Consider the following 72,089-nt stretch of genomic DNA (forward strand, 5'->3'; position numbering starts at 1 on the left):
GAGTATTTTTGAAGATTTCACCTTTCAAAGGAATTGTCAGATTTGGCAAGAAAGGGAAGTTGTCTCCACGATACGTTGGTCCATATGAAATTATCAAGAAGATAGGAGATCGTGCCTATCGACTCGCATTACCACCTTCATTATCGGGTATACATGACGTTTTTCATGTATCTATGCTGCGGAAATATCTCCCTGATGATTCTCACATTATTCAGCCAGACGAGGCAGAACTTGATGAAAGTCTAAGTTATGTCGAAAAACCGATCAAGATTATCGATCGCAAGGAAAAGCAACTTAGAACGAAGACTATTCCTCTTGTAAAAGTTCAATGGACTCGTCATGGCACTTAAGAAGCTACTTGGGAGACTGAATCAGATATGAGACATGAATTCCCAGCATTATTTAATTGATGTGAGTTTTCTATTCAACTTCTATTATACATTTCTTTCTGATATGATTTGATTGCCTGTGAGACGAAATCATATCTTAAGGGGGGGGGGGGGGGGGGGAGGGAATTGTAATGCCCGAGATCTTGATTCTGTTAATCTGAGATTATTGATTATGAGTCGATGTGATTATAGCCAGGCCATTCCGAGACCATATTGGGCAAAGCATATGAAAAGCATAAATTTTGGGCCGAAGGTTTGGCGCCCGGGCGGAAGTTTTTGACCGCCCGAGCGCCATTGAATAATGCAAGAAACCCGAACACCCCGCGCTCGGGCGGTAAGTTATATCCACCCGAGCACGATTGTATAATATGCAAGGGCCGAACGTTCCGCGCCCGAGCGGAAATTCATGACCACCCGAGCGCGAGACGTGTTGAACAAAGGGGAAGCCACTTGCCCTTACATGCATGACATATATATATAACAAAGTGTAATCCTCCATTCAGACCAGCAAGGAGAAGAACGAAGAGTCCCGGGAGAGAATTCAAGTTCTTGACTTTAGAATTTGGTTTGCGAGAAATCCAACCGTTAGATTTTGAATCCGACTTCAGTACCGTGTTCCTAGCGACGGGAGCTTCAAATGGACGTAAGTTTTCTTAAGTTTTGTTATGTCTTGAAATTATGATATTGTCAGAATCAGATATGAGTCATATATGGTGTTCTCGACATGTTAAACATCGTATAATCAAAGCCGGATTGAAGAACGGATACCGTATGGAATTGTTATGATTTTCTGAGTTGATTTGATTAATATTGATATCAGATTTGTGTTGTTATTAATTATGAGTTGTTGTAATGGATATCTGTTGAGATTGTGTTGACGGGAATATCGGGATTATGCTGTTATGCCATTGATTTTGAATTAAATCCAGATTGATCAGATTGGTATTGATTTGAGTAGTATATTGATATGGTACTATTGATATTGTCATTGCCAGATTGAGTGTTGAGAGACTTTGAATTCTAGACAGGAACGTCGTCAGAACTGCAATAAAAGAAAGGTATAAGTCAATGTGGTACCGGGAGAACGACTCGAGTAGGATATACTTGAGTTTCCCTAAATCACATACTTATTGTTATTATGTGTATTGATTTGAATTGGTATGCTTGCTCTATTGATTTATAGAAAGCATGTATTAGACGAGTATTAGATGAGGGATCTTGTGACATAGGTGCCGGATAGTGATGGAATCGTCACTGGCACATTGCACATTGTTACCGGATAGTGATGTGGCGAAAGTGCCAAAGTCTGTGACGGATAGGTCAAGACACAGGATGTTTGGTTATATCGAAGTGGATAGAATTTGAGTTTCTTCTATTACTGATATTCGATATGGAATACCAACGTCTGGAAACCGGGATCCCTAGACTAGGAATGAGTCTAGTCTGAGACGTAGAGTCACGAGTCTGATTGACAGTTTTATATTGATTATGTTTTCAGATTTGATACATATTACTGATATTTGTTACATGCTTTTACATTGTTTATATGATCGCATGTTTCATTGATTTATACTGGGATTTTATTCTCACCGGAGTAATCTGGCTGTTGTCGTGTTTGTATGTGTGCATGACAACAGGTGGGACAGGATAAGGGTCGAGGAGATGATGAGTGATCGTGATTAGAGTGGAGACTACGGACTTTGACGTTGCTGTAGATAGGATTCAACACTTGACATTTAGTTGTTGAACCTTAGTTGAGTTTGATGCTTGTTGTACCAGACTTGTACCTATATACAGATATGTATATTAGATTGTATTCCATTACGTTCCGTATTTAATACTGCATTTTAAAAAAAAAAATTTAGACCCTGTTTATTATAATCGATTAAATTGTCCCAATGATGATTAAGAACATGATTAGCGTCCGGGTCCCCACAGCATCTCTCGCAATAAGGGGTACAAAATGACAACTCCTGTCAAACTTCTTGATGAACTCTGCTACAGTAGAGTTTCCTTGTCGGAGACTCATGAACTCGCTCGTAGGTGATCGCTGACATCTGTTGGAAAATACTTACCGTAGAACACCTCCTTGAACTGATCCCATATGAGGATAGCCAAGTTAAACCCATGCGCTGATTTCTCTCACCAAAGGGATACATCAACTCTCAACATATAAGTGGCGCACCTGACTGGTCTCCATCCATCATCTGCAAGTACAGGAAGTGTAGCTCCAAAGACCGAATCCAACCCTCCGCCACAAAAGGGTCAGTAGTACCCCCGAACTTCTTCGGGTTGAGCCGTCGAAACTGCTCAAAAATATCTGTCTATGGTCGAGGAGCATGCGAGTCTAGCCATGCCTTAGAGAACTCAAGTAGCTGCATCCAATGGCGATGGTGGCGGCGGGAAGCCTCTATCGCCTCCAGGGGTACCATCATGACAGTCTGTGCTAGGTGCGCGTCTGGAAGGCATGATATTTGAATACAATCCAAATTCTAAACGTAACTGTAAGGTCCAGGAATTTACATTTACGTAACCTGAATGCAATCAGTCTAGGGTTTTATTTAACTTATGTGTTTATTTTTTAATGCGTAATTATTGTATGATAGGGTTCATTTCATGATTATTTTAAAAGTTCATGCATTAGGGTTTCTAAATTCATTTTGCGCTCAATCGAGGAACGGACACCGGAGAATTATCAGAAAATTATTTTTATTACATGTTTAATTTTTATCTATTATATAAGGTGTTTTAAGTGTATTTTCCTAGATTGGGCTTTGTTGGGTATTTTTACCCGTCAGAGTATATTTTTAATTGATATGCAAATTTTATCGAAACAGAGGACTTTTGAGGGCTTGGGCGATATTTTCAAAAACTTATGAAGACGAAATTTTTTCGAGTATGTGTTAGGGCTTGTTGGGCATATTTTTAAGCTTAGTGGATTCAAGACCCATTTTTAACATTTTAGAATGCAATTAAAGGCCCATTAGAGTTTGATATTCCATTTAATTAATCCCTAAGCTGTCCTAAATCTATCCTTAAGCATTATCAGCCGTCCCTCCCACTCTCCAGCCGCCTCATTCATGTGAGGAACCTTCAGCACCTTCAATCCCTCGAAATTCTTCAAGCAAGCCTCCTTCCCCACTCTTCAAGTGCCTCCCCGACGCGAAAATCTCCTAGTTTTCGAGCATAATTTATCAAGGCACGCACGTACTTTTCTTTTCTCTTCATACACGCCATAATATTGCTGCTATATATATATGTAATTGAATGTGTTTATTTCGTCCAGAATGGGTAAGGGCTTGAGGCAAGTTTTTGTAACTATTTTCGCATGTTGTGTTGTGTACTCATGGTTTCATGATTTGTTACATGTGGGCTGTTGAGTTGTGATGCCGAGGATGTGTTAAGGTCGAGAGAAAAGCTGTCAATAGGCTGGAATTGAGTTGTGGTGCTGTACGCTTGAAGCCGTGAGGGTAGGGTTGTGTTTGGTTCGGTTTTCGGGAGATCGAGTGAAGTGAGTGGAGCCAGCGGTGCAAGGGCCAATCCAAGGCTTAGGTTAGACCATGATGGGTCTGAGACATGGCTGAGAGGGATTGAACGCTACTGGAGCCACCCCAGAAGCCGATCGATTGTGGTCTAGGAGGGTTGGCCGCAGGTTGAGTTCTCTTGGGGATTAGCAATTGGGGGCGAATTTCGGCTTTCATGGGAGTGTAAACGTGGGTTCAGCAGGTCCAGAGGGAGCCTAGTGTGGTCTAAGTGAGGTTGGTTAGGGGCTGGTCCTGTTAGGTGAAGGCTAAGATCGAAAAACGGGAAGTTGTGCGTCTAGGGTTTCGAGTGGTAGACTTGCAGATTTTCCGGCAACTTTTAGCAAGGGTTTGGGGGTATTGCGAGGTCTGAAATTGAGGTTTTAGGGGCTGGTCTAGTAGATTTAAGATATGACTTGAGTTGGGAAAAAATTGGTTAAGATTCGGGTTGATTCGGGTTAAAACCGGGACCTCGGTCCAAGTTTTAAAACGAATCGTTTAAGTTTTGGAACAGGCTCTAGTTTACGTCTAAGAAACACTTTTCTAAAAAAATATTTGGGATTATTTAAGGAGTTTGGTAAGTTTGGGGTCGAAATTTAGAGGTCCGGGGGTAAAATGGTCATTTTGGGTTTCAAGGGGTAAAATAGTCATTTTGCACCCGAGTCGAGATTTTGTCCTGGCGGCGCCCTGAGCACAATTATCATGTTTTTTTTTTTTTTTATGTTTATGCAGCATGATTGTGATTTTTATGAATTTATGAAATATACGTTGCATGCTTGGTTTTAAGAAAAATTATGCATGTGCATGATTTTGATAAGTGATGAAAATGATGATATTTTGAAGGATGAGAATTAATTGTGGCTATCGAAATATATCTAAATGCTTAAGACGTATATGTAAATGATGATGATGAGGCCTAGGCAAAGTGGATGGGTAATATTGTCACTGATGTCCGACAGCCGCCGGGTACCGCGGTTTTATGTATGATGGATCAATCGTAAATGATGAATGATGTACGAGAGTCAAAACTAATGAGTCCACAAAGGAAATGATATATAATGATGAATGATGAGCTATTTTGACATGTAATGATTTCATATGGCATGTCTGCATTTACGCTTTTTAAATGCATGAAAGGTATGTTGATTATAGTATATTTTTCACTGCCGTGTGCTATGTATACGTACTTATTATTTTTGGTACAGGTGTGTTGAGTCTTTAGACTCACTAGGCATGTGTGATACAGGTGAGCATGTTTTTGAGGGGACTAGAGGTGCCGAACTCTGAGTCGGCAGGACTGGATGTGCGTGCACGACCCGAGGACCACATTTCTTCTGCACATGATGTTTTTGTGAGTTTTGAGAGGGCATAACTTTTTTTATACACTGGTTTTTTTATAAGCTGTTGATTTTTTAGAATTTTTATCATTTATGTTTACGCATAATTTGTTGGAGTAGCTTGGTCATTTTAAATTGCTCTTGTTTTACTATCAAATATTTACGATTATTTTTAAATGATATATTTTTCGGTGGAGTGCATGTATGCAAAATATTTAAATGGGATTTTCGAATCCGTGCCTTTAAAAAAAATTACATTTAAATAAGTAGATGTTTCAGTTGATATCAGAGCAAGGGTCCTGTATAGGGTCGTGCCACCGTCAGCTTCTGCCGCTCAGTCTTCAAGCCTCAAGTCTGTAAGCTTTTATGTTTTAAATGATTTAGTTCGAGCACCTGCATGCCTTCATGATTTACGTTTTTCGAGGATTTTCATTGCATATTTAACTGCTTTTATGATCTAAAAACTTATTATTTTGGAAAAACTAGATTAATTGCATGATGTGTTACGTTTATAAATTGGACTGTAATCATATATGCCTCCCAGACGCGCCCCTAGCACCGACCGTCAGGATGATATTCCTGGAGGCAGCAGAGGCCCTCCACCACCACCACCACCGCCGCCTATGGATGCAGCTACCCGAGTTCTATAGGGTATGGCTAGGCTCTTGAAACAGGTACAACATACTCCCAGGCCTCAGTAGATGTATATGAGCAGTTCAAGCGACTTAACCCGAAGGAGTTCAGGGCACTACTGATCCATTCTTGGCAGAGGGATGGATTCGATCACTGGAGCTGCATTTCGATTATCTTCAGATGAGAGATGACGATCGGACCAGGTGCGCCATCTATATGTTGAGAAATTATGCATCCCTTTGGTGGGAGGGGGCCGCGCATGTAGTGGACTTGGCTACCCTCACCTAGGACAAGTTCAAGGAGTTGTTCTATGGGAAGTACTTTCTAGCTGACGTCAGGGGCCGCTTGACGAGGGAGTTTATGAGTCTCCGCCAGGGGGACTCATCTGTGCTGGAGTTTATCCGCAAGTTTGACAGGGGCTGCCATTTTGTGCCCACATGATAGCTATAAATGACACCCAGAAGCTGAGGCATTTCTCTGACAAACTGAGACCCACCCTTTGCCGACAGGTTATGATGAGGCTACCGCCTGCGCTTTTCAGGCAGAACAGGCGCTGCGAGACATAGACTTTGAGATGCTGAAGAAGCGACATCAGACTCAGTCCTGCTTCCAGCCGCAGAAAAAACAGTACTTAGGGCCACCGAGGCAGCAGAAGCTCCAGGGACAGGTTAGGAGGCCCCAGCAGTAGAGACCTCCTCAAGTGCCAGGGGCGCCTAAGCCAGATGACAGCCAGCCATGCCCGCAGTACAACTAGTTCCATGTTGGAAAGTGTTTGTGGGGGACCTACCGGTGCTTCGTTTGTGGGCAGAAGGGTCACAAAGCAGCAGACTGCCCTATGAACACGGGCCCTACTGTTGGAACTTCAGTTACAGAAATATACGGTGCAGGCAGATTTGATAGTGATATCGTTGCCAGAGTTTGACCTTATTCTGGGTATGGATTGGCTTCCGTTGAACGGAGCTGTCATAGACTTTCGACAGAGGTCAGTGTCTGTCCGACCACCTAGAGGGAAGCTTTTTATTTTTGAGGCAGCCAGACACCAGCAGTTACCGCACGTCATTTCCTGCATGTGTGCGAGGAAGCTTATCAAGAAAAGCTGCCAGGCATTCTTAGCCAGCATTGTATCAATGACAGAGCCAGTCAGTCATAGGCACGAGGACGTGGATGTGGTCAGTGAGTTCTCCAGTGTTTTTCTTGACGATGTTTCAGGAATTCCACAAGACAGAGAGGTGGACTTCTCTATTGAGCTCATGCAAGGTACAGTGCCAATCTCTAAGGCACCCTACCGTCTAGCACCTACCGATATGAAAGAACTGAAATACCAGATAAAGGATTTGCTAGATAAGGGTTTTATTTGCCCTAGCTTTTCTCCATGGGGCGCACCGGTTCTGTTTGTAAAGAAGAAAGATGACAGCATGCGACTGGACATTGAATACCTAGAGCTGAACAGAGTTACAGTCAAGAAAAAATATCCTTTGCCGTGGATCGAGGATTTTTTTGATCAGCTTCAGGGAGCATCAGTGTTATTGAAGATAGATCTCTGATCCGGATACTATCAGCTGAAGGTGAGAGAGTCTGACATGCATAAGACAGCCTTTCGGACGCGTTATGGGCACTATGAGTTTATGCTGATGCCATTCGGTTTGACGAACGCGCCAGCGATCTTCATGGAAATCATGAATCGAGTGTTTCGGCCATTGTTGGAAACTAAATTCCGGAGTTTGACAAAATATGAACCAATTGAAAATACGAACCAACTGATCGAGTAAACTGAACTCAACAACTGGACTTAACAACTGAAATCAGCTGATCTAATAAAGAAAACTGATCAGTTGGAAACTGATCAGTTGATATATTCAGCCGTATGCTAAGCCCCCTTCAACTAAACATGTCTCGGGAAAGAACATTCAACCGTCAAGAGACATAGAAGATTGCAACGCCGCACCTCAATCAATACAGCTTAGAAAAACGCATTTTGGCAAAAGCAATTAAGACGCCGCATCACAATAAATGAAGCAAACAATGTCCAAGGAATAATCAAGTAGAAATCAACGGACACAAAGATTCAAACTCATCTCAAGTTACCGTTGGAGAAAAGAAGCTTATAAATATGACAGAAGAACAGCTGAAGGAAAGAGGGAGTCAACACTATTCAAAAGCTTGCTGTCACTCTGTCAAAATCTCAGCTCACTCTTACTTGATATATTCGTAGCAGTTAAGGCTACAATTTGAGCTCACTAGCAAGTTGTAATAATCGTTGAAATTCGATAGTGCTAAGATCAGTTACGCACTGAGAACATTCTGTTAAACTAAGAGTTTCAGTTTTTGGCAGTTTTAAGTCCAAACTGAAGTGGGTCAGTACAATTCTTGTATTTGATCAAAGTCTTTTAGTAGATATCCTATCCTTGAGATAGAAGGGGTGACGTAGGAGTAATTAAATTTTCCGAACATCCAAAAACAACTCTTGCCTACTTTATTTCAGTTTCGTATTCTATCTTCAGTCAGTTATTTTCCGGAACTACTTTAGTTTAACTGATTTTCATCGACCAACAAGATTCCGAGAATCAGTTTGCCACCAAACTGAACTCAAAATTAGAAAAGACTAGTTTTAACTGTGAGTGTTTATTCAACCCCCCCTTCTAAACACTCTTAATACGTTATCGATCCTATCAAGTGGTATTAGAGCGGTTGAATCTTGTTCTTGAATACTTTTGATCTAAAAACTTGCCAGCATGACTTCATTCAACAAAATTCCCATGTTCTCCAGAGAAGAATTTGATGATTGGAAAATCAGAATGCAGGCTCATTTGGCTGCACAAGATGATGACATGTGGTATGTCATAACTGATGAACCCATGAAGATTCTAAAAACAAATACAGCAGTTGCCATTACAGAAGGAGCACCAAAAAGAATAGAAAAGCCCAGAGATGAATGGACAACTGAAGATAAAAGAAAAGCAAATCTTGATAATGTGGCTAAAGACATTCTGTACAAAACGCTGGACAAATTAACCTTTAGCAAAATAAAAATGTGTAAGACAGCCAAAGAAATTTGAGGAAAAGCTGATCCAGCTGTGTGAAGGAAATGATCAAACCAAAGAAAATAAACTTTCTGTTGCAGTGCAAAAGTTTGATAACATCAAAATGAAAGCAGGAGAATCGATGCACGAGTATGATGAAAGAGTAAGCAGTATCATCAATGAGCTAAATGCACTTGGAAAAGTGTATACCAACAAAGAGATTGCACTGAAGGTAATAAGAGGTCTTCCCAAGGAATGGGATGTCAAGACCATGGCAATGAGGGAGTCCAAAGATCTGAACCAAATCGAACTTCATGATCTGTTTGCTGATTTAAAGGCCTATGAATTTGAGCTGCAGACCAGAGAAGGAGAACCATCTACCTCTGCAGCCACAACTGCTCTAGCTGCTGTCAAAACTGAACCAATCAATTCAGTCGAAAAATCTGCTGATCAGTTGAGTAATGATGCTATGTCATTGTTCATCAAAAATTTTGGAAGGTTCATGAGAAAGAATCAAGGGAACTTCCAGAAGCCATACCAAAGGAACAATTCCAAAGATGAACCAAATGCCTGCTATAACTGTGGCAAATCAGGTCACTTCATTGCTGATTGTCCTAAACCCAAGAAGGACAGTCAAGGCTCAACTAATAGAAGAAAGAAATCATATGAACGCAAAAGAAGACCCAAGGAAGATAAGAAGGTCTTTAGAAAGAAATATGAGGTACTCTTAGCTGAAGAAAACAAATCTAAATGGGCAGAAACTGACAGTGAAGAGTCGGAACCAGAAAGATCATGCAGTTCTAGGGATGATGAGGAAGTAAAGTGCTTGATGGCTAATGATGCAGTAGAAGAATCATCTAGCCAACATGTATTTGATTTCAGCTTAACTGATTTCACACGAGAAGAACTCATTCTAACACTACATGACATGGTAAATGAGTATCAAAAGGTTGCATCATCATTTGAAGAAATCAAAGCAAAGCAAACTGATCCCACAGACAATAAAACCAAAACCGATGAATCAGTCGATGGGTTGAGTCTAAAAAGGGAAATTGCTGAGTTAAAAGCAGAAAGAAACAAAAATCAGTCATTAATACAGAAGTTGATGCTTGAAAACTCAAAACAAACTGAGCTTATTCAGTCTTGGAACAAATCATCTACTGCACTAAATGAGATGCAGATTTCACAAAAATCAGTTTCTGATAAAACTGGTTTAGGGTTCAGCACTCAAGGAGAAATGTATCCAAATGATACTCAACCAAAGCTAACAATAGACAAAGGGAAATACATTCACTTTGTCAAATCAGCAGTGGTACAAGAAAAAATTGAGCCCAGTAAACTGATTGAACAACATACTGAGAATATGAACAAGGCTAGAAGATATGGGATTGGTTATAGTCAAAAATTCTCAACTGATTCACAAAGTCAGTCATCAAAGAGATTTTACAAAAACTATTTCGAATGGCTATTCCAATTACTATAACTGCAAGCTAGTTCAGTAGAGATATAGACTGAACAATCAGTTGAATAAAGCTAAAACACATATTGTATCATCCGTACACTACACAAGCACACAAAAGCCGAGAAAAACCATTTGGAATACAGCTACTGGAAAGTCTGTTAGACTAATCCAAGTATGGGTTCCTAAAGGACTAATCAGTTCAGGATCCAAATAGATATGGGTACCAAATTATATTATGTGTGTGACTGCAGGTAACAGGTACAAACAAGAACTCAATATGGTATTTGGACAGTGGATGTTCGCGACATATGACAGGAGATGCAAGTGTGCTATCTCAACTGATCAAATACAGTGGTCCAAATATCAGTTTTGGGGACAATTCCAAAGGTAGAACTGTGGGTAAGGGTAAGCTTATCCATGGTAACTTTACTTTTAAAGATGTTCTATTAGTAGAAAACCTGAAGTATAACTTGATCAGCATCAGTCAGTTATGCGACAGTGGATTCTCAGTACATTTTGACAAAAACTCATGTTCAGTAAAAACTTCAGCTGATGAAATCATACTAACTGGCAAACGTTGTGGAAACACATATAAAATCAGTTGGAATGATCAAACTTATGCACCAGTTTGTTTTATTGCTTCCAAATCATCTAAAAACTGGTTGTGGCATAAGAGACTAAACCATTTAAACTTTAAAACCATTGCCTATCTGAGTAAACATGAACTTGTAACTGGTTTGCCCAAAATAGACTTTTCAAAAGAAAAACTTTTCTCAGCATGTCAGTATGGTAAACAAGTACAATCTTCTTTTAAAAACAAGGGTTGTAAATCTTCATCCCGATGCTTAGAACTATTGCACATGGATCTCTTTGGTCCTATACCAGTCATGAGCTTAGGGGGAATGAAATACACCTTGGTAGTCGTAGATGATTTTTCAAGATTTACTTGGATTATTCTTCTCAAATCTAAAGACCATACTGCTTCACAACTGATAAAGCTCTTCAAAAGACTTTTAAATGAAAAATCAGTTGGAATTGATCGAATCAGATCAGATCGAGGAACTGAATTCATCAATCAAACTCTTACAAATTTTCTAGAGAATGCTGGAATTAAGCATGAGCTCTCAGCAGCCAGAACTCCTCAGCAAAATGGTGTAGCTGAGAGAAGAAATCGGACCCTTAAAGAAGCTGCTAGAACAATGCTTGCTGATTCTGGTATTTCACAAAGGTTTTGGGCAGAGGTAGTAAACACTGCGTGTTATACTCAGAACAGATCAATGATTAATAAGAATCATATGAAAACACCATATGAGATCTGGCATGGAAGAAAAAGTATAATTACTTATTTTAAAATATTCGGCTGCAGATGTTTTATCCTTGATAATGGTAAAAATTATTTAAAAGCGTTTGATGCTAAATCTGCAGAGGAAATATTTCTTGGATACTCATCAGTTAGTATAGCTTATAGAGTCTTCAACAAAAAAACCCTAAATGTTGAAGAATCAGCTCATGTTGATTTCGATGAAACTGAACTAACTGATAAGCCAACTAATCAAGTTGAGCTAGTTGATCGATTTACAGATATCAGTTTGGAAGATGATGACAAAAATGAATGTCATAATAATCAAAACATATTTCAAACACCTGAACCAGAAGTACTGGATAAATCAGATGCACAGGAAGTCGTTGCTAATGATCATTTGATAGAGCATAATGATAACATTCAAATACCAGTTGACGAAGCACCAACTGAGACTGAAAACTGTATTCAGTTACCAACTGAAGAAATTGCTGATACAACAAATACTGAGTACAGATGGAGAAAATCACATCCTCCTGAGCTGGTAATAGGAAATCCATCTGATCCAGTAAGAACTCGCAATCAAATGCTAAATTTATTTATCTATTCAGCTTTTGTCTCACAACTAGAATCAAAGAAAACTGATGAAGCTCTTGCTGATCCTAACTGGGTAAATGCAATGCAAGAAGAGCTAAATCAGTTCACTTATAACAATGTATGGAACTTAGTTCCAAGACCAATTTCAAAAACTATTATAGGGACAAAATGGGTATACAGAAATAAACTGAACGAGGATGGTTCAGTTGTGCACAATAAAGCGAGACTGGTAGCACAAGGATATAGGCAAGAGGAAGGAATTGATTACGATGAAAAATATGCACCAGTTGCAAGACTGGAGGCAATCAGAATATTCCTTGCCTATACTTCATTCAAGAATTTCAAAGTCTATCAAATGGATGTAAAAAGTGCATTCCTAAATGGATAGCTACAAGAGGAAGTATATGTTGAACAACCCCCATGTTCTGTAAATCACAACTTTCCTGATCATGTATATCATTTGAACAAATCATTATATGGTCTTAAACAAGCTCCCAGAGCTTGGTACAAAACTCTCTCAAAATTTCTAACTGATCATGGTTTTTCTATTGGATCAGTTGATAAAACCTTGTTCAAATTTACTAAGAATAATCACATTTTATTAGTTCAAATTTATGTTGATGATATCATATTTAGGTCAACAAACCCCAAATTATGCGAAAAGTTTGCTAAGCTGATGCATGATAAGTTTGAAATGAGCATGATGGGTGAACTGACATTCTTTCTTGGACTGCAAGTGAAGCAACTGGAGACTGGCATATTCATCAGTCAGGCTAAATATACAAAGGAGCTGCTGAAGAAATTTGGCATGGAATCATGTTCAGCTGCAAATACTCCCATGAGCTCATCGGTAAAATTGGACACTGATCAAGGGGGAATATCAGTTGAGGCGACATTATATCGAGGTTTAATAGGGTCATTGTTATACCTAACTGCCAGTCGCCCTGATATTGTATTTGCTGTGTCTATGTGTGCTAGATTTCAAGCAAATCCTAAGCAATCACATTTCTCAGCTGCTAAAAGAATTTTGAAATATCTTAAGGGTACACAAAATGTTGGGTTATGGTATTCTAAAGACTCTACTTTCAATTTAGTTGGATATTCAGATGCAGATTATGCAGGATGTAAGCTTGATCGTAAAAGTACAAATGGATCTTGTCAGTTTCTAGGAGACAGGCTGATCTCTCGGTTCAACAAGAAGCAGACATCTATAGCTACCTCAACAACTGAAGCAGAATACCTTGCTGCTGGTAGTTGCTGTGCACAACTAATCTGGATCCAGCAACAACTGAGAGATTATGGAGTAATTACAAATAATTCGCCTATATTTTGTGACAATACGAGTACAATTACCATCACCTATAATCCAGTTCTTCACTCAAGGACAAAGCATATAGATGTCAGACACCACTTCATGAGAGATCATGCTTTGAAGAAGGACATTAGACTGGAGTATATATCAACTGAGCACAAGCAGCTGACATCTTCACCAAACCATTACCCGAGACTAAGTTTTCTTACTTTCTCAATATTCTTGGTTTAATTGATCTGTCTTAAAATTATTACTAATGTTGCTTTAATAATAGAATTATCTGCAGAAAATAAGAACACAACAAATTGAAAATAATACTTTATTAGGAATACCATCGATCCCAGTATACAGAAGATATCATAGAACCAACTGAATCCTGCCATTCTCTAATCCAATTATTCAACTCATAAATTTGGATTCTAGAAAATTACCTAGTTGTAGAAATCTTCTCAACCACATGTCATTCCTTCCATAACATTGCTTCTAACAGACATTTGTCATCAATCAGATCTGTAACATGCCTAACTTCAAAACGATCAATGTATTTTCTTGTTGTTGCTGCTTGAGCACGAGTAGGAACAGCACCACTACTATTTACCCTCTGCAAATCATGAATCTTGAACCATGTTGACATCACTTTCATCAAGACATATTCTTCCACTGTCTTCTTCAACTCTTCTAAATAAGGACTTAATTGCTCATCAACTTGAATATGCAAACTACTGCATGCATCAGAGTTACTTGAATCCGACATATTGAACTGTTATTTTCTCACATTCTATCATCTTATTTATAGACAGATGAAATTTAAATGTTGAAGAAACTGAAGAGACTCAAATCAACCGAAGCGTCTTTCTCATTTACCGAGGCTTCTTAACTATCAGTTGTTCATTATCAACTGATATCAGTTTGACATTTATTACTTAACGCTTAACCAGTCATCAGTTCATCTGTTTATGATCGTAATTCATATATAATAACTAATGAAACTTATTATTTGCAGGTAAAAGAAAAACAAAGTTAAGCCAAAATAAATGTTTCATTCAACCATAAATATTTTCTTGGATTACATCATTATATTTCTCTTCTACAACAATTATCCACATCTTCAACCAAGCAGATAAAGGTCCAATAGATGTCTTGGAAAAGCTGTGAGAACCAGCTATGCGCCTAAGGATCTTCAGCTCCTTTCTAAGCATCAGCTGATAGATATGACCATCTGTGAAGATATCCACCCACACAGCTATGTGCAAGTGCTCCCGCACTTTTCTCAACTCTTCCATCAGCTCGGGAGTGGTAGCCTCGCCAGTATTATACAGGAACTCAAGCTTCTGAAGCTTCTCCCAGTAGTGAAGACTCTCATAGAAGACTTCATCTTTTATCACAGCCTTCCTAGTCTCCAAAGAAAATGGCGAAACACTCGAGCTACTAGCATCTACCATTCTTTTTACTTTGAATATGTTTTTCAATATGACTGAAACTAACCATGTCACTTCTACTTATAGCCAAGAGTCATGGAAGATGAAGGGTCGTCAACGTTTCAACAAACGATAATCTTTCTGACCTTTAAATTTATTTTATATCGTCGCTTTAATTATTTTATGCATCGATTAAGGGGGGATATCAGTTTTGAAGAGGTTAACTGAGAAGACAATTGTTTGTGAACTCTCAACTGAAATGAATCAGTTTCCCAACTGATCGTTCAGCTGGATATTTTACAAATCTTCTCACATAAGTTAACAAATTTAAAACTTATTATATTCCAAATCAACTGACGTGACTGCAGATTCATAACGTGGCCTATTTTAAACCGTTCATCTTTTTCACAAACGCCCACAGCACACGTACACATAGTTTTACTCAAAATTTTAATGGACTGACACGTTTCCCGAATTTGAACAGTCACGAACAACTGTATTAAGGCCACTTCAATTAAGTTTTCTTCTTACGCATACAATCAGTTTCTAATAGCATACTAATTCCAGAGCTTATCGTTTACGAATTTCAGATCATTTTATCTGTCGAAATGGCGAATCAAATCCCAGCTTACATGTTGAACGCTATGGCCATTGATTTTTACTCAGTTTTATCAGTTCAAGAAGCTGATATTAAGAATGTTTTTCTGAAGATTGAATCTGCTGGTCTCAGAATGTTTTTGGGACAATCTTCGCAGGAAATATACCCCAAGGAAGTAAATGAATTCTATATGAAGGGGTTTGTCACTGCTGATGGAAGCATCTCTGTAACTATCAATAATCAGCTGTTGATCCTATCTGAAGAAACCTTCGGAGAAATTTTCTCTTTGCCAACTGATGGGTACGTCAACGTCTCTGAAATCAAAACATCTGACATTGAGGAAATGCAATCTTTGCTATCTGCTGATGGACGGAAAATAAAAGTTTCCGATCCAAAGAAAGAGCTGAAACCAGAAATACAATTATTAGCCGACATTGTGGCGAAGGGCATATTGGCTAAGGCCGCATCTTATGCTGCCCTTACACTTGAGAAATTCCAGGTGATGACCATCATCATGGGAGAAAAGAAAGCCAACTGGAGACATATTATTTTCAATACTCTGAAGAATATGCTTCAATCAACCAAACAGTCAAGAGGCTTTGCCACCCCAATCAGTTATCTTTTGAGACTAAAGGGATTGGTAGTTGACAATGCTGGAATATCATCAAAGTTCAAAGTTTTCACTGCTAAAAACATCTTGCCGCCAAAAACAAAACAGGAGATTGGATCACAATCACCTGCTCCAAAATCAGCTAAGAAGGCCAAAACTTTGGCCCAACTGAAAACTGCAAAACGAAAACTGATTCTCAGTGAATCAGATTCGGAGAAAACTCCTTCTCCTAAGCTTTTCAAGAGACCGAGGACGCAAAGAACTAAACCAATAACAGCGGTGGAAGTCATTCCAACTGAGAAAATTACTCAATCAGCTGCCCAACAGCCTATTCAGGCTATCCCTTTGCAGGTAGTCCCACCTGATGATTGAATTACTAAAGAAAAGGCACCCGCTAAGGTAAGAGCTCCTTTGACTCATGTAAATCGACCTACCATTTTGCCTCGGGCCAGATCTAAAGGTGTTATATTGAGGGAACCAGTGGAAACCACTCACTCTGGTTTGGATATTCCTCACATTCTCACAACTGAAAAAGGAAATGACAAGCTAGTTGAAGAACCAAGGCCATCTAATACCATCCAAACTCACATTGACCTGGTTTGGGAACAGGTCAACGCATTTGCCACTTCGAAATTAAAATATTTTGATAATTGGAAAAGTTTTAGGACTGAGATTTTTGCCAAAGAGTTGAAGCACAAATCCCAACTGAAAAAGTTTATTAAACTTGAAGCAATTGTGCTGAAAATAGTCAAAGCTGCTACGATTGGCCAGGCATTGAAAAGGCAAAAATATTTCTTTGATCAAATTCGAGCCAAAAGGCTGACTATAATGGTTGCAAAGCTGAAATCCAACTACAATCCCACAGGTCCAACTGCAAATAATGATAGAGCTGTGATCACCCAACTGGACACAGATCTCAGTGGTCTACAAGGTGAAATCAGATTTTGGGAACAGGATCAGGACTTGGTTCTTCCTGGCAAATCCTCCAATTCAAATGCAGAAAAAGACTCATCCTCCTACCAACAGAATGAGCCATCTCCACAACCGGTTGCTGAAGAGCCAGTTCAGGATATGCCTCAATCTTCTCAGGTTGAACATCAACTGTATTCTGAAACTGAACTATATTTTGCAAACATTGATGAAATCATTCAGGCTGTAGCTCTGGAAGCTCAGCTAGAAGAAATACATTCTGAATCAGTTGCTCCTTCAACTGAACAACCAGAACAAGAAGTTCAGATACCATCTGAAGGACTAGTTGAACCACTTGCTGCTGAAGAGCCAGTCCCAGATTCAATGCAAGAACAACAAGAAGCACCAGTTCAGCCAGAAATCTCTGCTGAACAAGTCACTCAAACTGATGAACTAGAAAAAGTTCCAGGTCAAGCAGTTGCTGAAAATGTGGTGAGTCGATTGCTCATTCAAACAAAGGAGCCAGAACCAAGTTCAGTAAACTCTCAACAAGAGGCACCAGTGGAAACTGACCAAGCGTTATCTGTTGATCAAAATCCACTTTCACCACCTCAAATTCACGAAGAAATTGCTGCAACAGACATTCTAGCACAGACTGTTTCTGAAACGATATTATCTGATAAGATCATGGTGGTCTTGGATCAAGTCTCACATGAACCAAGAACATCTAATCAGTCACCTCCTCTTCAATCCACAGAAATGGATCTTGTTCTTGAAGAAATCCAGAATATGCAGCACAATATGCAGCAGATGATTACTGAAATCAAGAAAATTCAATCCACACAATTGTCTCATACTGTCAAATTGGATTCTTCAATTGAATCTGATTCACCAAAACTGAAAGACATTCAAGCAAACATGGATTCTCTTACCCGAACTGTACTTGAGATGAAGAATAACAGAGGTCTAGCTCAAAGTCTCTATACAACTCAGGATATAATCAGTCAACGAGTTGAGCGATTGGAAACTTCTGTTTCTAATAAAATGGAATTGCTGCAGACTTGTTTACAAACTGCTGTCTCAAGTATCTCCGCAGATGTCAAAATTCTTTCCACTGACGTTCGAAAATTATCTGAGAAGATGGATTTGTTTGACAAAAAAGGGGAAGAAATCAAAGAGCAAAGAGCATCTTGAGAAACATCAGAAGCAGTTAATCAGATTATTAGATTCAGCTGTTATTAAATCAAGATCCCTTTCAGTTCAAGAAATTCAATCTCTTATTTTATCTACAATGAGCTCAGATGTTCAGTTATTATTTACTTAGTTTTGTCAAACACCATAACGGGGGAAATTGTTGGAAACTAAATTCCGGCGTTTGACAAAATATGAACCAACTGAAAATACGAACCAACTGATCGAGTAAATAGAACTCAGCAACTAGACTTAACAACTGAAATCAGCTGATCTAATAAAGAAGACTGATCAGTTGGAAACTGATCAGTTGATATATTCATCCGTATGCTAAGCACCCTTCAACTGAACATGTCTCGGGAAAGAACATTCAACCGTCAAGAGACATAGAAGATTGCAACGCCACACTTCAATCAATACAACTTATAAAAACGCATTTCGGCGAAAGCAATTAAGACGCCGCATCACAATAAATGAAGCAAACAATGTCCAAGGAATAATCAAGTAGAAATCAACGGATACAAAGATTCAAATTCATCTCAAGTTACCATTGGAGAAAAGAATCTTATAAATATGACAAAAGAACAGCTGAAGGAAAGAGGGAGTCAACACTATTCAAAAGCTTGCTGTCACTCTGTCAAAATCTCAGCTCACTCTTACTTGATATATTCGTAGCAGTTAAGGCTACAATTTGAGCTCACTAGCAAGTTGTAATAATCGTTGAAATTCGATAGTGCTAAGATCAGTTACGCACTGAGAACATTCTGTTAAACTAAGAGTTTCAGTTTTTGGCAGTGTTAAGTCCAAACTGAAGTGGGTCAGTACAATTCTTGTATTTGATCAAATTCTTTTAGTGGATATTATATCCTTGAGATAGAAGGGGTGACGTAGGAGTAATTAAATTTTCCGAACATCCAGAAACAACCCTTGCCTACTTTATTTCAGTTTTGTATTCTATCTTTCAGTCAGTTATTTTCCGCAACTACTTTAGTTTAACTGATTGTAATTGACCAACAAAATTCCGAGAATCAGTTTGTCACCAAACTGAACTCAAAATTAGAAAAGACCAGTTTTAACTGTGAGTGTTTATTCAACCCCCCCCCCCCCCCCCCCTTCTAAACACTCTTAATACGTTAATCGATCCTATCAGCCATACTTAGATCAGTTCTTCATAGTTAGTTTTCATTGACGATAGCCTGATATATTCAAGGAGCAGAGAGGAGCATAGCTAGCATCTGAGGACCGTACTGCAGACATTACAGGACAGGCGGTTGTATGCCAAGTCCAGTAAGTGCAAGTTCTGGCTTGACAGAGTGGCATTCTTGGGCCACATGATGTCGACCCCAGTAAGGTCGAGGCAGTCAAAGATTTTCCAACACTTAAGAGCGCGACAGAGATCCGTAGCTTCTTGGGGTTAGCTGGTTAATACAAAAAGTTCATTTAGTGCCTATGCCCGCCCTGACGAAGAAGAATGCCAAGTTTATCTGGGGATCTGAGTGTCAGGATAGCTTTGACAGATTGAAACTAGTGTTGACCACTGCACCAGTTTTAGGTATGCCAAGGGCAGGGAGAGTTTCTGGTTTATACAGATTCATCGAAGCTCAGTTTGGGCGCGGTTCTGATGAAGCATGATAGAGTTATAGCATACGTGTCCAGACAGCTGAAGTTCCATGAGAAGAATTATCGGACTCATGACTTCGAGCTAGCAGCAGTGATATTTGCCCTGAAGATTTGGAGACACTATTTGTATGGGGAAAAGTCAGGATTTTTATTTATCACAAGAGCCCGAAGTACTTCTTCACATAGAAAGAGCTGAATATGAGGTAGAGGAGATGGCTTGAGCTATTGAAAGATTATGACTGTGACATTAGCTACCATCCGGGTAAGGCTAATGTGGTTGCAGTTGCTCTGAGCAGGAAGAACGCAGTTGCTCTGAGCTTGCAATTTATGCCAGGGGCAATTCCCCGAATCTTGCTACTCTTACAGTACAGCCGACATTGAGAGACAGGATTCGAGCAGGGCAGACTTCTGACGAGCAGTTGCAGAAGTGGAGTAGAGGGACGAGGCTAAGGGCTAGAGACTACAGTTGTGAACGACATAGTCAGATATAGGGACCGTGTATGGGTTCCTGATAGTGATTTCCTGAGAGCATATATCTTGAGCGAGGCCCATAGCACCCCGTACTCCATCCATCCAGGGAGTACGAAGATGTATAAAGACCTTCAAACTCTTTATTGGTGGCTGGGCATGAAGCGAGATATTCTACGATTCGTTTCCGAGTGTTTGAATTATTAGCAGGTCAAGGCAGAGCATCAGAGACCTTCGGGCAAGTTGAGGCCACTCCTTATTCCCGAGTGGAAATGGGAGAACATCACCATGGATTTTGTGACAGGGCTATTAGAGTAGGTGCCCGTCGAGCCAAGTGTTGGCCGAGTGTTCACAATGAAACTCTATGTATAAACAATCTTTATTTTAATAATATTTGAAATTATTGTTTTGGCACATCTTTATCTTTATACCCATGCTAGTTGCATAGATAAAGTCCTTGAATATACAAATAGTAGAAAGAATATGAGATGCTCATATAATGAGTATCATGAAACTCATATTTGCAATACTGTATATTCTAAACAGTTCCTAGTCGATTCAGCCGCCGCAATGAAGGATATAGGCCGCTCGAATTTGAGACTAGTATCTGCGATGTGAGTACCATGTATCATTGGTAGGGGACATTGTGATGTCCGAGCATGCAGATAGGTGCTCCATGTAGAGTGCACTGAACAACCCTCCATATAGGACTTTCCAAGTGGTTCTCAATTATCGAGTGGAAACGTCATAGTTTATGGTTGTACACCATTAGTCCTTATGACCCGGGACAACATTGACACTCTATATGCTAGCATTGCACTTTGACTTGTTTACCAACTCATATGGGGTCATCAGGTGGCAAGGTTGGGTGTTTTGTCGAAACATATAGGAGTCGATGCATTGTAGTCGTGGATTCACCGCTTTTCTTTGGGTATGGATATCCTATGTGTATGTAGTTTGAAATCTCTGATCAGAGTATGGTGGTAATTAAGAATGGGGTTTCATAGATTACACCATCGATGCAACTGCGACATGGCACATAGTATCGACTCTTTGGCAACTCTCGATATACCAATAATTTTCGAATCGGTCGGGATATATGAGTTGAAGGGACCGTACTGTACGCTAACCATAATTGAATGGTTCTTACAGGCACTATCATTTGATACCTAGGAAATCATGTAAGCGATTCTGCTAGGCGTTTAACATGATTGGTTGGGTACTATCAGACTTGAGTTCTGACATTCTTATTATCAAGTTGTTGATAAGTAAGAATGGAGCAATTGGGGTATGCTCATATAATGACATGTTTAGTTCCGAATCACATGGAGATGTGAATCCCACGGCTAGTTGTATCAATGAACCATTGAGGGCCACAAAAGTGCTAACTTTCTAGATCCCGTTGAGAAGTTAAAATAGTTCAATATGTTGAACGGCTTATAAAGGAGTTTATAAGCGTAATAAAAATAGAAGTATGACTTCTATAAGTAGAATGTAACTTTTAATTTGAGGAAGTGTTCCTAAATTAAAAGTTGACCGAATAAATAATGTATTTGAAAATTCTGAATTTAATAAACATTATTATGGACTAAATTAAATTAATTCAATTGTTGAATTAATTAAACACTAGTAGACCTAGTAGTGTCCAAATAATTAAATTAATTCAAGTGTTGAATTAATTAAATAACATTGGGCCTTGTAGAGCCCAATTAAAGATAATTATTAAATTAGTAGGCTTGAGTAAAATCAAGTAAAGTTTAAATGGTCTCAAATGTGTTTGAGACATTTAAATAAAAAGTCCATGGGCCTTGTAATTGTTACAAGCCCAAGTAGAAAGCATGCAAGGGAGGTGAAGTTTTGAAGGCTACTTTTCAATATCCAAGGCATGGCATGCTCATGCTCACTTTAACTTTTTCAAGCACCAAGAAAAGTCATCCTCCCTTCACTCCACTTCTTGTTGTCCGAAATTTCATCATAATATTCTATTCCATTTTTGCTTCTTCAATTGTTGAAGATTACACTCTCTTCTCAAAGAAAAATCTTCTAATTTTTCTAGTTCAAAATTAGAGGGGATCTTCCTTGTTCATGGTGAGCTTAATTTTGAGCAAGGTGTGCTATTGGAATCTTGTAGATCAATCTTGCCATTGAAGATCTTAGTTGTTTGACAACTAAGTTGGAGTCATCATCAATCCTTTAAGATTGATAGGTAAAATCTTAAAACACCCTATGAATGTTATTTTGTGTTTTATTGTATTTGCTACACACTATAGTTTATGGTGCTCGATTTTCTTGCAACAAAAATAATTTTGAAACTTCCGTTGCGCAAGCGGGCACCTTAACGATCCCCTTTCAAGGGCTTCCGAGGACTACTGGAGGATTTAATGCTATCTGGGTGATTGTTGATCGGCTCACTAAATTTGATCATTTTCCACCGATCATGAAGACTTTCACAATGACTCAGTACGCAGAACTGTACATCAGAGAGATAGTCATATTGCAAAGGATTCCAGTGTCCATCGTGTCAGACAGGGATCCGAGATTCACGTCTGCGTTCTGGAAGAGTCTACATCAGGCGTTGGGTACTAAGTTACTGTTTAGCACTACTTTCCACCCTCAGATAGACGGACAATCAGAGAGGGTGATTTAGATTTTGGAGGACCTACTCCGAGCTTCCATGATCGACTTCCAGGGCATCTGGGAGCCGAAGTTACCTCTTGTGGAGTTCATGTACAACAATAGTAATCAGGCATCGATCGGTATGGCTCCATACAAGGAACTGTACGGGAAGAAGTTTAGTTCGTCAGTGTATTAGGATGAGGTAGGAGAGAAAGCAGATTTGGGTCCGGATATGTTCAGGCAGACAACAGAGTTAGTGGTCAGGATTCGATACAGAATGAAGACCGCTCAGAGCCGTCAGAAGAGTTATGTAGATTAGCGGCGGCAAGATCTTGAGTTCACAGTAGGGGATCATGTTTTTGTGAAGGTCTCACCGATGAAGGGTGTGATTCATGTTTTCGAGCATAATTCATCAAGGCACGCATGTGCTTTCCTTTTCACTTCATACACGCCAAAATATTGCTGCTATACATATATGTAATTGCATGTGCTTCTTTCGGCTAGCATATGTAAGGGCTTGAGGAAAGTTTTTTTCATTATTTTCGCATGTTGTGTTGTGTACTCTCGATTTCATGATTTGTTGCAAGGGGGCTGTTGAGTTGTGATGCTGAGGATGTGTTAAGGTCGAGAGGTAAGATGTCAATAGGCTGGAGTTGAGTTTGTGGTGTTGTACGCTTGAAGCTGTGAGGGTAGGGTTGTACTTGGTTCGATTTTGGGGAGATAGAGTGAAGGGAGTGGAGCTGACGGTGCAAGGGCCGATCCAAGGCTTAGATCAAACCATAATGGGTCTGAGATATGGCTGAGGAGGGCTCGAACGCTATTGGAGCCACCCCTGAAGCCGATCGATCGTGGTCTAGGAGGGTTGGCCGCCGGTTGAGTTCTTTTGGGGATTAGCGATCGGGGGCGAGTTGCAGCTTGCATGGGAGTGTAGCCGTGGGTTCAGCAAGTCCAAAGGGAGCCTAGTGTGGTCTAAGTGAGGTTGGTTAGAGGCTGGTCCCGTTAGGTGAAGGCTAGGATCAAAAATATGGGAAGTTGTGCGTCTAGGGTTTCGAGTGGTAGACTTGCAGATTTTCCAGCAAATTTCAACAAGGGTTTGGGGGTCATGCGAGGTCTGAAATTGAGGTTTTAGGGGTTGGTCTAGTAGATTTAAGGTATGACTTGAGTTGGGAAAATTTTGGTTAAGATAAGAGTTGATTCAGATTTAAACCGGGTCCAAGTTTTAAAACGAATCATTTAAGTTTTGGAATGAGCTCTAGTTTTTGAAAAAGAAATACTTTTTTTTAAAAAAAAAAATGTTTGGGATGATTTAAGGAGTTTGGTAAGCTTCTGGCCGAAATATAGAGGTCCATGGGTAAAATGGTCATTTTAGGTTTCCAGGGACAAAATGGTCATTTTAGGCACTAGTCGAGATTTTGTCTGCGCCTTGAGCAGAATTTATCATGTTTTTTTTATGTTTATGCAGCATGATCATGATTTTTATTAATTTATGAAATAGACGTTGCATGCTTGGCTTTAAGAAAAATTACGCATGTGCATGATTTTGATAAGTGATGAAATTGATGATGTTTTGAAGGATGGAAATAGTTGTGGCTATCGAAGTACATCTAAATGCTTAAGACGTATATGTAAATGATGATGATGAGACCTAGGCACAGTGGATGTGTAATATTGTCACTAATATCCGACAGCCGCCGGGTACCGCGGTTCTATGTATGATGGATTAATCGTAAATGATGAATGATGTACGACAGTCACAACTAATAAACTAAATTCACCAATGTATAATGATGAACGAAGAGGTGTTTTGACTATAATGATTTCATATGACATGTTTGCATTTGCGCTTTTTAAATGCATGAAAGGTATGTTGATTACAATATATTTTCACTGCTGTGTGCTATGTATAAATAATTTTTATTTCTGGTGCCGGTGTGTTGAGTCTTTAGACTCACTAGGCATGTGTGATGCAGGTGAGAATGTTTTTGAGGGGACTAAAGGTGCCGAACTCTGAGTCGAGAGGACAGGATGTGCATGGACGACCCGATGACCACATTTCTTCCGCGCATGATATTTTTTATGAGTTTTTAGAGGGCGTGAGCATTTTTATACACTGGTTTTTTTATACGATGTTGAATTTTTATAATTTTTACTCGTTTGTTTACGCATATTTTGTTGGAAGAGTTTGGTCATTTTAAATTGCTCTAGTTTTACTGACAAGTATTTACGATTATTTTAAATGATATATTTTTAAGTTGAGTGCATGCATGCAAAATATTTGAATAGAATTTTCGAATGTGAGCCTTTAAAAAAATTTGGATTTTAAATAAGCAGATGTTTCAGTAACCCATCATGCAACTTAATCTAGTTTTCAAAACATTTAATCCTTAAACAATGAAAACATCTAAACATGTAGTGTAAATTGCTGTAAAACATATAACATGCAATCATGCAGGTGATATCAATAAACTATTTAGAACATAAAAGCTTAAAGACTTGAGGCTTGAAGAATGAGCTATTGAAGGTGGCGGTGGTACAACCCTACACAGGAACCTTGCTCTGATACCAACTGAAACATCTACTACTTAAAATGCTAATAAATTTTTTTACAAGCTCAAACTCGAAAATTTCATAAATTATGCATGCATGCAACACTGGTGAAAATATCACTTTACAAAAATAGATGTAATCTAATGACAGATAATACTGCAGTTTAAAAATATTCACCGAGTCGACAACACTGGATTTAGGTTAAAAATAAAATAACAGGAAGCAAGTAAAAATCCTCCCGACTACCAACATGTCAAAACAAAGCAAATAAAATAATCATGTTCACTCCTATATCAACTCGTGATGTGCGGAAAATAAATGGTCCTCGGGTTCACGTCAGCACATCCAGCCCCACCTACTCAGACTTCGACGCCTCCAGCCTCCTCATCAATATGCTCACCTGCAACATTCACGCCTAGTAAGTCTAAAGACTCAATACACCTGTAACGCTAATAGCAAGTGCATATACATAATATTCAATAGTGAAAAGTACTGTAATAAAAATACGTTTCATGAACTTGAGAAGAAACATGAACTTAAACATTTTATATCATGGCATAGCGTGTCAAAAACATCTCATCATATCATCATATACTTAATCATTTTCCTTAATCGAATTCAGTTTGTTAGTTGTAACTTTCGTATCAGCTCTATCGTATCAGCTCTATTCGACGAATCCATCTACATATAACCATGATACCCGGCGGCGGGGATATCAGTGACAGTATTGCCATCCACTGAGCCTTGGCCTTACACTCATTATATAAGTGTATCGTCAATCACAACAAACTCTCATCCTTCAAAAACATCATCATTTTCATCACTTATAAAAACATGCATATACATAAATTTCATTAAAAACAAGCATGCAACGTATTTTTCATATTTACCAAAAAAGGTCATATACGTGATACATAAACATTTAAAAACATGATAAATTTGTGATCAGGGTGCTGCCAGGACTAAAAAAGCGACTCAGGTGCAAAATGACCATTTTACCCCTGAAACCCCTAAATGACCATTTTACTCTTGGACCTCAAAATTTTGACCCGAAGCCAACCGAACTCCTTAAAACACCTAAAAACATAATAATAAGCGTTCCTTAGAGTAAACTCGAGCTCGTTACAAAACTTATACGATTCGTTTTAAAACTTGGATCGGTCCAGTTTTAACACGAATCAACCAAGAAACTTAACTAAATTTTTCCCAACTTAAACCATGACTTTAACCTACACCACCAGCCCCTAAAACACTCTTTTCAGACCCCTTAAGATCTATGAATCACGCCTGGAAGCTGCTGGAAAATTCCAGCGTGTTAAACCCTACAAACCTTAACGCGCCAAGCCACTAACCTTCGACTCTAGCCTACTCAAAGTCGGCCCAGCTTCAAACCAACGTATCCTAGGACCAAGCTCGGACCGAAATTGCACTACTGGACCAACCTCAGCAATGCCTACAGCTCCATGTACTCGGCCATGCGTGAGGTACTCGAAACAAGCCCCAAACCCGATTCTCCCTAACACACGCACCACAACCGACTCCTAGGCTGTGACCAGACATGGTTGAGCTATCATGGACCATGTATCAGACTCCATAGGTTCCTCACTGTTCCTTTTATTGGCTCTCTCACAGCTGGTTCCATTCCCCCTTGCCTGATCTATAACCCACGCAACAAATCGCGCCTAGCTTCGATCATCCCTTGGCCAAACTCGATCATGCCTCAACTACACCACCATGAAACCTAACCCTTGACGTGAACAGCCCTTTAGCAACGTAAACTAGCAGCCCGTTACACAAAAATTCAAGAATAGAATGAAGCAAAAGGATGCACTTTCATGTCAAATCTTTACATAAAAATGAAATCTCAAGACAGATAACTAAATTCTCATGCATATACATATATTTCACCATAATATTGGCGTGAAGGACGAGAAAAAGGAGATAAATGTGTGCCTTAACATTTTTACGCTTGAAACTCGAAGATACGCGCGTCGGACTAGTACCGGAGGAGCGGAGAAGAAGTTTGCTTTGAAAATTATGGAGGAACCGAGGGTCTGCTGAAGAAAGCTTCGAAAATGGCTGCTGATGGAGGGGATGGGCGGTCACTTAGTGTATTTAGGTTTAGGGTTTGCTAGGGTAGAGTTTAAATAAAATACAAAACACTAATGGGCCCTAAATTAAATTTTAAAAAGATTAAAATGGTTTTCAGTCCATTAGGCATTAAAAAAACCCAACAAGCCCAATAAGACTCTCAAAAAAATAATTTGTTCAGGCACGTTTTAAAAAATATTGCCTGAACCCTCAAAAATTTCTCCGAATCGTTAAAATTTGCGTACCGAAAAAAATATAACCCGACGAGTAAAAATACTCAACCAAGGCCGATTTTAAAAAATACTTAAAAACACCTCATACATATTAAATAATTAAAATTATCTATTCACTAAAAATATTTTTCCTGATTAGCCCCGGTCTCCGTTACTCGTTCGAACGCGAAATGCAAATTAAAACGCTAATGCATGAAGCTTAAAAATAATCTTGAAATAGACCCTAGCCATGCAATAATCATGCATTAAATGCATAAATATCATTAAACACATATTTTAAATAAAAACCGTAGATTGCATGCAGTCGGGTTACGTAGTTCAAATTTTCTAGACCTTACATCAAAGTTTTGAAATTGAGTCGTTTTCGTCCAGGTCCGGGGTCATCCGAGTATGTATAGCGTTTAATCATGTGTGGTCGGTTCAAAGAAAGTCGATGTAGGTTTGCAACTTCCTAAAACAATTCCACGTCAGGTAAAATGTTATTTTTAGAAGTTTTAAAGTATATACATGATATATGCTATTTTTAGAAGTTTTAATGTATTTGCACGTATATGCTATTTTTAGCGATCTCGACGTATGCGAATGATATGAGCCATTTTTTCAAAATTTAAAGAATATGGAAAGTTTTGAATGTTTTATGAAATATTAAAGTAAAATAAAATATTTTTGTGGAATATGAATTGATCGTGACGTAAAAGTAGTAAGGAATCCGTTGAAAACGGGAATGGTGAACTTGCAATGACAAAGGGAATGAACCGTTAAAAACAGGTGGCGGGAATCTCAATGAAATTGGATCCGTTGAAAAAGTGAACGGTGAAGTTATTTTTATGATAGTCGGTGGGATCGTCGAAGAAGTGGACGTTGAACCCGACGGCCTAGTACTATGGTTTATAGATTGATCAATTCGATGAATGTTGTCATTCTCGAGGATCAGACTCACATAAAAAATGATAATTTTAAATAGAAAATGTTCATATCTACGCATAACAATTGCATACTTTTTAAGGTTTCATGTTTGCACGAAAAATCTGTTTTTAGTAAAAGTAATTTTTATGCATGTGATTGTATATTTACGTACTTGCTATATTATGTTTTAGCATGCTGATTCATTATACTCACTAGGTTGAATGATTGCATGTAATGACGATGTTGAGTCGTGAGGTGCAGACTATCGAGTAATCCGAGAGGCGTAGTGCATACCTAAAGACCTAGAAATTCCGCATATATTAAAGACTTTTGATGATTTTATAGATTATTGCTTTTATATAGACTGTTAAGATGCTAGAATTTATTGATTTGAATTTTAGACTTTTATTGCTTTATTTACTTATTCCGCATGAATGGTTTTGTATATTATGGACACAACAACAAAAATGACTTTTCGCAGCGTGCAAATGGGCTTTTCGCAACGCGCATTGCATGCTGCATAGTTAAAAGCTGTTGAAAGTCATAGGTATTAATAGCGTACAATGCGAGCTTCGAATAATGATATTGACAGCGTGCACTGTACGTCACGGATACAAGAATCGACGGTATGCACCGCACGTCATGGATAGTAGAATCGACAGCACGCCTTGCACGCTGCGAATATATAGAATACAAGACGAGTTCTTTGAAGGTTCGATTGAGTTTCGATTGTTTCTTTTGTGATTGTTTATTACTAAACCATGTAGTTTAGGGGTGAAGATCACGTAATTGCTTGAATCAGAAGATCGGGACATCGTAACAACGATCTTTGTTCGTTTTTGAATTGAGGGCGTGATTCATATTTAATCGTGTTTGCTTTTCTTCGTATGAGGATTCATATCATTTGGTATCAGAGTTTTAGGTTCATTGAATTCAAGTAAGTATCTTGTTCTTAAATTTTCAGATCTGTGTTATTTCTTCGTTCGTTTTCAGATCTGCTATGTTCTATCGTTCTTCGTCTTTTTCGTGAATCTGTGATTCTCGAAATTTTGTGATTCTTTTTTTTGGAATTTTCGAGTAGTACTCAGCCAAAAAAAAAACGAGTAAAAAAATTCCGAAAATTCACCATTATTTTTTTTTGGGTATGTTGTTCTATTTCTTTTGGAGAGTCATATTCAATTGCCCCTCATAGTAAAAAAAATTATATATTCAAATTACTTGTCTACGCAGTCTAATTGAGTCGATCACAATTGTTCACAAGTTGAACTTGATTGTTTGATACATCCAAATACGAAGCTTGAGCACCTTGAGGGAACTCTCAAATTTAAGTGAAAATACTTCAGTGCGAGTGAATTTTCTTTAGAGTGAACGGTGAGCATTTGTTGTGAGCAAAAAAAAAATTAATAGAGAGGAGAGACGAGCGACTTTCTTTGGAGTGATCGTGAGCATTTGGGTGAGGAATATCTCTTGTTTTCTACTAAAGTTTTCTTGCAGGTACAAATCTCAAAGTAAAATGAAGAGGAAAGTAGGAGATAGTACGAACCAAGGGTTGTCTAAGACTCAAATGGAGGCGTTGTTTGGACATTTCAGTCGAATGATGATGGTTGAGTTGGATCCATTACATTAGAGGATGAGTAGGCTTGAAGTTAGTAATTGATAAGTGCAAGATTTGCACTTAATTTATATTAAATTCCATTTTGAATTATGCTTGTTTCGAACAGAATTATGCGTTTTTGGTTTGTTTTGATTGTCTTTTCAGGAATGGAGAAAAAGCGGACACGAACCCAAGTGAGCCAAGAAAACAAGTGCACAACCAACACACTATCGGACAGAACCTAGCGCGCAGCTGCGCGAGATCACGCGCAGCCGCGCGCACATACATGAAAGAATCGGCCAGAGACTTGCGCGTGCCCGCGCCACATAACGCGCAGGCGTGCGCGCACCAATACAGGCGAATGACCAGAAACTTACGCGTGGCCGCGCGACTTCATGCGCGACCGCGCGCACACATGCACGGGCCAGCGAGCAGAAGCAGCCGCGCAACCGTGCGCGATGAGTTTCAGAAAACTATAAAATCGCGATTCTTAGGTCACGGAAGGGGATTCAGCCGCCCTTTGGAGAAAGTCACGAGAACAGCCGTCCTTGGAGAAGAAAAGGCGCGAAAAATCAGAGCGTACACACGAGACGAAGATTCAGAGTGCGAAGAACATTCACAAATACGAAGAACGACGGATCTGGGGACGGAGACGACACCTCGAATTTGTTCTCTTTCCTTCGCTTTTACATTTTCGTTGTCTAAAATTTTGAACATGTCTTGTCTTCGCTTGGATTTCATGATGAGCTAATTTTCCATTCTAGAGAATGATGTAGCTTTTTGGACACGATGATTTGACGTGGTTATTTTATATGATTGAATTCCATTTCATACTTAATTGTGTTTCTCTGTGTTTATTTCACTGCAATTTACTGGCCATAAATTGTTTGTTGTTTGATTAATTTTATAACTCGGGAGAGGGACTATGATTGTAGATCATTATAAACACATCGTTGAATGTTTATATCGTTCGGAAGGCGTATAATGATAAAGATAAAAAAATGTATATTAATTAAATGTTTTATAATATAAATATATAGTTTTTGTTTTATTAAATGTTTAAATATTATATGTTTTATAATAAATTGTATAAAATATAAGTTGTTGTGTAATTATAAGTTTTTACTATTTTTTACAGGTTCGATAAAACAAAAATAAACTTGGCGTTTCAAATGGGATTAAGATGATTCTTGGACCTGTAGAAAGTTGATGTTAATATCTACAATATTGGTGGCAAAAATGAGATAAAAAAATTCTCACAAGTGGGATCAAATTAAGCAACAATTAAAGTTACCAAAGAAGTGGCAGTTTTACCATGCTCTATTATTTTGACCATATCTCTCAAACTACTTGGTCAAATGGTTAAAAAAAATACCACAATTCAAACAACTCAGATATCTACATGTTTTATTTTATGTGGAGAAGAAAATTCAGATGGGAAGATTTTCAAAAGTGATGTGTATTAAAATATTAATTTTTTGGAACACCAATGAAGACTTATGTGTAAAAAAATAATATTTTATTTGTGGTTGTCTCCCCAAATTTGGCTATAAATAGGGGTGCATTGTAATGTATTGAGATATCCCTCATTTTATGAACAAACCTTTGAGTTCATAATATTTCTCTCTTTGTTTTTCCTTTATTTCTTTATTTAAATATAATTAGCATGTTAAATTCATATTCAAAGTTTTACACTTTGAATAATGAGTAGCTAACTTCCCAAAGTTGAGATGAAAAGGTGAAACTCTTGGCATGATAATAAGGTTATTAAAAGGTAAGAATCTATGTTTTATATTATTTAATCATTATTTATTGTTTATGTTATATTTATTTCTTTACGTATTATTATACCCTACTTATAAGTGGGAGTTCTGATTTATTGTTGCTATATGTTACACTAAATTCTTGGAACCATTTAAATGTTAGTTTGGTGTTACCAACCATTTAAAGTGGATGCCTTGATTTATTATATATGAATATATCATAATATTAATTTCTTGGTACCATTTAAATGTTTGTTTGGTTTTACCAACCATTTAAAGTGGATGCCTTGATTTATTATATGATTATATCATAATATTAATTTCTTGGAATCATTTAAATGTTAGTTTGGTTTTACCAACCATTTAAAGTGGATGCCTTGATTTATTAAATATTAATATCATAATATTAATTTCTTGGTACCATTTAAATGTTTGTTTGGTTTTACCAACCATTTAAAGTGGGAACCTTGATTTAGTGTTTACAAATATAGATATAGCACAATAAATACTTGACAACATTTACAAGTTTTGGTATATATTATATATTTATAAGTTAATAATAGATAACATAATAAAAATATGATTATTTAATATATATTGGAACTATTTTATTAAGTGGATTTCAATAATGTTCATTAATGTTAACTTTATTAAAATACCAAGAGTGGATCCTTTAATCTCAACTACTTAAATTAAAATTTGAACAATTAAAAATTATCAATTAAAGATTCAAACTATTAAAAGAAAATAAAACAAAAAGACATTGTAGTGGACTTGTAATTACCTTAGCTTCCCTGTGGATACGATATTCGGACTCACCGAATTATACTACTTGTTGACAACCTGCTCTTGGGAGTGCAACAATCAAAGTCGCAACAAGTTTTTGGCGCCGTTGCCGGGGAAGTATAATTTAATTTCAAGTATATTTAATTTTGTTTATAGTTTATTTTTCTTTATTTGAATTTTTATTGCTTTGTGTGTTTTTATTCTTTTGCATTTGAATGAGCATTTGGTCACGTACACTTAGTGGTCGACTCATTCGAAATAACCCTTTATTTTTACAAAACATGACGGAAGAACCCATCCAAGAAAATGAAGATGAAATTCAATCTCAACATGATCATGATAGACGAAGAACACTTAGAGATCACATGAATCCTACACATACTAGTGCACCTTCATGTCTAGTTTTTCCCCCTGATGCATCACATTTCAATTTTAAGCCTGGTATTATCCAACTTTTACCCAATTTTCATGGCTTAAATTCTGAAAATCTATACATGCATTTACGAGAGTTTGAAGAAGTGTGCAACACATATAATGATCTAAATTGTAACATGAACACCATTCGACTTAAGCTTTTTCCTTTTTCTTTAAAAGATAAAGCTAAAACTTGGCTACAAAATCTTAGATCGGGATCCATTCGAACTTGGGATGAATTGCAACAACAATTTTTGAAAAAGTTTTTTTCATCTCATAGAACAAATTCTTTCAAAAGGCAAATCATCACTTTCACTCAAAAACAAGGAGAAAATTTTTATCAGTGTTGGGATAGATACAAAGAATTGCTTAATCTTTGTCCACATCATGGTTTTGAAATTTGGAGAGTTGTTTCTCAATTTTATGAAGACTTAACACCTAAAGATAGGCAAATGGTTGAATTTATGTGTAATGGAACATTTGAAGATAAAGATCCAAATGAGGCAATTTAGTATCTCGATTCATTAGCTGAAAATGCTCAAAATTGGGACACTATAGGTACAATCGAACCATCAAACAAGAATGGAGGTATGTACACCCTCAAAGATGAACATGATCTCCAAGCTAGATTTACCTCTTTGGCAAGAAAAGTTGAGGCACTTGAATTGAAAAAAAATGGTCAATTAAAAACTATTCAAGAAATTGCGTGTCACATCTGTGATACAAGTGATCATTCTACAAAAGATTGTCCCACTTTGCCCTCTTTTAAAGAATGTCTCCATGAACAAGTCAATGTTTTGAAAAATTTCAAAAAGCCAAATTTTGAACAATTTTCTCAAAATTACAATCCAGGTTGGCGAAATCATCCAAACTTTAGTTGGAGGAATGATAATGCTGCACAATTTTCGCAACCACATTTTCAAACTCAACAAAATTTTCAAAATTATGCACCTTATGTTCCTCCACCTAAAAGAAATTTGGAAGATTTAGTGAATTCTTTCATTGCAAAGCAAGAGTCTATCAATACTCAAACTGCTCAAACCATGACAGATTTGAAAGATACTCTTGCTAAATTTGCATATGCACTTAATGTTCATGAAAAAGGTAAATTTCCTTCACAACCACAGCCTAATCCCAAGGTTCATCATTCACAAACTGGAACTTCTGGAACTCAACCGATGGATCAGGTAAAATCTGTTATTATCCTTCGAAGTGGTTAGGTTGTGGAAAAATCCATTCCTGAACCTTGTGAAGATGATGATAAATCAACTCCAAAGGGTAAAGATGTCGAACCCATAACTTGCGAAGAGGAGGTTCAACAGACAGTGTCACCACCATTCCCTCATGCATTGAAAAATACAAAAAAATCAAATTTGAATTCTGATATATATGATATTTTTAAACAAGTAAAAGTTAATATTCCTTTATTAGATGCAATAAAACAGGTACCATTATATGCCAAATTTTTGAAAGACTTGTGCACTGTGAAAAGAAAATTGAATGTGAAAAGGAAAGCATTTTTAGCCGAACAAGTAAGTGCAATCATTCAAAATAATAATACTTTGAAATAAAAAGACCCTGGTTGTCCTACTATGTGGGGACCCGGACGCTAATTATCTTCTTAATCGTTATTAGGATCAATTTACTAATCAAGTAATTAGGGCCATAAAATTTTTTTCTTTAAACTGCGGAATGTAATGGGATTAATCTAATATACAAACAGTATAAAACTACAAGTTTTGTACAACATGCATTCTAGTCCAAATTAAGGTTCAACTACTACAATCAAGTAATGAAACCTATCTACATCAAAATCCGGAATCACCACTCTAATCTCGATCTTTCATCATCTTCTCGACCCTGATCCTGTCGCACCTGTTGTCATGCACACATATAAACAAGACAACAGTCGGATAACTCCGGTGAGAATTTAATCCCAGTATAAATCATGTATACATGCATTTCATATAACAGCATATAAAAAAGCATGAAATAGATATCAAGACATGTATCATAATCTGAAATCATAAATTGATATCAAACAGTAATTCATACTCCGAACATGTATCACCTAAGAATTATGAATCAATATAGACTCTGAATCACACTCTGTGATTCTAAGACTCTGACTCAATCTCTCAGACTCGACTCATCTCTCATCTAGGGATCCCGGTCTGAATAGGAACGTAACAAGTCTCCCACCTATCTCTTACGTTCGCGGTGGTTGTAATTGATACGTCCCTATTCCTGGACTTTGGTCTGATCTGTATCGAATAGTCTGCAATAAGGGCTGCTCTGTCTCTTAAGCACATCGATACACCAAACGTCCAATGTCTTGGCAGATCTGCCAAAGACTTGGCATGTCTGCCAATCCTATTCTGACAATGTGCAATGGGCCAGTGATCGCTCTGTCAAAATCTAGCCCCTCTGTCAGTGACTCTCCCTCAATAGCTATCTGCTATCCACTGCTTTTATACACATCAATAAAATCAGCATACTCAAGCAAAGCATAAAAAGGTATGAAAACAATAACATACAAGTATGTGGTTTAGGGAAACTCGAGTTAAATCTAACTCCAGTCGATCTGCCAATTCACATCGATTTATACCTTTCTTTTCGTTCTGTCGATCTGGTTCTGTCGAATCTCAAACTCACTGCCTGTCCAAAACAATCTGGCAATAACAATATCGAATACACTGTATCAATGTATAGCTTAATTCAAACTCTGTTCTGATTAATATCCAATCTATTGTATCAATATTCAATTCAATTTAAGATCTCTCAGTCTTATCAAATTTTGATGGCACAATGGTCCAATTTCCAAGTACCGGTAGTACAGATCAGTGTATATCAATCTCCATAACTCATAATCAATCGATTAATATAATCTTATACTAAATCGGCATCATTTCAATCCTATCAAATCTGATAAATTATAACAATTGTATAAACAGTCTGTTCTTCGATCTGACTTCAAATACATACTGATCAGTATATCCAGCACACATAATAATAATCAACTCTCAATTCATAATCAGTAACAATACAAATCTGATATCGATTCCTACTCAATATCTTTCGAAAATCATAATAATTCCATACAGTATTTGTTCTTCAGTCCGGTTTCGATTATGCGATGTCTACTGTCTCGAGAACAACATATATGAATCATATTCAATTCCATCAATGTCATATTTTCAAATCATCTTAAAACGTAATAAAACTTACGTCCTTGTGTAGCTCGTGTCGAGAGGAACTCAGAACTAAAGTCGGATTACAAATCGGATGGTTAATTCTTGTACAAGCACAATATCAAGATACCAAAGAATTTGAAGCTTTCAAAGGTTTTTTGAATGGTTCTCTCAAGTTCTGCTGTTAGGAACGAAAGCCACAACACTTTATATTGCATGGTTAGGCCAAGTGTCTTATTTTTCACACTGCACGTTGCACCGCGGGTGCGCCAGCTTTAGACCGCGGGTGCGCTATGCATACTGTAACATATCCAACACCTCGGAAGCTTCGACCGCGGGTGCGGTGCTTGTACCGCGGGCGCGGTCATGTTTCCGCCGCTGGTGCACTCACCCTACGGCCCAAATGCAACATTTCATGTGCAACCCAACCGCGGGTGCACTGTCTTTTGGACCGTGGGTGCACTGGCCTTGCTGTCTCACCAATACATTTTTGCAACTAAACTCGAATTGTAACGTTGCTTCTTCGGCCTTCGATGATTACGTCAAATCATACATTCATACTTCCTGATTACCAATACTCAAATCTCGGGCCTTACATACTATTTCATGTATTATTGGAGAACGAAAGATTAAAAAAGCCTTGCTTGATCTTGGAGCTAGTGTGAATTTACTTCCATATTCAGTTTATCAAGAACTCAATCTAGGCGAGTTAAAATCTACTTCGGTAACACTTTTACTTGCCGATAGATCTGTTAAAGTGCCAAGAGGTATGGTAGAAGACGTGTTGGTCCAAGTTGATAACTTTGTATATCTTGTCGATTTCATAGTTTTAGATACACAACCTATCGAAGCTTGTAATGCAATTCCTGTAATTCTGGGTCGTCTATTTTTAGCAACTTCTAATGCTCTTATAAATTGCAGGAATGGAATAATGAAGTTGTCATTTGGTAACATGACCTTGGAGCTCAATGTTTTTAATCTTTGTAAGCAACCACATGACAAAGGAGATGAAAGTGAAGATGAAAATCTTATTGAAACTCTTGTGGAAGAAAACATTCAAAAAGGAGTACTCGTGATCAATTAGATATTTGTTCAATTGAAACTGTTAAAGAAAATATTGAAATTGATCTTGATGATTTTATCAGGTATCACTCGTTACCAGGATCAGAGAAATAATTTGAGGTAAAATATGAGAACAAAGACGAACCACCCATATTGGAGTTAAAACCCTTGCCAGAAGAATTGAAGTATGCATTTCTTGGAGAAGATGAAACATATCCTGTAGTAATTTCTTCCAAACTAGCAAGTGATCAAGAAGGTAAATTAGTTGATATGCTTAAAAGACATAAAAATGCAATTGGTTGGACACTAAAAGATCTCAAGGGCATTAATCCACTAATTTGCACTCACAAAATTCACTTAGAAGAAAATGCAAAAACATCTCAACAACCCCAAAGGAGATTAAATCCACACATGAAATATGTTGTGAAAACTGAAGTTCTCAAACTACATGATGTTGGGATTATCTACCCTATTTCTGATAGTAAGTGGGTAAGCCCAACACAAGTAGTTCCAAAAAAATCAGGCATCACAGTGATAAGAAATGAAAAAGGTGAATTGTTAACAAGTCGAGTCCCATCTAGTTGGCGGATGTGTATTGATTATAGAAAATTAAATGACGCCACTAGAAAAGATCATTTTCCATTACCATTTTTGGATCAAATTTTAGAAAGAGTAGCAGGTCATCCATACTACTGTTTTCTTGATGGATATTCAGGTTATTATCAAATTCCCATTGCACTCGAAGATCAAGATAAAACTACATTCACATGTCCTTTTGGAACATTTACATTTAGAAGGATGCCATTTGGATTATGCAATGCCCCAGCAACATTTCAAAGATGTATGCTAAGCATTTTTAGCGACATGGTTGAAAATTGTTTGGAGATTTACATGGATGATTTAACTGTTTTTGGGAATACATTTGATAAATGTCTTGAAAATTTTGAAAAAGTTTTAAAAAGATGCGAGGAAAAAGGTCTTATTTTAAATTGGGAAAAATGTCATTAAATGATTACTTCTGGGATTGTTTTGGGACATGTCGTGTCATCTCATGGAATTGAAATTGATAAAGCCAAAGTTGATGTCATTGCCAATTTACCCCCTCCAAAAACCATTAAAGAAATTCGCTCATTTTTGGGACATGCTGGATTTTATAGGAGGTTTATAAAGGACTTTAGTTCAATCTCTAAACCCATTTGTAACCTCTGAACAAAAGACACTGCATTTGAGTGGACTCAAGACTGTCAAAATGTTTTTGATAAAATCATTCGACATTTAACATCAGCTCCTATCATGCAACCTCCTGATTGGTCTTTTTCATTTAAAATCATGTGCGATGCGTGTGATTATGCAGTAGGTGCAGTACTAGGTCAAAGAAGAAACGATAAGCCTTACGTGATATATTATGCAAGTAGAACTTTAAACAATGCTCAAATAAATTACTCCACAACTGAAAAAGAACTACTTGCTGTAATATTTGCATTAGATAAATTTCGTTCTTATTTGATTGGATCAACGACTATTGTGTTTACGGATCATTCTGCTATTATATATTTGTTGACCAAACAGGATGCAAAGCCATGACAGATACGATGAATTTTGTTGCTCCAAGAATTTGAAATTGTGATCAAAGATAAAAAAGGAACCGAGAATGTCGTAGCCGATCATTTATCGAGACTAGTAACAGGATCATCTTGTGAAATGACATCAATTAACGATATTTTTCCTGATGAACATCTATTTTCAGTTACTACTACACCTTGGTTTGCTAACATAGTAAATTTTCTTGTGACAGGAAAAATGCCACCGTAATGGAGTTCCCAAGATAAAAGAAAATTTTTGAATGAGGTAAAAAACTTTTATTGGGATGATCCGTATTTGTTCAAGTTTGTCCAGATCAAATTTTTCGACGTTGCATACCCGACAATGAGGTAAGTAGTGTCATTAAATTTTTTCATTCAGAAGCATGCGGAGGACATTTTTCTTCAAAGAAAACGGCTGCAAAAATCTTGCAGTGTGGATTTTATTGGCCCACTTTGTTTAAAGACACCCACGAAATCTGCAAGATCTGTGAAAATTGTCAAAAATTGGGTGCGATTTAAAAAAAAACATGATGCCTTTGAATCCTATCATTGAAATTGAAATCTTTGACTGTTGGGGAATTGATTTTATGGGACCTTTTTCCCCGTCGTTTGGATACTTGTATATTTTAGTTGCAGTTGATTATGTTTCCAAATGGATAGAGGCAATTCCATGTCGAACAAATGATCATAAAATCGTCATAAAATTTTTGAAAGAAAATATTTTTAGTAGATTTGGAATTCCTCGAGCCATGATAAGTGATAGGGGAACTCACTTTTTTAATAAACCATTTGCTTCATTAATGAAAAAATATGGTATTACTCACAAAGTAACTACTTCTTATCATCCTCAAACAAATGGACAAGTTGAATTAGCTAATAGGGAGAGAAAGAAAATTTTGGAAAAAACTTTTAACTCAAATAGAAAAGATTGGTCTCTGCGACTTAATGATGCACTTTGGGTATATCGAACAGCTTTTAAACATCATTGAATATGTCTCCCTATAGGTTGGTTTACGGAAAACATTGCCATTTGCCTATGGAATTGGAACATAAAGCTTATTGGGCGATCAAAACTTTTAATTCAAGCATGGATGATTGAAACAAATTGCGTAAATTGCAACTTAATGAACTTGATGAACTCAGAAATGATGCGTATGAGAATTCAAGGATTTATAAAGCAAAAACCAAATCATTTCATGATAAAACAATTCTTAGAAAATTTTTTGAGATTGGTAAAAAAGTTTTGCTTTATAATTCTCGACTTCACATATTCCCAGGAAAATTATGATCAAGATGGACAGGCCCATATGTTGTAAAGCATGTGTATCCTTATGGAGCTGTGGATATTGAAAATCCTAAAAATAGTGATGTTTTTAAAGTGAATGGACAAAGGCTTAAACCATTTTTGGAAAATGAAATCTTTCAGGAAGAGTTTATTTCCCTTTCTGATCCTTAAATTTTTATGTTGCATTTAATTTTGTTTGTTTTTATTTCAGGTTTCCTTAATCTTTTTATTTTCCCGGATAAATGGCGGATAACGGTACTCCGTGACTCTCATAGTCGGTTAAATCAGTTTCCCACAATTGCTGATACAAAAATAAAAAAAATTCATTTCTTTTCTTTTCAAAATGGATGAAAATCTCTCAAAAATTTGTAAATATTTTCCTTCTGTTTCTGAAAATGTTCTAAGAAAAATTTATGCAGGTAGGTGTGAAAGATTGAGATTGTTAATGCAAAAAGGAATTCCAGAAGATATTCGTCTTGTAATAGAAGCTAAGGTCCGATTAGGAGGAGAAGTTCCACAATCATTGCTCATTCGGTATTTGTCTGGATTAGGAAAAAGCACTTATGCGAAAAAACGAAGGGCCAAAAGATTAGGGGTTTGTCATAAGTGTGCAAGATGGACTTGTGACAAACGATGCAGATCTTTGGGATGTGTTTCCGATAACAGAGAAGATAAAATTGGTTTCATTAAGAATGGGCTGAGTAAGGAGTCTTTAGATAACATCTTATTGACTCTTGAGACGCATTCTAGTGGACATGTGCAAATTGAACTTCTCCGTTTATGGAAACAATTTCAAGATGAGCGTCATAGTCTCGGGAATCCGACTAAAAAAGACCCTGTTTGCCAATTTATAAGAAAATTGAATGGGAAGCATATCCTCGACTCATAGAAGGCGTTGAAGCCGTTTCTGGACGTAAAACCAGAGGAAAATTGTGAGCCACAATCACACTACTGTTTACATGCATGTGTGTCATTATTATTTTTACTGTTTATTCTGATTATTCTGCTTACAGCTATGAACCATAATTTTTTCATGATAATATATTACCCCTATAAAATCTCTCATCTTTTTTCTCTATTTTCGCAGACCAAAAAGAAAGTAAAAATATGGTTGGATCCTCTGCAAAAACATTGAAAAATATTTGTGTATTTTGTGGGTCGAGTTCTGGAAAAAATGAAGTATTTGTAGAAGCAGCGAATAATCTTGGAAAGATATTGGCTGATAGAAAAATTCACTTGGTATATGGGGGAGGTAATATTGGGTTAATGGGATCTGTTTCAACATCTGCTCATCTTGGAGGTAGTCAGGTTTTAGGTATTATTCCTACAGCTTTAGTTGAAAGAAATATTACAGGTGTTACGATTGGGGAGGAATTAAAAGTTTCTTCTATGTATGAAAGAATCACCAAAATGATTGAAAATTCTGATGCTTTTATCGCACTACCAAGTGGTTTTGGTACATTAGAAGAAATTTTTCACACTGTTTTTTGGGCACAACTTAATATCCATAATAAACATGTGGGCTTGTTGAATATCAATAATTATTATGACAGTTTGTTGACATTTCTTGATAAAGTTGTGGAACAGAATTTCATTTCAAAAAATTCACGACGGATGCTCATCTGTGCTTCGACTGCCGACCAATTAATTGATGATTTGGAAGCTTTTGTTCATAAGCCTGATCCGATGATAACAAATATCAATTGGTCGCAATCAAGCAGTAAGAAAAGAAAGTTGGATCATTGATTCAAAAATCGTGGATTGGTTTGCGTCTGTTCCAGTTTGTTATCTTCAATAAAATACCAGGTGATATTTCTTTTATTATGTACTCTTTATTAATAGTTATTTTGACATTAGGGACAATGTCATATTCTGATTGGAGGGAGAACAAACTTAAAAAAAAATAATTAAAAAAAATTTATTTTAAAATAAAAACATGTAAAATTATTTTAAAATAAAAACATGTTTATTGTTTGTATCTTAGTAATTTTTGAAAAAATATAATACATTACATGTTTGAAAGGTTTAGATTAGAAATTGTAATAATCTATCTAAGGATGTTTAAATTTTTATTTGAAAAAAAAAAAGTCAATTTTAATATTTTGATCACTATAAAAATATGATTTATAAAATCTTTTTGAATGATTAACCATTGAGATAAAATCAGTTATTAAAGTATATGGCCCAAGATATACCTGATAAGAGTGCCTAAAATTTTTAAACTCACACATATTTTGTGAGTGAGTGGAGAGGATTAAGAAAACAGCTTGCGAGCCTTTATTGATCATCAGAGAGGCTATCTATTGTTTAGATCTTGTGTTCTTATTTTGAAAAAAAAAATTGATATTTCCTGGAAAAAAAAGAAAAAAAAAGAAAGATGTTGAAGATTTATGTAATTTCTAAGTTTTATGCTGCGACCCATTTATCTCTCATAAAAATACAAATAAAAAAAGGAAAAAAAAAAGAAAGAAAGAGAGAAATACATTGTACAAATTAAATAAATATGTGGTCAAGAAACATAAACTTTGTCTGATTCCATGATGTAAAAAAAAAACCAGGAAGAAAATATATAATAAGAACAACTGGATTTTGAATCTATGGATTTCCTATCTTTTGATTAGTTTGGCTCATTTGTCTGTCTGCATTCTGTAAATCATTTTCCTGAGCATTTATCTGTATTCCAACTCCATGAGAGAAATCATTCCATAAATTGAAACACTTATTAACCTGTGAGGATATGGAGTTGAGACTCTTAGTAGGAATTTCTGAAGGCCATGTGATATGATTCTAGCCAGCCACTATGCGTTCCAAGAACCAATCCCTAGAGGACGATTGAAGATGTTGAATGCTTGCCCTTCATTCAACCAATGAAAGCTTGGAAATAAGGCTCGAGGGGTTCGGGTTGCATCACTATCAAGTAGAGGATGAATTGGAAGCTTGCGCATTAGCGTGTGGCGGGAAGAATCATCGGCGCTCGAGCGGTCGAATTCTATCGCCCGAGCGCGAACAAGCCAGAAGACTTGGCGCTTGAGCGGTAATATCCTACCGCCCGGGCGCGACTGCTGCGAGGAGAATCCTAGTTTTCTTAGTTTAATTAAATTCTAAATTAATTATTGATTTGTTATCTTTAAATATGCAATTTTCTATATTTAGGGTTTCGTTACCTATATTTAAGCTAGAATACCATGTAAACAATTTAACTTTTGTTCATTATTGATTTGATATCAAATTGTGAGATTTTCTCTCAAATACACTTCGGTGTTTCAAAATCGAACTTTCAATGGTGGATTCTTTTGTCGTTCGTCTATCGATTTTCATGAGGGTTGCCAAGGACGGGTTCTTTGGAGGTTCTCTTGAACGCTATTGTTTCTATCGTTGATTAATTGTTGCTAGACCGCGTGATCTAGAGGCGATTATCACACCTATCAATTACTTGTTTCAAAGATTGGGACAAATCAAAGATCTCGTGGGCGGGATCGTATCAAGTGGTATCAGAGCTTTTGGTTTTTGATTCAAGTAAGCGTATCCGTTCAATTCTTCGTAGGATTTTCAATACCGATTTTCGTGTAGCGATTTCTACGTATTTGTTGAATCTACCAAAAAAAAAATCGCGAATTACTGTTCATCTTCCGGAATTACTGTTCATGGTACTGTTCTTCCGCCGATTTACTATTCATAGAATCGGATTTACTATTCATCGCATCAGAATTACTGTTCACGGCTGAAGTTACTGTTCATGTGCGAATACTGTTCATCGGCTGACGTTACTGTTCATCGCGATTCTACTGTAGCGTACTATTCACCCGAAAAAAAAAAGGTTGCAATATGCTTGATAGTCAATTTCAGTCATTGTTGGTAGAATTTGGGAAAAAAATGGAGGAAGAATTTAGACATTTGCGTGAAAGGTATGGGCGAGTGGAAGGATGAGTAAAGAGGAGAGAAGCACGGCGACACCAGGGAGGAGTTCAAAACGTGGATATCAAGGTACATCGCAATTCTCACATATTTGTATTTCTGATATTCGATGTTTGTGGTGTCTAGAGGTAGGACATGATTTTCATCATTGTCCAAATGAGATGTGAAGGTAGTGGATTCAACTTTCAACTTTGACGCCAAACCTGTGGATGATTCGAATGTTGAGGTTGATACTCCAATTGTGTCTCATGCGAGTATTGAGTGTTGTGCTGTGGAGGGTGAGTTGTTAGATGATGTGCAAGTTGTTTCTTTTGCTCAACTATCTACGAATATTATATGTATTGATGAATCAATTTGTTATAACTTGAGAGAAAAAGAAAATGGGATGGCCGAAAAAGAGAGTGACAAAAAAGACAAGATGGCCATCGATGAAAAAATAGAGTTGTGTGAAAAAGAGGCCCAACAAACAAAAAAAGAAATTATATGTATGGCCCAAAAGAGTGAGGATGAGCGATTCTTTATTTTGAATAAACCACTTCATGTACATCTGTGCAAGGTTGGTTTATTTTATTTTAATGAAATAGCCATTTCGATCCTGAGCATTCTTAAACTCTACTTGCAGGATTGTGGAAAAGACATGAAATGTATTGATCTTCCTAGCTATCAAGAAAGACAAGATTTGAGGACAAATCTTTTTGAAAAAAGGTTGTATGATATGAATCTAGCCAACCACTATGCGTTCCAAGAACCAATCCCGAGAGGACGATTGAAGATGTTGAATGTTGCTCTCCATTCAACCAATGAAAGCTTGGAAATAAGGCTCGAGGGGTTCGGGTTGCATCACTATCAAGTAGAGGATGAATTGAAAGCTTGCGCATTAGCGTATGGCGGGAAGAACCATCAGCGCTCGAGCGGTCGAATTCTACCGCCCAAGCGCGAACAAGCCAGAAGACGCCACGCTCGAGCGGTAATATCCTACCGCCCGGGCGCGACTGCTGCGAGGAGAATCCTAGTTCCCCTAGTTTAATTAAATTCTAAATTAATTATTGATTTGTTATCTTTAAATATGCAATTTTCTATATTTAGGGTTTCGTTACCTATATTTAAGCTAGAATACTATGTAAATAATTCAACTTTTGTTCACTATTGATTTGATATCAAATTGTGAGATTTTCTCTCAAATACACTTCGTTGTTTCAAAATCGAACTTTCAAAGGTGGATTCTTTTGTCGTTCGTCTTGCCAAGGACGAGTTCTTTGGAGGTTCTCTTGAACGTGATTGTTTCTATCGTTGATTAATTGTTGCTAGACCGCGTGATCTAGAGGCGATTATCACACCTATCAATTACTTGTTTCAAAGATCGGGACAAATCAAAGATCTCGTGGGCGGGATCGTATCACCATGTACATTTAACTACCTTAGAATAAGCTTTGAATTGACCAGTTCATATTATTTCATAAATTATAATTATAATGATCTTGATATTACTTTGACAGTTTTTAAATTTAATTTAAACACTTGGATACTTCTGATTACATTTTTATTTAAATAATCAATATGTTTTGTGTTGATATTAACGTTTAAATTGCTAGGGACTAGCCATAAGCTGGTTGGGGAGTGTGATAAAGATAAAAAATTCTATATTAATTAAATGTTTTATAATATAAATATATAGTTTTTGTTTTATTAAATGTTTAAATATTATATGTTTTATAATAAATTGTATAAAATATAAGTTGTTGTGTAATTATAAGTTTTTACTAATTTTTACAGGTTCGATAAAACAAAAATAAACTTGGCGTTGCAAATGGGATTAAGATGATTCTTGGACTTGTAGAAAGTTGATGTTAATATCTACAATATTGGTGGCAAACATGAGATAAAAATCTTCTCACAAGTGGGATCAAATTAAGCAACAATTAAAATTACCAAAGAAGTGACAGTTTTACCATGCTCTAGTATTTTGACCACATCTCTCAAATTACTTGGTCAAATGGTTAAAAAAAATACCACAATTCAAACAACTCAGATATCTACATGTTTTATTTTATGTGGAGAAGAAAATTCAGATGGGAAGATTTTCAAAAGTGATGTGTATTAAAATATTAATTTCTTAATTGGAATACCAATGAAGACTTATGTGTAAAAAAATAATATTTTATTTGTGGTTGTCTCCCCAAATTTGGCTATAAATATGGGTGCATTGTAATGTATTGAGATATCCCTCATTTTGTGAACAAATCTTTGAGTTCATAATATTTCTGTCTTTAGTTTTTCCTTTATTTCTTCATTTAAATATAATTAGCATGTTAAATTCATATTCAAAGTTTTACACTTTGAAAAATGAGTAGCTAACTTTCCAAAGTTGAGATGAAAAGGTGAAACTATTGGCATAATTATAAGGTTATTAAAAGGTAAGAATCTATGTTTTATATTATTTAATCATTATTTATTGTTTATGTTATATTTATTTCTGTACGTATTATTATACCCTACTTATAAGTGGGAGTTTTGATTTATTGTTGCTATATGTTACACTAAATTCTTGGAACCATTTAAATGTTAGTTTGATGTTACCAACCATTTAAAGTGGATGCCTTGATTTATTATATATGAATATATCATAATATTAATTTCTTGGTACCATTTAAATGTTTGTTTGGTTTTACCAACCATTTAAAGTGGATGCCTTGATTTATTATATGATTATATCATAATATTAATTTCTTGGAACCATTTAAATGTTAGTTTGGTTTTACCAACCATTTAAAGTGGATGCCTTGATTTATTAAATATTAATATCATAATATTAATTTATTGGTACCATTTAAATGTTTGTTTGGTTTTACCAACCATTTAAAGTGGGAACCTTGATTTAGTGTTTACAAATATATATATAGCACAATAAATACTTGACAACATTTACAAGTTTTGGTATATATTATATATTTATAAGATAATAATATATAACATAATAAAAATATGATTATTTAATATATATTGGAACCATTTTATTAAGTGGATTTCAATAATGTTCATTAATGTTAACTTTATTAAAATATCAAGAGTGGATCCTTTAATCTCAACTACTTAAATTAAAATTTGAACAATTAAAAATTACCAATTAAAGATTCAAACCATTAAAAGGAAAAAAAAACAAAAAGAAAAAGACATTGTAGTGGACTTGTAATTACCTTAGCTTCCCTGTGGATACGATATTCGGACTCATCGAATTATACTACTTGTTGACAACCTGCTCTTGGGAGTGCAACAATCAAAGTCGCAACATATAACTTTAGCGAGACTTATGTAAGAACATCGTTTGTATTTACCTATTAAACTTAGATTTTATTAGGAATAATTGAATCGAAGTTTGATTGATACAATTTATTCGTCACTTGGGAAAGGAGGAATAAAATAATTAAGTGTTCTTGGCCATTAAATAATTGGAATTCAGGAATATAAATTTAACTGGGAATAATTTTCGTGAAAACTTGGTGAAATCATTTCTCTAGATATTTTCTCTAATTGTTATTCTTCAATTCGGTGATTAGATTAATCCTTTGTTTTTAATTAATTCGTTCAAACAAACCAATCTGGTTATTTATTTGTCTAGATAAAGTCTTGACTATTTTAATTACAAGCATTGATATATATTTTTTTTATACACACTCCTCGTGGGATCGACACTTGCACTCAAAAGTACATTTTACTATAACTTGACATTGTGCGCTTGCGAGCATTTAAGAAAACACGCAACAAGTTTTTGGCGCCGTTGCTGGGGAGTGTCAAATTTGAATTTATATCAGTATTGTTTCCAATTAGTCTAGATTTTAATTTAGAGCTTTTATTTTTATTTCATTTTACATTGATTGAGTTTTTCATTTTTTCCTGCTTGACATTGTATGCTAAGATCACAAAACTCAGACTTGCTGATTTTTGACCCGGAGATCGAAAGAACTGCGAGAAAATTAAGAAAAGCAAGAAGGGAAGAGATTCGAGCAATGGCTGAATACAGAGAAAATGACAGACACATCCCGCCTGAGGCTATACCAGTTAGAGATCACTTCCGACCAGTGATCAATCATCATTATTCTGGCATTGCCCGAGGGACCATCAACGCAAATAATTTCGAGCTGAAGCCTGCTCTGATCAACATGGTTCAACAGAACCAGTTTGGGGGAGCCGCTACTGCAGATCCTCATCTACATCTCAGAACATTCTTGGAGATAACGGACACGGTAAAAATAAATGGTGTTTCTCATGATATTATTCGACTGCGCTTGTTTCCTTTTTCTCTTATGGACCAAGCTAGAGGATGGCTCCAAGCGCTTCCCTTGGGAAGTATCACTACATGGCTGGAGCTAGCGACGAAATTTCTGGCGAAATACTTTCCCCCTACAAAGTCTGCAGAGTTGAAGATTGAGATAAGTACTTTTAGGCAGACTGATTTTGAGCAGTTGTACGAAGCTTGGGAAAGATATAAAAAGTTATTGAGGAAGTGCCCAAATAATGGCTTTGAAGACTGGGTACATATTGAATTATTTTACAACAGGTCTAAATGGGCAAACAAGAGGAACAGTGGATGCAGCAGCTGGTGGCACAATCTTTGCCAAATCTCCTAAGCAAGCCTATGACTTGCTTGAGCAGATGACTATAAATAGCTACCAGCGGCCGACTGAGAGATCTGGAGTGAAGAAGGCAGTTGGAGTTTATGCTGTGGATCCGATTACATCACTCACAGCCCAAGTGTTTGCACTAACCACACAACTAGCATCTATGAACAAAGTGAGCACAGTATAGACTGAGGGTCCATCGATTTGTGCTGAAGAACAATCTCTTCCTGAAGAAGCTCAGTATATCAACAACAAAAATTTTGGAGGATTCGGCGGATATCGAGGTAACCCTCCCCCTAATACTTATCATCCTGGGTTGAGAAACCATGAAAATTTTTCTTATGCAAACAATAAGAATGTTTTGAATCCTCCACCGGGGTTCAATACATCAAATGGGGAAGGGAAGCCATCATTTGAAGATTTAGTTGGGACATTCGTTTCTGAATCTGGTAAGAGGATGGCTAGGGCTGAGTCTAGGCTTGACAACCTAGAGACCCACATGGCAAGTATTGGTGCTACTTTGAAAATCCTTGAATCGCAAGTGGGTCAGATAAAAAAACAACTCACGTCTCAACCGTCAGGCGCAGTACAAAAGACTGCAGACCCAAATCTGAGGGAATTGAATGCTATCTTTATACATCATGAAGAGATTGGGATGATAGAAGGAGAAGAGAAAAAAATTGATCGCACAACCAGCCGGGAAGATAAGCCGACTCCAAGCAAAGGAAACCGGTGTAAGAAAGGTATGAGTTATGATTTTGATCAATGTATTGATCTTTCTTTGATCCTCTATCCCAAAAGATTTTTACAATTACAAGCTGAATTTCACAAGAAAAAAGGTCTTGAAGATCTCAAGACCCTACACTCTAATATTCAGTCTACAGAGCAGGAAGAGGTGGCATTTACTGGAGGAGATGATAAGGGGAGGCAAGTAAATCTTCCTCAGAAGCTACAAGACCCCGGAGAAATTGTAGTACCATGTGAAATAAGGGGTAAATTTGGGGAAAAAGCTATCTGTGATTCAGGAGCGAGCGTGAATATAATGCCAAGTTCTCTTTACGAGAAACTTGGATTGAGCAGGATAAAGCCCACATGACTAAGCTTGCAGATGGCAGATAAATCGGTCAGGACACCGCTGGGTATTGTGGAGGAAAACTGACCATGGAGGTTGATGGTCAAAACGTAGACCTCAAGGCTTCCAAGATATCATATGACCCACCATGAACAGGATTGGTATAGTCGGACTGACGACGTTAAACCAAGCGCTGTTTGGGAGGCAACCCACAATTTTTATTTTTTAGCATTCATTTTGTTTTTATAATTTTATTTTATTTTACTCCCTTAATTGTTAATTTTACCCACCACCAGATCTATCACCGCCGTAGCCCATGGACGAGAATGATGAAGATGCTGCGGACGATAACTCGAGCGCCCGAGTTCTGACACTCGTGCGCGAGGTGTATGTTGTCGCATTCTTTTTATTTCTATACATTGAGGACAATGCATACTTTAAGTTTGGGAGGGTGAAATTGCTTGCTTGCTTGTTAGAATTTTTTTTTATTGCTCAGTAGTTAAATTGATTTTTTTCTTTCTTTAGTTTTTATATATTGCATGCTAGATTTGTTAGAAAAAGTCATGGATAAGTAAAATGTGTGATCAATGATGAAAATTGAATTGCGATCCTGAGTTATATATGTGTCCATGATAACTTAGGTGTCACAATTATTTTGCACTGTCATGTTTGTTGATACTATCGTTGCTTAGAGACAAGTTGCATGCCTGTGATGCTAAATAGATGAGGGAGATCTGATTCTTGGTAATTCTTGCATGACATTGATTGACACTTTTGCAAACATAGAAATGATCTAGGCAATTTTTTTCACAATATCTTTAGGCCTTTGTTCTTTGTTTACTATCAATTGTAGCCCTTTGAGCTTCGAATTAATTGAGATGCTTAGAATTTCTTTTGTACCTACCTCGTATATCATTTTTGGTTGAAAAATGCATGTGATTAGTTTGTATGAGTTGACTAATGGATTGACGAAAATCTAGAGCTTGCATGAACACTTTTCGAGGCGAAATACGGATAATATGTGATATAGGAATGATTTAGGCGATCTTTGGAGCCGTTTTGAGCCTTCGAGCCGACCAAATGCACATGAAATATCCCAGTGTCCCATTTTGAGCCTACTAAAAATCAAGTGGTATATGTCAATGACATACAATTAGCCCCCACTTGTATCTATTCTACATCCCACAACGACTACCTAATGAAGCTTATACACTTATTGTCCTACCTAATTTTGAGAGAAATAAGTTCATGGGTGTTGTAATGATTCAAATACTCCTTGAAAAGAAAAAGCAAAATTAAATGTGCAAAAAGGAGTTGGCAAAAAAAAAAAAGGAAAGAATCAAAGAAATGAATCAAACAAAAGTGGTGAAAAAGGAAAAATTGGAAAACTGGAGGATATGATTGAGAAGAAAACAATAAAGCGATGATGAATGAAATGAGAGTGAAAATGATGAAGATTTGATTATTTTGATTCCCATACCTTTTATTGTAGCCATGAGCCATGGCCTAACGTTACAAGCCTACAAGACCTATTAACCTTGTCACATTTATCCAATATACTAGTGGAGAAAAGTTGTTCAAGTCAAGCCTATGGATACCTGAAAAACATTGTCAACACGTATAAACTCTAATCACTTGCTTGCAAGCATCTCATTGTGTGATTTCATCTTTGGCATACTTGTGTTGACTATCTTTTGAGCCAAATAATCACCGATAAAGTCCTATGTGATATGTGAATGCAAATTTATATGTTGATGAAGTGTGAGTTGAACTGAACTGAATATTTCCTGATTCTGTAAGGCGAATGGGTATTACAACTCTATTTGAGCATTCGATTGGGTAAACGAACTTTGACATACCACACACACACGTGACTCTTGAAAAATCGTGAATTACATGAATTTAGATAAGTCGGAGGTCAACATCACTTTTCGCATATCCATGACTATAGTAGTTTGCGTAATTTATTCCTTAATTATTAGCTTTTATTCTATTTTGCTCGGGACTAGCAAAAGTTCAAGTTTGGGGGGTTTGATAAGTGCAATATTCGCACTTAATTTATTTTAAATTCCATTTTGAATTATGCTTGTTTCGAACAGAATTATGCGTTTTTGGTTTGTTTTGATTGTCTTTTCAGGAATGGAGAAAAAGCGGACACGAAGCCAAGTGAGCCAAGAAAATAAGTGCACAACCAACACACTATCGGACAGAACCTCGCGCGCAGCTGCACGAGATCACGCGCAGCCGCGCGCACATACATGAAAGAATCGGCCAGAGACTTGCGCGCGGCCGCGCCACATCACGCGCAGGCGCGCGCGCTCCAATACAGGCGAATGACAAGAAACTTACGCGCGGCCGCCCGACTTCATGCGCGACCGCGCGCACACATGCACAAGCCAGCGAGTAGAAGCAGCCGCGCAGCCGTGCCAGAACTTGCGCAACCGTGCGCGATGAGTTCCAAGAAACTATAAAATCGCGATTCTTAGGTCACGGAAGGGGATTCAGCCGATATTTGGAGAAAGTCACGAGAACAGCCGTCCTTGGAGACGAAAAGGCACGAAAAATCACAGCGTACACACGAGACGAAGATTCACAGTGCGAAGAACATTCACAAATACGAAGAACAACGGATCTGGGGACGGAGACGACACCTCGGATTTGTTCTCTTTCCTTCGCTTTTACATTTTCGTTGTCTAAAATGTTGAACATGTCTTGTCTTCGCTTGGATTTCGTGATGAGCTAATTTTCCATTCTAGAGAATGATGTAACTTTGTGGACACGATGATTTGACGTGGTTATTTTATATGATTGAATTCAATTTCATATTTAATTGTGTTTCTCTGTGTTTATTTCACTGCAATTTATTGGCCATAAATTGTTTGTTGTTTGATTAATTCTATAACTCGGGAGAGGGACTAGGATTGTAGATCATTAGAAACACATCGTTGAATGTTTATATCGTTCGGAAGGCGTATAACTTTAGCGAGGCTTAGGTAAGAACATCGTTTGTTTTTATCAATTAAACTTAGATTTTATTAGGAATAATTGAATCGAAGTTTGATTGATACAATTTATTCGTCACTTAGGAAAGGGGGAATAAAATAATTAAGTGTTCTTGGCCATTAAATAATTGAAATTCAGGAGTATAAATTTAACTTGGGAATAATTGTCGTGGAAACTTGGTGAAATAATTTCTCTAGATATTTTCTCTAATTGTTATTCTTCAATTCGGTGATTAGATTAATCCTTTGTTTTTAATTAATTCGTTCAAACAAACCAATCTGGTTATTGATTTGTCTAGATAAAGTCTTGACTATTTTAATTACAAGCATTGATATATATTTTTTTATTCACACTCCTCGTGGGATCGACACCTGCACTCAAAAGTACATTTTACTATAACTTGACATCGTGCGCTTGCGAGCATTTAAGAAAACACGCAACAATAATAGTGGAGATAAATCTAAGTCTAAAGACTGGGGTAGAGGAGGAGACGTGGAGAGTCAAAATGAGAATTGGGGTAGGAATGGAAGAAGTAGAGGATTTGAGAGAGGAAGAAGAGAAGCTGTACGGGGTAGATATGATGGGAATATGGAGGATGGTAACATGGGTAGTATTAAGATGAAATTCCTTCTTTCCATGGAAAATCTGACCTTAAGGCATATTTAGAATGGGAAAAGAGGGTAGAGTTTGTGTTTGAATGTCACCACTACTCCGAACAAAAGAAGTTGAGGTTGGCGGTGGTTGAAATCCTTGACTATGCTCTTATTTGGTGGGATCAACTAGTGACCACTAGGAGGAGGTATAATGAGAGACCCATTGAAACTTGGGATGAGATGAAGAGGGTCATGAGGAAGAGGTTTGTGCCCAATCAATACTATAGGGAGATGTTTAAGAGGCTACAAACTTTGAGGCAAGGAGTCAAGAGTGTTGAGGACTACTATAAAGAGATGGAAGTACTCATGATTAGAGAAAATATCGAGGAGGATAGTGAGGCGACAATGGCACGTTTTATTTGTGGTTTGAACATGGAGATTCAAGATCAAGTGAAGCTTAGGCACTACTTGGATCTAGACGAGATGGTGCAAATGGCCATAAAAGTGGAGCAACAACTCAAGAGGTGAGGAGTCGGCCGCACCAATAAAACCGGGAGTTCGTCATCTTCTTGGCGACCAAATGTGGAAAAACGTGATGAAAATAAAGTGATGACCAAGCCCAAGATTGAGACCAAGCAGGAGACACCTAAGCAAGGAGTGCAAGGTAAATCTGAAACTCCTCTTAATCGTTCTAGAGATACTAAATGTTTTAGGTGTCAAGGGTTGGGTCATATTGCTAGCCAATGTCCTAATAAGAGGGTGATGATTTTGAATGACTATGGTGAATATGAGTCCCAAAGTGAGGGTGATGATGAGGGTGATGATGATGAGATGCCTGCGTTAGAAGATCCTGATGAGGGATATGGGGCGGTTGTAGGCGAAGCACTAGTGACTAGGCGGATCATGAGTGCCCAAGTCAAGGAGGAGGAGACTAACCAAAGGAAAAACTTGTTCCATACTAGACGTTTTGTGAATAGCAAGGTTTGCAATCTTAACATAGATGGGGGGAGTTGTACTAATGTGGCTAGTAGTGAGATGGTAGAAAAATTGGGTTTGCCTACATTAAAGCATCCTCAACCATATAGGCTTCAATGGTTGAATGATTGTGCGGAGGTGAAGGTTAACAAACAAGTATTGCTTTCTTTTTCGATTGGGAAGTATGTTGATGAGGTCCTATGTGATGTAGTGCCAATGCATGCTTGTCTGTAATATCCAAGCTTGATGAACAGTACGGTTTAAGATTTCTTATATTTATGGACTATTTGGTTAAATTTAAGTATAGTTTAGATGTTAAGAATTTGGATTTATGATTTCTAGTATTGTGGAATATAGATGATGTGTGGTTTTATGGTAGCGGCGTTACGATTTAATTCATGATAATTTGTATGTTGAGCCAATTGGTATGAGGTCTATTGCAGTAGTTAGATAAGACATAGTGGTGCAACTTTTATGTTGAGAGTGTTGCCGAATTATGAGGAGAAGCGACGTTGCGATTAGATTTTATTTGCAAAGAGTATATTGTTGGCTACAGAGGAGAGTGCACCCGCGGTCCATTATGCAGTGCACGCGCGGTGTTTGGGCAGTACCTCCAGCGCACCTGCGGTCCAATAAGCAGCGCATCTGCGGTCGTCTTCTTCGGATTTTCGAAAGTGGTACAGTATGTGTAGCGCACCCGCGGTCCAAGGGCTAGCGCACCCGTGATCGGTGAATAGAAAAGTCGTGTTTTGGAGTTTTAAGTGATATAATAGAAGAGTTTGCTCAATTTCCCTCATTCTTTCCCAATCCTATCGGTTCTTCAGCTCAAGGTGACCTAGGGTTCTCATTTTCTTTCATTTGTTCCTTTGATTCAAACTCCTAGTTGGATTATTAAAGTGAGAACAAGATCATTTTGGGTTCAAGGAGCTAAGGTAATCTTGTGGCTTTAGTTATTTCTTGGTTTTTGGTGTTGGGGGAAATTATGGGATTTCTGATTGTGTTGGTTCTATGGGTTTTGTGGTATGAGTTTGTGATTATTAAGTTGTTGATGATTCAATTCATGGTTTATTGTTGTAGGATTTGTACCAAGAGATTAGAATCAATATTTCTATTGGTTGTAAGTGGAATTCATTTCTTGTGCTCACATGAATTATATGTATTGTATTTCAATGGTTTTAATATTGTATTCCCTTACATTTGATTCATGCTATGTATGGATTACACTTTGTTGTATATTAGAGGCTTTTATATGTCTCAATTGTATAAAAGGGAATGCAAGAGAAAAGAGTCTACAAAGTGTTTGATTTAATGTCCAAGAGCGAATTCAAATGATTTATTGGATTGATAAAGAGATAGTCAGAGATTGCATGCAATTAGTTGATCAACGACCATAGGCTTATATCTCAACAGAGTAATCGATTTATATCGATGGGATATAGGTACAGAGACAGAGATACTATTGAAATATCAATCAACCAAAGAAAAGAGAAATATCATTGTTATTATCATGTTATACTATATTATTCATGTTTTAAGAGTTAGATGGTATTTAATGATTTCAAAGTCATGTTTTACAGAGTATGATATGTACAGATTGTTATGTAAGAGTTTCACTTGCTGAGTTTTATACTCATTCCAGTTATTTCATGTGATGCAGATAAGATAGACGAGACAGGACGTTGATTGGAGCCGGGGTCATATGTATACAAGAGATGGAAGGAAGAAAGATGTTTTGTTAGCTTTTGACATGATCAAAAATGATATTTTGTATTTTGATGCAACTTTTTATTGATCATGTATATACTTTTGATTGTAAATATTTTTATGTCAAGAAAATTTTTAATCCTTCTTCCCTCTAAGAAATTTATTTTTATATTCCGCTGTTTTATTTTATAAAATCAGTCGAGGGCGTTACATTTAGTGGTATCAGAGCCAGGTTCTTCGGAACAATGCATATGACTTCGTCTACTTTCAAAGTCCGGGTATGTCTTCTTCTACATCTATTATTTGTATTGGTTGATATGTATTATGTGAGCACATTGTAGGATTTAATGCCTCCTAAGAGAAAATCTTCAGAGGGTGAGGATAGTTCCTAATCAAGAGTTGTCGAAGAGTTCGGCAAATTACTGAAAGAGCAAGCTAATGTTCACAGTGAACAGATTCAGCAGTTGCTCCGTTTGCAAGGTTCAGGTCAGGGTAGAGGCCAAGGGAGATGCCAAGTGGTTCAAGCAGTTGGGACTGATGGGATCTTTACTGCTTTTAAGAGGATGGATCAGCCTGAGTTTGCAGGAAGCACTGATCCATTGGTGGCTGTAGAGTGGATTAAAGCACTTGAGGCGATATTTGATCATCTCAGGTATGAAGACAAGGACAGAGTTGGTTGTGCAGTATTCATGCTAGTCAAAGCTGCACGCAGTTGGTGGAATGCCACCAAGGTAAGTGTTGATGTTCCGGCATTGAAGTGGCAAGATTTCACGGATCTTTTCTACGACAAGTATTTACCGGATGCACTTCGAGCTCGGAAGGTGACTGAGTTTTTGGAGCTTCGTCAGGAAGGTATGAATGTTGACGAGTACATTTTGATGTTTGAGGAGGGCTGTCCGTTTGCCCCATATATTGCCTCCAATGACAAAGACAAGGGTGCTCATTTCATTAGAGGACTTCGAGCAGAGATCAGGAGGGACATCAATATGTCTAAGGCGGTGACATTTAAAGAGATTGTGGCTAAAGCATTGTTAACCGAGCAAGACGAGAAAGATATTGGTAGAGAGAGACAAGCGAGGCAGCAGGCTATTGCTCAAAGAGGTCAAGGTTCAAGCCAAAGAGGGAAAGGCAGTTTCAAAGGTAAAGGCAAGATAGAGCCGAGTTCTAAAGCACCGACAGTCCCATTTGATCCAGAGAAGCCGTTGTGTCCCAAGTGCAATAGGCATCATAGGGGTGAGTGCAGGTTTTGTACTCATACGTGTTACCGATGTGGTACTGCAGGCCATATCACCAAAGACTGTCCGAGAGGCTCGATTAAAGAGAAGGTGTAGGGTCGCATCTTCACCATGACGAAGGAAGATTAATGTTGTATTGCCTTCTGGGGATGTGTTATGCCCGACGTCTATTATGTATGTGTGTTCTGTTCAAATTGATTAGCGAATGGTTTATGCCGATTTGATTGTTGTTCCGATGGTTGCGTTTGATATTATACTTGGCATGGATTGGCTATTTACTTACCGTGTAGTGATTGATTGCGTTGCCAAGACTGTGAAATTTGAAGATGATGGAAATAAGGAAGGTATGCTCGCCAGTGCAGGTACTTCGCTGGTCCTTCCTTTTATTTCATGTTTTGAGGCTAAGAAGTTGTTGTTTAGAGGTTGTGATGGGTTTTTCGCTTTGATTGTGGATATGGATAGAATTGTGAAGTTGAATATTGATGATATTAATGTTGTGAGAGAGTTCCCTGATATATTTGAGGATGATGTGCCGGGTTTACCGTCGGACAGAGATGTAGAGTTTGTGATTGATCTAGTTCCGGGGACGGTTCCTATTTCTAAGGCTCCGTACAGAATGGCCCCGACAGAGATGAAAGAATTGAAGACGCAGTTACAGGATCTATTAGATAAAGGTTTCATACGGCCGAGTTCTTCGCCTTGGGGAGCTTCGGTTCTTTTCGTCAAGAAGAAAGACGGGTCTTTGCGGCTATGTATTGATTACAGGGAAATCAATAAAGTGACGATTAAGAATAAATATCCGTTGCCACGAATAGACGACCTTTTTGATCAGCTGCATTGGGCTACAGTGTTTTCGAAGATTTATCTGCGATCTGGCTATTACCAGTTGAAAGTTAGGGAGTCCGATATCCCTAAGACAGCTTTCCGGACCAGGTATGGTCATTACGAATTTCTTGTTATGTCGTTCGGTCTGACTAATGCACCTTCAGTCTTCATGGATCTTATGAACCGGGTGTTCAAGCCATATTTGGATAGCTTTGTCATTGTTTTCATCGATAATATATTGATTTATTCCAAGACCAGAGAGCTTTACGCATAGCACCTTAGAGTCATTCTTCAGTTATTGAGAGAGAAGAGGCTGTATGCTAAGTTCAAGAAATGTGAGTTCTGGTTGGAGCAGATTTCTTTCTTAGGCCATGTTGTCTCGAAGGATGGTTTAGCTGTTGATCCAGCAAAAATCGAGGCGATACAGAAGTGGCCTATCCCTACCACTGTATCAGAGATACGCAGTTTTCTTGGTTTGGCGGGATATTATCGTCGTTTTATTTCAGACTTTTCCGAAATTGCCCTGCCGTTAACCAATCTGATGAGGAAGACTGTAAAGTTTGAGTGGTCCAATGAATGCCAAAGTGGATTCCAAGAGTTGAAAGATAGGTTGACGACAGCTCCAGTACTTGCATTGCCTAGTGGTTCAAAAGATTTTGTTGTTTATACCAATGCGTCGAAGAAGGGCCTCGGTGCAGTGCTGATGCAACGTGGAAAGGTTATATCTTATGCTTCTAGGCAATTGAAAGATTATGAGAAAAATTATCTTACGCATGATCTGGAACTGGCAGCTGTGGTATTCGCCCTGAAAATCTAGAGACACTATTTATATGGCGAAAAGTATGAAATTTTCACGGACCACAAGAGTTTACGATATTTGTTTTCCCATAAAGAATTCAATATGCGACAGAGGCGGTGGTTAGAGCTTGTCAAAGACTATGATGTGATGATTAGTTACCATCCTGGGAAGACGAATGTTGTAGCGGATGCATTGAACCGTAAGTCGAGTTCTTTTTTGAGTTCTATGATCCAGAGACTGTTGTTGTTAGTCTTTCAACGAGAAGGGATAGCTTTGGTAGTACCAGGAACAATTGCTCGTTTTTCAGCGTTGGTCATTCAGGCTACATTGACGGACAGAATCCGTAGAGAGCAGGCCAATGATGCACAGTTGACAGAGATGAGAGCTAGAGCAGAAGAGAGAGGTAATTCAGAGTTTGGGATGAATAAAGATGGTTTGATGACAATCAGAGGCCGTATATGCATTCCTACTAGTGATGATATTCGGCGAGACGTCTTGACAGAGGCACATACCGCGCCATATTCGATACATCCAGGTAGTACCAAGATGTATCAGGATCTTCGAAGACTCTATTGGTGGCCAGGTATGAAGAAGGATATTGCCATGTTTATTTCTCCGTGTTTAACTTGTCAGCAGGTGAAAATCGAACACCAGAAACCTGCTGGGACATTGCAGTCATTGCCGATTCCTCAATGGAAATGGGAGCACATTACAATGGACTTCGTGATTGGTCTTCCTAGAACGCAGAAAGGTTATAACTCTATTTGGGTTATTGTTGATCGATTGACCAAGTCAGCGCATTTTCTTCCAGTCAAGACAACTTATTCCATGAACCAGTATGCCGAATAGTACATAGTAGAGATTGTCAGACTTCATGGTGTTCCTATGTCGATCGTGTCTGATCGTGACCCTAGATTTACTTCAGAGTTTTGGAAGAGTTTACACAGAGCCTTGGGTACACGGTTAGCATTCAGTATAGCATATCATCCCAGAGCGACGGTCAATCAGAGAGAGTTATTCAGATTTTAGAGGATATACTCAGAGCTTGTACTATCGACTACCCTGGTAGTTGGGATTCAAAATTACCTCTTGTTGAGTTCACGTACAATAACAGTTACCAAGCGACGATTGGCATGGCACCGTATGAAGCACTTTATGGCAGAAAATGTAGATCCCCCTTATATTGGGATGAGATTGGTGAGAGAAAGATGTTGGGTCCAGAGTTGGTCCAACAGACAGCTGATGTTGTTGCTGTTATTCGAGAGAGGATGAAGACAGCACAGTCAAGACAGAAGAGTTATGTTGATGTACGGCGAAGGCCGTTGCAATTTGAGGTTGGCGATCACGTGTTTTTGAAGATTGCACCTCTTAAAGGTGTGATGAGGTTTGGCAAAAAGGGAAAGTTGAGTCCAAGGTTTATTGGCCCATTTGAGATCTTGGACAGAGTTGGTGATCGAGCTTACAGGTTAACCTTACCACCAGATCTTGATAGATTTCATAATGTTTTTCATGTCTCCATGCTCAAGAAGTATATTGCGAATACTTCCCATGTTCTTCGTCACGAGCCATTGGATTTGACGCCGAATTTGACGTACCAAGAGATTCCAGTCCAGGTTCTGGATCGCAAAGTTTAAGTATTGAGAAACAAAGAGATCGGCATTGTTAAAGTCCTTTGGAGGAATCAATTGATTGAAGAAGCCACGTGGGAACCAGAGGATGAGATGAAAGGAAAGTATCCTGAGTAGTTTGCGCAGTAACGTCAATTTCGGGGACGAAATTTCTTTAAGGAGGGGAGATTGTAATATCCAAGCTTGGTGAACGATACGGTTTAAGATTTCTTATGTTTATAGGACTATTTGGTTAAGTTTAAGTATAGTTTAGATGTTAAGAATTTGGATTTATGATTTCTAGTATTGTGGAATATAGATGATGTGTGGTATTTATGGTAGCGGCGTTACGATTTAATTCATGATAATTTGTATGTTGAGCCAATTTGTAAGAGGTCTATTGGAGTAGTTAGATAAGACATAGTGTTTCAACTTTCATGTTGAGAGTGTTGCCGAATTATGAGGAGAAGCGACGTTGCGATTCGATTTTAGTTGCAAAGAGTATATTGTTGGCTACAGAGGAGAGTGCACCCGCGGTCCATTATGCATTGCACGCGTGGTGTTTGGGCAAAACCTCCAGCGCACCCGCGGTCCAATAAGCAGCGCACCTGCGGTCGTCTTCTTTGGATTTTCGGAAGTGGTACAGTATGTGTAGCGCACCCGCGGTCCAAGGGCTAGCGCACCCGCGGTCGGTGAATAGTAAAGTCGTGTTTTGGAGTTTTAAGTGATATAATAGAAGAGTTGGCTCAATTTCCCTCATTCTTTCCCAATCCTATCGGTTCTTCAGCTCAAGGAGACCTAGGGTTCTCATTTTCTTTCATTTGTTCCTTTGATTCAAACTCCTAGTTGGATTATTGAAGTGTGAACAAGATCATTTTGGGTTCAAGGAGCTAAGGTAATCTTGTGGCTTTAGTTATTTCTTGGTTTTTGGTGTTGGGGGAAATTATGGGATTTCTGATTGTGTTGGTTCTATGGGTTTTGTGGTATGGTTTTGTGATTATTAAGTTGTTGATGATTCGATTCATGGTTTATTGTTGTAGGATTTGTACCAAGAGATTAGAATCAATATTTCTATTTGTTGTAAGTGGAATTCATTTCTTGTGCTCACATGAATTATATGTGTTGTATTTCAATAGTTTTAATATGGTATTCCCTTCCATTTGATTCATGCTATGTATGATTACACTTTGTTGTATATTAGAGACTTTTATATGTCTCAATTGTATAAAAGGGAATTCAAGAGAAAAGAGTCTTCAAAGTGTTTGATTTAATATCCAAGAGAGAATTCAAATGATTTATTGGATTGATAAATAGATAGTCAGAGATTGCAATCAATTAGTTGATCAACGACCATAGGCTTATATCCCAACAGAGTAATCGATTTATATCGATGGGATATAGGTACAGAGACAGAGATACTATTGAAATATCAATCCACCAGAGAAAAGAGAAATATCATCGTTATTGTCATGTTATACTATATTATTCATGTTTTAAGAGTTAGATGGTATTTAATGATTTCAAAGTCATGTTTTACAGAGTATGATATGTACAGATTGTTATGTAAGAGTTTCACTTGCTGAGTTTTATACTCATTCCAGTTATTTCATGTGATGCAGATAAGATAGACGAGACAGGACGTTGATTGGAGCCGGGGTCATATGTATACAAGAGATGGAAGGAAGAAAGATGTTTTGTTAGCTTTTGACAAGATCAAAAATGATATTTTGTATTTTGATGCAACTCTTTATTGATCATATATATACTTTTGATTGTAAATATTTTTATGTCAAGAAAATTTTTAATCCTTCTTCCCTCTAAGAAATTTATTTTTATATTCCGCTGTGTTATTTTATAAAATCAGTCGAGGGCGTTACATTGTCATATCCTGTTGGGAAGGCCGTGGCAATATGATAGGCGAGTGACACATGATGTGTTCAAGAATAAATATTCATTTGTATTGAAGAAGGAATCCATTGTATTACTTCCTTTGTCCCCAAAGCAAGTGTTGGAGGACCAATTGAAAAAAAAAAAGATATGAGGCCGAAAAAAAGAGTGAACTAAAACGTGAGGTGACCTTTGAAAATAAAAATGAGATGGCTGAAAAAAAGAGTGATAAAAAAAGTGAGATAGCCATACAAAAGAAAAAAGAGAGGAAAGAAAATGAGAGAAAAGAAAATGAGAGGAAAGAGGCAAAAAAAAAACATATATGGCCCAAAAAAGTGAGTTGAAACAATTGATGCACACACATGAACCACTTGTGTTGATACTTTATAAAGAGATCCTCTTTAACACAAGTGATATAGCCGGGTCTTTTCCGAGCATTGTTGTTTCACTTTTCCAGGAATTTGATGATATATTTCCGGAGGAGCTACCTCAAGGACTACAACTATTGAGGGGGATTGAGCATCAAATTGACTTTGTGCCCGGGAGTGCATTGCCAAATCGTCCAGCTTATAGGAACAATCCGGAAGAGACTAAGGAGCTTCAACGGCAGGTAAGTGAGTTGTTAGATAGGAATTTTGTGCGTGAGTCCATGTCAGCTTGTGTTGTACATGTTTTACTAGTTCCTAAGAAAGATGGCTCATGGCGTATGTGTGTAGATTGTAGGTGTGGGGACCCGGACGCTAATTCATTCTTAATCGTCTTTAGGAATAATTCAAACAATTATAATAAACAGGGTCTAACTTTTTTTTTTTTAAAATACAAAGCGGAAACGTAATGTAATTCAATTCAAATTACATATTAAACATAAACATACAAATCTTGTACTATCTACAAGAATTCAACTAGGTTCAACTATATATCAGTGCTGAATCCTAAGCTGCTTCGAAGCCCGGATCTCCACGCTATCTAGTCCAGCCTCGTTCTCTTCTTGACCCTGATCCTATCCCACCTGTTGCCATGCACACATACAAACAAGACAACAGCCGGATAACTCCAGTGAGAATTACATTCTCAGTATAAATCATGTATACATGCAATCATAAAAACAATGTAACCGCATATAACAGATATGTCTAACATGTATTCAAATCAGAATATAAATCCATATCAAGAATGAATCCTATTCTAAACATGTACCATCATCAGGAACATAAATCAATATGTACCATATTCAGGAACATAATCAACATGAATCAATATAACTGTCAATTAGACTCATTGTAATGCCCGAGATTTCGATTCTATTAATATGAGATTATTAATTATGTTTTAATGTAATTATAGCCGGGCCATTCCGAGACCAGATTGGACAAAGAAATATGAAAAGCTAAGATGTAGGCCGGAAGTGTTGCGCCCGGGCGGAAGTCTTTGTCCGCCCGAGCGCCAATGAGTGAGCAAAAAAGTCGAACACTTCGCGCCCGGGCGGAAGTCCTTGTCCGCCCGAGCGCGACTGAATTACGCAGGAGGGCCGAGAGTTGCGCGCCCGGGCGGAACTTTATGTCCGCCCGAGCGCGAGACGTGGTTTATGAAAAATCATGCCACGTATCTTATGGTTGCATGCAATATATAAATATACGTATCAAGCTTCAATTCTTCAGAAATCCTCAAAAGATAATCGAGAGAAGTTGCCGTGAAAGTGTTGAAAATCTTTACGCATTTTGCGAGAAATCCGTCCGTCTGATTTTGAATCTGACTTCGGTACTGTGTTCCTATCGATGTAGGCTACAACTGGACGTAAGTTTTACTATGTTTTGAAATTATGATGATGTTATAATTGAATACACGTCATATATGCTATTCTTGACATGTTAGACAGCGCAGAATCGAAGTCAGACTGAGAAACGGATATCATATGGAATTATTATGATTTTCAGAATGAGATTGACTAGAATTGATATCAGATTGTACGGTGGTTGATTGTAAATGTTTGGAATTGATATAGACTGATATAGTATTATCAGTATCGCAAGATTGTACTGTTGTACTGTCAGAATTTGATAAAACAGAGATGTTGTGATTTGATTAGAATATTGATACAGAATATTGATATTGTCATTGCCAGATTGAACCGTGACAGACTTTGAATCAAGACTTTGATTGTATCAGATCGACAGCAAGAAAGGTATAAATAAATGTTGATTCGGGATTGCACAACTCGAGTTAGGTTCGACTTGAGTTTCCCTAAATCACATACTTTATTTATTGCATTGATATTTGCAGATTATCAGATTGATATGTTAATGTATTGACTTAGAACAAAGTCAGAGTCCGAGTCTAGGGCAGATCAGCCTAGCTAGGACAGAACCGCCGAGTCTTTCTCAGAACCGATAAGACTCTAGACTTACGGTGTATCGAAAAACTTTAGATGTAGATCGACGTCTATCGTAGACACTCGATACAGAATACCAAAGTCTAAATTAGATTGGGATCCCTAGATTTGAGATAAGATAAGATTAGATCACGAGTCATTGATTCATGTAGTCAGCTTAGATACATGTTTTGATGTTTGTTATGCTTTTATATATGTTTTATATGAATGCATTTAATACATTGTTTATACTGGGATATTTATATCTCACCGGAGTTATCCGGCTGTTGTCTTGTTTGTATGTGTACTTGACAACAGGTGGGGCAGGTACAGGGTCACAGAGGTGAAGACAGATCGAGACTAGAGTGGAGACTACGGACATGGACTAGAGATAGAGTTTAAACACTTGATAGTAGTTGTTGAACCTGAGTGTGTATGTTTGTATGTTTTATCAGATTTATACTTTTATACTGATATGTATAGGAGTTTGATTCCATTACGTTCCGCGTTTTAAAAAAAAAATTTAGACCCTGTTTATTATAATTGATCAGATTAGTCCCAATGACGATTTAAAAGATGATTAGCGTTCGGGTCCCCACACTCATGACGTCACATTTAAGACAAGACTCAATCCTAGTCTAGGGATCCTGGTTTCCAGAAGTTGGCATTCCCATATCGACCAACAGTAATAGAAAAGACTCCAGTTCTATCCACGTCGATAGGGTATCGATCACCAGTAATAGAAGAAACTCTGATTCTATCCACATCGATATAGTATCGATCACCAGTAATAGAAGAAACTCCGATTCTATCCACATCGATATGATATCGATCATCATTAATAGAAGAGTTACGATTCTATCCACATCGATACAGTACCGATCACCAGTAATAGAAAAAGCCACATTCCTATCCACATCGATAGCCAATCATCCGGTGACAGACTTTGCCACTATCGCCAATACACTATCTTGTGACATCGTGCAATGTGCCCGTGGCGATCCCACCACTATCAGGCACTCCTGTCCCAAGATACTCGTCTAATACCTGCTATCTATCAATCAAGAGAACAAGTATATAAATCAAATCAATACAATAAGGTAAAGTATGTGATTTAGGGAAACTCGAGCCAAACCTCACTCGAGTTGTGCAATCCCAACTCAACATTAATTTATACCTTTATCTTCTCGCTCTGACGAAGACGAAATCCTGAATTCAACTCTGTCCATTCTCAATCTGGTAATAACAATACCGAACAGACACAATATCAATATATAACTCAATTCAGAACATGTTCTGATCAATACTCAAATCAACATACTATCTGATCAATGTCAATCGACATACAGTACAACAATACAATCTCAGTCAATCGTAAATCTGATCAATATCAATCTACTGAGGTTTCGACGACATAACAATACAGTCTCGATAACCCCGTCAATTCCAACATCTCAGAAATAATACCAGAACTCATAATCAATACCGGTATAACTCATAATTTCAATGATAATACAAATCTGATATCGAATCTCAGTCAAATCGATTCCGAAAATCATAACAATTACAGAAGTAGTCTGTTCTTCATTCTGACTTTAGATATACGATGTCTACTGTACCAGAAACACCACATATGATTCATATTCGATTCTGACACTATCATAATTTTTCAAATCATATCTAAACGTAACAAAACTTACGTCCTGTAGAGGCATGCGTCGATAGGAGCACAGTACTGAAGTCGGATTCAAAATCGGACGGACGGATCAAAATATAAAGGCGTAAGGATTTTTCTTAAGAATTCTCTGAAGCTTCTCCTCGATTTCTTATCGATCAATCTGAAGGAATGATATACATATATATACATCCACTTACATGGCCAAGATACGTGGCTGATTTTTCATACAATTCAGGCGGCGCTCGGGCTGTCGCAAGTTACCGCTCGGGCGCGGAGCCTTCTGCCCGATACATATCTTTGTTAAACACTGGTGCTCGGGCGGTTAAAGATTGCCGCTCGGGCGCTAGACTTTCTGCCCAAACTCAAATCTTGCGATGCATTGGCGCTCGGACGGTCACAAACTACCGCTCGGGCGCCGCATCCTCTGCCCAAAACATGCTCCTGTTGAACATTGGCGCTCGGGCGGTTATTTTCTACCGCTCGGGCGCAATAGTTCTGTCTAAAAATTGCACCCTTCATATGTTTTGGCCAATCTGGTCTCGTAATAGCCCGTCTATACTTATATCAATTCATAATCAATAATCTCATATTAACAGAATCAAAATCTCGGGCATTACAGTAGGGCAATCAATAACATAACCATTAAGTATAGGCATCCCATACCTAGACTAGATGATATGTTAGATTAATTGCATGGTGCTTGTGTCTTTAGCAAAATTGATTTGAAGAGTGGTTATCACCAAATTAGGATGAGGGAAGGTGATGAGTGGAAAACTGCTTTTAAATCCAAATATGGGTTATATGAGTGGATGGTCATGCCTTTTGGCCTAACTAACGCTCCTAGCACCTTTATGAGGTTAATGAACCATGTTTTGCATGCATACATAGGAAAATTTGTTGTGGTTTACTTTGCTGATATCCTAGTGTATAGCAAAAACTTGGATGATCATGTCAATCACTTGAGACTTGTGCTAATCACACTAAGGGCTGAAAATTTGTATGCTAAATTAAAGAAATGTGATTTTTGTACAAGCAAACTTGTCTTTATTGGTTTTGTGGTAAGTTCACAGGGTATACAAGTGGATGAAAACAAGGTAAGTGCCATTCGAGATTGGCCAACGCCTGCTACTGTTGGACAAGTTCGAAGCTTTCATGGTCTTGCAAGCTTCTATAGGAGGTTTGTCAAGGATTTTAGCACATTGGCGGCGCGGATGACGACGGTGATTAAGAAGAACGTTCCATTCGATTGGGGCGAGGAGCAAGAGAAGTCTTTTAATATGATTAAGCAAAAATTAATTAATGCTTCTTTACTTGTTTTGTCTGACTTTGCTAATACTTTTGAAATTGAATGTGATGCTTCAGGTGTAGGTATTGGTGGAGTGTTGATGCAAGGAAGACGGCCTGTGGCGTACTTTAGTGATAAGCTCAAAGGAGTAGCGCTGAACTATCCTACGTACGACAAGGAGTTGTACGCACTTGTCAGGACGCTAGAGACGTGGCAGCACTACTTGAGGCCAAGGGAGTTTGTGATTCATACGGATCATGAATCCTTAAAGCACCTTAAGGGACAACAGAAGCTGAACAAGCGGCATGCCAAGTTGGTGGCATTCATAGAGACATTCCCCTGCATCATCAAGTACAAACAAGGTAAGGAGAATGTAGTCGCCGACGCACTATAACGAAGGTACATAACTTTTTCTACCTTGGAGTCTAAGATTTTGGGGTTTGAGCATGTCAAAGAGTTGTATGTGCTAGATGAGGATTTTAAGAGTGTATTTGAAACATGTATGCATGGTCCACATGAGAAATTTTATTTGCATCATGGGTTCTTATTTAGAGAAGATCGGTTGTGCATTCCTAAATCTTCAATTCGTGAATTGCTTGTTAGGGAGGAACATGGGGGTGGCTTGATGGGACACTTTGGTGTGGCAAAAACCTTGAGTGCTTTGCATAACATTTTTATTGGCCACATATGAAACGTGATGTTGAGCGTGTGTGTGATAAGTGCATAACCTGTAGACAAGATAAGTCTAGGACACAACCACATGGATTGTATACACCACTTCCCATCCCTAGTAAACCTTGGGTTGATATTTCTATGGACTTTGTTTTGGAGTTGCCTAGGACAAAGAAGGGGATGGATTTTATATTTGTTGTTGTGGATAAACTTTCTAAAATGGCACATTTTATAGCTTGTCATAAAACTGATGATACTTCTAACATTGCGGATTTATTCTTTAGAGATATCGTTAGGTTGCATGGCATGCCTAGGACTATTGTTTCTGACTGTGATGTTAAGTTTTTGAGTTACTTTTGGAAAACGTTGTAAGCTAAACTTGGCACAAAATTGTTGTTTTCAACTACATGTCATCCTCAAACGGAGGGACAAACTGAAGTCGTTAATAGAACTTTAGGGACACTTTTGCGTGCTATTCTTAAAAAGAACTAAAAGAATTGGAAAAATTGTTTGCCATTTGTTGAGTTTGCTTATAATCGTTGCGTGCATTCTACTACAAATTATTCGCCATTTGAAATTGTTTATGGTTTTAATCTTTTGACTTTGTTGGATTTGATGTCTTTACCTGTGAGTGAAAGGTTAAACATGGACGGCAAAAAGAAAGCTGAATTTGTTAGGGGTATGCATGAAAAGGCCAAGGCCAACATTGAGAAGAAAAATGAGCAATATGTCAGGCAAGCCAACAAGGGGAAGAAGAAGGTGGTATTTGAGAAGGGTGATTGGGTGTGGATACACTTGAGGAAAGAAAGGTTTCCTGAGAAGCGACGTTCAAAGCTACTACAGAGGGGTGATGGACCATTTCAAGTCCTCGGAAGGATCAATGACAACCCTACAAACTTGATCTTCCAGGTGAGTACAACGTAAGTTCTACTTTTAATGTTATTTATTTGTCGTTGTTTGATGTAGGTGATGAACAAGATTTGAGGACAAATCCTTTTCAAGAAGGGGAGAATGATGCAAACACGGATGGTCAAGCTCCAAGAAAAGCACAGGATCATTTAAAGTTGCCGGAGGGACCAATCACGAGAGGACGACTGAAAAGATTCAAGGAAGCATTGCATGGACTTGTGCAATCAAGAGGGGCTTCGAGCAATGTGCAAAGTGCCGAAGGGTTCGTGTTGCATGGGAACAAGTTTGGGAGTCATAGGAACAGTTTTCAAGTGATAAATGATGAGGAGTCCAGAAGCACTGGCGCCCGGGCGGCCAAATATTACCACCCGAGCGCCACACATACTGTCCAAGAATGGTTTCCAGAATGCCCGCGCCCGAGCGGCAAAATCTTACCGCTCGAGCGCGAACAGTACAAAACACTCGGCGCTCAAGCGGTCAAATTCTACCGCCCGAGCGCGCATAGCTGCGAGAAAAATCTTAGTTTCCTTGTTTAGAGTCCTAATTATTTTGGCAACAAGATATTGTTATCTTTTGAGTTTTTAAACATGATATGGACGAAAATTTACATAGAATTCAGATTATGATTGAGTTTATACAATAGTCTTGAGTTTTCTCTCAACTTTTTCAAGGCTTTAGCTTTGTGTCCCAAAATCAAACTTATCAAAGTTTTTAACTTTGTGGCGTTTGTCGATCGTGTCTTACGCGGATTCTCAAAAACGAGTTCTTTGAAGGTTCGATTGAGTTTCGATTGTTTCTTTTGTGATTGTTTATTACTAAACCACATAGTTTAGGGGTAAAGATCACGTAATTTCTTGAATCAAAAGATCGGGACATCGTAACGACGATCCTTGTTCGTTATTGAATTGAGGGCGGGATTCATATTTTAATCGTGTTTGCTTTTCTTCGTACGAGGATTCATATCATATGTATATGTACTTGTTATTCCGGTATAGGTGTGTTTAGTCTTTAGACTCACTAGGTGTGAATTATGTAGGTGAGCATGTCAATGAGGGGACTGGAGATGCCGAATTCTGAGTAGGCAGGACTGGATGTTCGCGCACGACCCGATGATCTCATTTCTTCCGCACATTATGATTTTATGAGATTAGTGGGGACATGAGCATTTTATACATTGGTTTTGACACGTTGATGATTACTAGGATTTTACTCGATTATGTTTACGCTTATTTTATTGGATGAGTTTGATCATTTTATACTACACTATTTAAAATTGTCAAATATTTACGATTATTTCTAAACAATATTTTTAGTAGGGTTGTATGTATGTAAAACATGATGTTTATTTTTGAGGATATGAGCTTTAGAAAAAAAATTCGCATTTTAAATTAGTAGACGTCACAGAAAAGATGATTGATTTATATATTGGAGAAATGAAGAAAGACCTCTATAAAAATATAAGGTGTTTAGATTTTAAATTTGATAAATCAATGACTTCAGGATCAAGTGATAATCAATTTACCAAATTTATGCAAATACAAAATGCCCAAGAACTGGCTGAAGATATTACCAAATTTTTTTTATTGACGATGTATTTCAAAAATTAAAAGAATCATTAAAGGATAATATCAAATGACATGATGAACCTACAGACCATGTGAATAAGTGACATATCATCGAGACCATGTTAAGAAGTGACATACCATCACTATGTAATTTGATTTACTGTTTATATTTTCTTTTGAAATCCGGATTTTGAAATCTGATTCTATTATCTATATTTTAGTGAGGTTTGTTACTTTAGAAGGACACAGTTGAGTTTGCTCCCCACTTGTCTCTTCTCCTTGAAAATATTCCCGTCTAAATGATAAAGCTTTCAAATTCTGGTGTACAAAATTATAATTGTTTATCTTTGTTAAATTTTGGTTTTAAAATTTTAGTATTTAAATATTGTGTTGTTTATTTTTAGTCTATATGATAGGCTAAATCATTTGTATTAGATCATAACCTTACTAAAATATAGTTTGGATTTATTTACCTCTGAAATGCAGATTGATTCATTATTGGTTAAAACAAACATGTTTGAGTTTAACTAGGAATTTATAAGTTCATGTTGTAGCCCTTAGCATGTTTTGTCGAAAGAAGGCGTTTAAAGACTTTTATTTGTGATTTTTTAGGAAGTTATATTTTTTGATGTCACCCTCGATAAAATCCTTGATTGTTTTGTAAAATATCCATGCATAATAAATCAAACTGAAATTCCTATGTTTAAATAAATATTAATATTAAATCATAGATAAATACATAAAAATAATTGTATTATATTCCCTTTCATTTTTTCCTCATGTCAACCACAATAATTGAACAAATATATTGTTTCATTCTTATCTCCGTTTCATTTCAAAATTCATTTCATTACTCTTATTTCATTCAATCATACCAAGCATGGCCTTAGCACTGTATTAGTTTAAGAATTGACAATAAGATTGT

General features: G+C 37.4%; 1 pseudogene; it reads left to right on the top strand.

Annotated features, from left to right (window-relative positions):
* The first annotated feature begins 19,746 nt into the window (after positions 1-19,746).
* Positions 19,747-49,174, top strand: LOC142554638 (uncharacterized; annotated as a pseudogene).
* The last annotated feature ends 22,915 nt before the right edge of the window (positions 49,175-72,089 follow it).

Source organism: Primulina tabacum, chromosome 8, assembly GCF_025594145.1.
Source record: "Primulina tabacum isolate GXHZ01 chromosome 8, ASM2559414v2, whole genome shotgun sequence".
Classification (NCBI taxonomy): domain Eukaryota; kingdom Viridiplantae; phylum Streptophyta; class Magnoliopsida; order Lamiales; family Gesneriaceae; genus Primulina; species Primulina tabacum.